This window comes from Rhododendron vialii, chromosome 13a, assembly GCF_030253575.1.
Source record: "Rhododendron vialii isolate Sample 1 chromosome 13a, ASM3025357v1".
Lineage (NCBI taxonomy): Eukaryota > Viridiplantae > Streptophyta > Magnoliopsida > Ericales > Ericaceae > Rhododendron > Rhododendron vialii.
The window spans coordinates 22,104,508-22,175,512 of record NC_080569.1 but is presented as its reverse complement, the minus strand read 5'-3'; the positions used below and the strand labels follow the sequence as shown (position 1 = coordinate 22,175,512).

Sequence of the window (71,005 nt, the reverse complement as noted above, 5' to 3'; positions counted from 1 at the left end):
TCGCAATAATAATTTAATAGATTAAAACTTGGAGTTGAATATAAAGTAAATTGAAGTTAATGGACAACACTTTTGACACGTTACAGGAGTGTAGATTATTCAACAGGAAAAGTCTAAGACCTATCATACCAGAATTAATGTGGGATAATGTACGTATATTTAAGAATTAAGATAGATTTAGAGAACATAATGTATTATTGAAATCAAAAATAAGATACTCCGTATCAACTATGGAAATCTATATTTACTAACATGGATATAATCATAGAAGATATAAAAGAGTTACAATCCTATTCAATTTATTTGCTTCTGCACGCAATATATACTTCTTTTTTGGAGTAGATGTGTATATATGCTACTATGGGCTGTTTTTCTTAAGTCTTTATTCAATTTTTTGTCGCCTCTGTATTTTTGCATTAATTGTTTATGCACTATTAGTTTGTCAAGAGAGGCATATAAAACGTAAAAATTTCTGTTCAAAATCTTAAGAATTAAACTAAATGAAAAAAATTGGATTATTTTTCTTTATTCAAAATTTCAAAGTTTTTTGTTGTATTTTTTATTTATAGACTCCTCTCATCGAAATGAATCCATAATTCAAAAAATTAAATGCACAACTAACAAAGAAGGAATTTTTTTTGAATAAAGACAAAAAAAAAAATCAAAATGGTTATTAAGCCAAATTACCGCTAATTTCATTCGAATACAAAACTTAAGCTTTATGTAAGTAAAGAGAGTGGACCAACTTTAAATAATCTCATGACAAGATATTAAAGAACCCCTAAAAAAAGGATAATAAAAACACCACAGATCTTCTTGCAAAGATAATGAGAATTGTATCAACTACTATTACTGTGGCAAATACCAATTACAGTATTTGTTTATAAAGTCCTTATCTTAGTTTTTTTTTCAATCCTTATTTTAGTTATCTTGTGGAAAATATGGTGGGCACGTAAAAAAATATTTTTTTGATAATGGTATTGTCAATGAAATTGTTATTTACAATGACAGCCTTATCTTTGCATCTGAAATTGTGAAGAGTTTTCTGTCTACTACTTGTGTTGCTCCTAGACCCTGTAAGAATCGTGTCTTGGAAGTTTATAGGGACAGGAAAGTTGAAGCTTTAACACGGATGGAAGCAGCTGTGGAAATTCGATCGGGAGAGGCTGGATATGGAGGTGTCTTAAGGGAGGAAATAGGCCACTGAATTTTGAGCTTTTTTGGGAGACTTAAAGAATAATGTACAAGCCTAGAAGCAGAGCTTTGGGGTATATTCAAAAGACTTGAGTTGATTCAGAATCAAGGAATGGAGCCGATGGAGGTGGAATCAGACCTATTGCGCTGATTACGGAGGATCCACCTGAGCATTCCCCTTTTACCTTCATGGTTAAGGAATATAAAGCTCTTCGAGAGGCTTCGGGTTACACATTTAGGCACACTTTGAGAGAGGACAACAAGATTGCAAATAAACTTGCGAACGTGGACGTTAATCAAGAGCACAAGATGATTTCTCATATTATCTCATTCTCTTCCATGAGGCGGATATGAGTGGGAGGGGCTTTTGAGAGGTTTTAGTTGTTTTTCATTTTCTTATGTACGGAAGAAAAAAAATACTCCGTAAATACTGCATGTAGTCATTAACTAGTGCGCCAAATATATTACTATTAAGATTGTCAATTGGGTTGGAAAAGCCCACGGCCCATTTGTAAAAGTTTGGTGGCCCGAGCTAAAACAGAGTGATATGTGACGCGGGATTGTTTCTGGTAGAGAGAGATAATTACTTGGGGAGATTAAGATTGGAACTTGAATCACTTTTTATTAGAGAACGAGCGAGGGGTTCGTTTTTGTTACAGCCAATGAAAATGCGGTCATGAAGCTGCTAGCGAGTCACAAAGAACAATAGTCCTTTGAGGGTCCCATTTAAAGTGGAGAAAATGTCAAGAAATTAATGTGTAGTTTTCCAAAGTATATATTTTATAAAAATTTAAGACATTTCTAGTATAAATTAAGCCCTAATTCTTTACTCTCTATTTTTTGCTGATGAAAATATGTTTCTATGAAAATTCTTTTGAGCTGAATTAAAACAAATATTTTGATACAAAGACACGGAAAAAATTGATCATACTAAGAAATTTGTTTTCTTTTAGTTTTCAAAAGTGCTACTACGTACACAACAATTTATATACACCACCAAACATAACCTTTCACATACATGTGGTGCTCTTAGTTTTCAAAAGTGCTACATACACAACAATCCATATATACCACAAAACACAACCTCTCACATACATGTGGTGCCCACATGTATGTGAGAGGTTGTGCTTGTTGGAAAAATTTCAGCATAACACATAATTCCAGAGAACAATTTTATTAACAACGATACAATTACAAGATTGAATCAAATTATAAAAATACAATAACAGTAGACAGAATATAAAGACGAGATACAAACTGAAATTTCAGAAAAACAAACCGAGTCCTGTGTGATACCACAGTCTCCTTAAGAAAGATTCGCCGCCTACCGTCGGTGTTGTAGGATCTTGTTCGGCGTCTTCCTCCTAGGGTTGGCTCGGCTATACCGCAAGCCGTCGGAACACCACCGTCGACCGCCTTGGCGAACTCACTACTGCGTATCTCTCTCTCACACAAGAACAAATTTCGGAGCTGTTGAAGTTGTGAATTTTCTGGTGCAGAATGAAGAGAGGACTGCCCCTTTTATACTGCTAAGGAGCCTTTGAAAACAACCAGAAAATGAATACGGGAATTGAATTCTCAGCCTTGAATAGGAGAGAATCAATACACGAAACTGCCGGAATGAATGGCAGGTGCAAATGCCAGTATTAACCTCTATTTATGAGCATTATTCTGCCAAGAAAAAACTGCTGGAAAATTATCATTCATTAATTCTGGAAATTTTCCAACAGTGTTTGGTGGTGTATATGGATTGTTGTGTTTCCTAGCATTTTTGTTTAGTTTTAATAATGTTCGTTATGTATTTGTGATGAGGGGAGGAGATGACTGAATGTGGTGGTGTCGTGGAGACATGGTGACGATGGAAATATGACAATAGTTGTGGTGAAGAGATGGTGATAGTAGGGATGGTGCTATAGTGGTGATAGTAGTGAGTGGAATGCACTCATGGTGGTAAAATGTGGTTTAACTAACAATTGAAGGTGGTGTAGAGATCGAGGTTGTTGCAGTGGTGGTGGTTGTAGGAGGATGGTTACAGTGGTGATTGTGGAGAGATCTTGGTCCTGGTGATGATGATAGCTAGTGGTGGTTCAATTCGATTGTGATGCTAGGGGGTGTTTCACTTTTGTGGAAAATGAGTTTTTTGAAAAAAAAGGCAATTGCAAGTTCAAAAATCATGTGTATAGATCTCATTAAGATCTTTTAAATGGTGCAAAAAAATTAAAAAAATATTTTTCATTTTCATTATATTTGAGTTTAAAATTACCTTCTTTTTCCAAAAAATTCTTTTTTTGGAAAGTGGAACACCGGCCACTTAAGAGGTGGAATGATTGCAAAAGACAGTGGAGAGATGGAGATGATTGGAACAGTGGTGATGGTAATGGTGTGGAGATGCGGTTGTGGTAAACGTATGTTCTGGTGGAGGCAGTGGTGTGATGGTAGTTGCAGTGGTGTGTGTGTGTGTTGACATGGGTGGAGTGGTGGTGATGGTAGCGAAATGTTGGTGGTAGTAATGGTGGTCGTGCAAGAATAGGGTGGTACCATATACTTGTAAATTCAATGAAACCTAAGCAAAGTAGTGAGCCACTTAATTTTTATGAATCTTTACCATACATTTTTTTGTGGCACTTCAAATTTTAAGCAATGTGAAGTATCATTATCAAAACTGCTTAATTTATTATTACTTAATCTCTTGAGTCAAAAATCCGGCCCTCCTTATATATACAATGACGGAGTTGAGATTTTAATTCGAGAGTAACATTGTAAGAAGGGAGTTTACTTTTGTTTGTTGCATCTGATTGGTAAAGGGTGACGAGGAATGTTAGGTTCATATTCATATCACTATTTTTTGTTGTGGGCCTTTTTTTTTTCCTTGCTAAAAATATACTATAAAAGTTATGTTTAACTTTCTTGTGGTTTTCGAAGAAATGCCATTGAAATATTATTTATAATTCAAATCGTCAATTTTTTAGAAAAATAATATTAGCACTTCAAAATCAGTATAATTCTAAAGCCACTTTTCTTTGTTTTTTAGAGTGCCAATATTACTTCTTATTTTTTAAAAAGTGATCATTACATTATATTTAGAAAAATGTGAATATTGTCCAGATATCACTACAACAAAATTTGACCTATTTGGTGAGGAAATGAGATTTTGTAATCCAAATGTCACTTTTTTGCAAAAATTCATATTTCGTCGCCTAAAAATACCTAATCGACCTATTATGGGCCTCACGCGGCAACGTGCGTTGTATGGAGACCCAGCATAATGCCCTTCCAAGAACCGCAGGGCATGAAATATTTGAAAGGGGTCAACCCAAGCACATGGAAGCACGTGCAATAATGTGGAAGAAGTCGTTGGTAAACACCGTCGTACGGTTGATTTGGTACGGTGCTCTTTTCCACGATAGGTTTTTCCCCACAAAGTGGAAATACTATACTCTCTGAAGAACACACAGGCACAAAGGCAAGGGCGGAACCAGGAATTGGTTCTGCCTGCGCTAACCCAAAAAAAATAAAATTTTGGTGGGCAAAATAGTAGTGTATATAATATGCATATAAAGCAATTTCTAAAAAATAAGACTTGTAATTCCACCCCAAATTTGACGCAATTTCCAGATTTTTTTTTCTGATCCATTATAATCTAGATCTAAAAAAGTAAGATTGTAATAACCAATATTTTAAACCAATTTAAGCGCATCAGTCCGTGCTCGATCTGCATCAACTAAATTAGTAAAAATCTAAGCACATCAGTGAGTATTCTGCATTTAACAATATAAGAGCAAATCTTCACACAATAGCCAGTACTTTGCAATTAACAACATGAGTACAAATCTAAGCACACGAGTCAGTGCTCTCCATAATACTGAAATATTTACCGATCTAAAGTTTCGCGATTCGAGGAATTGTTGGCTGAAATCATTTGGATGGTGGGTTAGGCCAGGCTGAATTTTGGATGGTGGGTTAGGCTAAAATTATTTAGACTGAAATTTACATATAAATTTTTATTTATTTTTTTGGTTTTTGTGGTAGACATGGGCTACAGCCCAAGGCAGCCCATGAATAGTACCTCCCTTGCACAAAGGTGACGTCAATGGTGCACGGAAGTCAATTAACGTATCTCAGTTGTCCAATAGGTCAACCAATCCAACGGTTCTCGCTGCCCAAATTTTGGCTTGCTACATACTAGTACCTTCTTCTTCTTTTTTTTTACAAAAATTTTTAAATCTACAATTTGGCTAAACTGATCTGACGGTGTTGCAATTAGGGTGCGTTTCCGCTATATTATCAAATTACACGTTAATGACAATAGTTAAGTTATTTTCACTGATTGATATTTTAGTTGATGTATGTGAGAACAGTGATGAGAATGATTTGCCTAAAAATCAGAGAAAAAATATGCATTTTAATCTATTTAATATTAAATTATCGTACTAAGGGCCCGTTTGAGAGTCTAATTTTTTTGTGAGTTATTGGTTTTGGATTGCCTGAATAGATTATGAATATGATAGAGTATTCGAAAGATATGTACAGAATAAATTTTACAATAGACTAGTAGTGTTTGGGAGATAATACTCTGAATAGATTATACATCGGTATTTTGAGGATAATGCTCCAAATATATTATGAATTTGGAAAGATAATCCAAAATGAAAATGAAAAAGTTTCTCCAGAGCTGATTCTCAGATTGTGCCTCTAAAGTACAGTTTTCGTAATGCATTGTGAGAGAATCTATTCTTACAATCTGGCTTCCAAACAAAAAAAATAGAAAAATGCACAATCACAATGCACAATCTGACTTTAAATCAATAGATTGTTCTACGTAAATAGTAGAATAGATTTTTGCATAAACCAGTAGGTTGTTGCACGCACAACTAATGTGGCACAAATTGCTACAACCATTTTCTCATCAAAATTTCGCCACAATGCCGAAATACCTCCGTTGGAGTTGGATAATTCGGCCTTGAAGGGAAAATATGACTTTGGCTGCTAAAATGGCAACGCGTTGGAGATGCTTCAAGGCCTAATTATCCAGCCCTAACAGATAGCCATTTCGGCAGCCAAAAAATGACTTGGTAGCCAAATTTGATGATGGCGTGAATGGCTGTCGCCATTTGTGCCAAATCAGACGTGTGTGCAATAATCTACTGATTTGTCCAAAAATTTTACTGTGTTATTTAATTTGTGTGCAAAAATCTACCGATTTTGTTCAATAATCTACATTTTTTTTTATTAGTCAGTCATAAGAATTCTGTTAAAGATTATCCAATGGTTTTGATTGGGTGGGAAACATGATTGCTACAAAAATCGACTGGTGCGATTTTGTTTCCGGTTTTATATAATAACCGCATTGAAACCGAACCTTATCCGAAACTGAAATGGAACAGCAATTTTATTACAAAGAGATAACCTCCTATATTGCACAACTTTGAGTTTTAGCTATCAGCCTCAGTTTTTGATTGAATTTGATAGATATGACGTTTGAGAATGAAAGCTGTAATTGAAACTTTGGAAGATGGATTCACTGTATGGTGTCTTAATTTTCTTTGCGGAGATGGAACATTCATTCAATGGCGTACTCCGTATTAATTTGTTGGGCCTTCTATATTAATTATTTCATTGTGTAGGATATTTTTTAGTGTCTTTGAACTCTTTCGCTTCACTCTCCGTGTCTTTAAATTATGTTTGGAAGAGAAATTTTATGTTGAGTTTATATGAACTACGGAGTATAATTTTGTTTTTGCATGAGTTTATAATTACGTTGCTCTTAATTTTTTTTCTGACCTTTTCTCTAACGCTTGGCTTTTGCAAAAGACATTTTTAATTTGCTCGAAACAAACTAGCTTTCAAATGAAGCTAGGTGATTGTACATTACACACTATTCATGCTATAGAACAATATTTTTTTTCCTCGGCGCATGCTAGATATAGTACAGGTAGGAGTTCTTTTTCACAACCTCGCAAGTAACAATAGGTTTGGTTACCTTGAATTAGTTAATGTGTGCGTAAACTGATCTGAGTACTTGAGGAATTAAAAGTTTCTTTTGTAAAATCAATCACGTACCAATTGTTTCCTACTCTAATGAAATCGTACAGGCATTCAAGTCTCATCTGCAGGCATTCAAGTCTCATCTGCATAACGAGTCCACAAGACCCATTCTGATTAAATGGGTTTCTACATGTGCAGGTAAAGTCAATTAGCATCCCCTGAAAATTTCTCCAAATCCAGCCTTTTGATTGGATTGGTACCAACAACCATACGTGATAAGATTGTGTGTGAGACTAGCTTGGAAGCGAAGATTTGGTGAATTTATAGAGATTTGACTATAATTCTGGAAAAAGGCATGTCCGAAATCATAATTGATTTAATCGGATGCTCTTATTGCCATGAAGTTGATCAACGATGGCAATTCGGTTAATCACCCACAGACGGTCTTGATTAATTAATAATGCGCATGCTATCCGGGGGAGGACTCTACACTAACCCACATTAAATAGGAGGCTAACCAATGTGCCGATCATTTGGCTAGATTTGGAGTATAGCAGAATGAGGATTTAGTGGTTTCAATTCATAAACCACTCTCGATTGAATTGAGAAATTCTGTAGTGCAAGGCACCCTGTGGAGTGCACACGGGTCATCGATCTTGACAATGAATGGTTGAGATACGATTTTTAATTATGACCGATAAGAATCATTTATTACCGATCATAATTGATTTTTGATCTGAACCGTTGATTGATGAGATCAACGACTGTGCGCTGCACTACAACCCCTGTGGGGCATTCCGCCCTACAAGATCTCTGGGTCCCTCTCAATTAGAGAATTCTGGATCCAGGATCCCCTTAATTCAAGACAGCTTATTGGTTAGGGGATTTGTTGTTTTTCGCTTGGGTCTGTAATACTTCAACTATGCCTTGCATAAATCTCTGTTTGACTAATTTTTAATAATATTCCAAAGTATCATCAAAAAAGAAAAGCACTATGAAAAGCTAGCGTGTCATATATTCATTAACCCAATTTGATCCTAACTGAGGATACTTTTATCCAAAAACGTACACATAGCACAAACTTCATTAGTTGACGTATTTCGTTATTCTATTAAAAAACCATTGATTGAAGAGAAAAGAATCAGATACGCGCAGTTGCCTAGAAGTCTCCTAAAGGTCTACGCTTTCATGCTTATCCAATTCACCATTTTCGTGTCAAACAATTCGCGAAGGGCAGGGCCGTAGTTGTTGACTCTCAATCAAAATCAGGAATATACTTTCTCCAAACCTTGATTATTCCTACTTTCTTCCACACCGTCGCCGTCCATCTTTATTGCTTTCGTCGTCTAATTTGACTGTTGAAAACAAGAAATAAAAGACATGCAGCAAATGCCATGTTTGATAACAGTGATAGGATGATATTCGTAAAGAGATGGGATTATGATTGGAATTGATAATAAGAAGAGATTAGTAATGAGAAGGGATTATTAATGAGTGTATTTGTTTGAGATGAGATTAGATGATGGGATTATTAATATCATGTTTGTGTTTGTTTGAGATATAATTAGATGATGATGTTGGATTGATAGAAGGAATTGGTAATGAAAAAGGATGGATAATAAGACGGGAAAATGACGGCCCAAGACGTGTTTTGATAATTAATACCCGCCAAAGATATGTTAAGAACATTTGTTAATGCTGAAAATGTCCTTGACGGATATTAATTATCAAAACATGTCATTGACCGTCATTTTCCCTAATAAGAATGGGTTGGGATCAGACTATTAATACCATCTCCCCCAGGGTATTCCTAATACCCCCTAATCCCCGGCTTGCTAGTCCATTAGAGCATCCACAGTGGACTAATCAAAATTGGATAATCAAAAATTGCCACATAACCTTTTGATTATCCATTTAAAGGGTTGCTAAGGTTAGCAAAGTAGATGTCCACAGTGGCATAATCAACATTGAATAATCAAAATTTGCCACATCACATTTTTAACTTGTAAAAATTTAAAAATTGTCCCCATATAAAATAATTTTTTTAAAATAGTTTTCAAACTAATAAAAATAGGTTATTAGAAATAGAAAATAATGTTTTGAAAACTTTTATTTTGAAAAAACACTTTTCCAAAAAAGTTTTTAAAAAATAGTTTTTGAAAAAAAACAGTTTTTTTTTAAATAACAGTTTTTGAAAAATAAAAGACAGTTTAAAAAAAAATTTGAAAAACAGTTTAACTGTTTTTGCAAAAAAAAAAAAAAACCTTCTTCCAAAAATATTTTTCTTAGAAACATTGTTGGGAGAGAGAGAGAGAGAAAGATTGTTAAGTTTGGTTATGCTACTGTTAGCACCTTTTTGAGGGAATATTGCTAACTTTAGCAACTTTATAATTTTGGTTATTCCATTGTGGATGCTCTTAGATTCATAGTCCAAACTCATTTTGGGTTATCAAAAAGTATTTATAGTCCCTTGAGATTGGTAGTCCAATCCTAAAAGCTAAGAAGGTTAAAAAACGAGGCCAGAGAGAAAACCCATCGGAACAAAAACCCATCTAAATATTTCATCTTTTGTGTACGTATTTACTCAAACATACAAATAACATTGTTTTAACCAGAACCAAAGAAAGAATGAAATGCCTGTTCTACAACCAAAAAAAAAAAGAAGGGGAAAAAAAGGTAAGAAATTGACATGAACAAGAATTCAAAAACATCTAGATATTTCTTCTTTTGTGCACGTATTTACTCAACATACAAAAATATCTAAATATAAAAGACATGCAGGAGAGAGAAAACCCATCTGAACAAAAACATCTAAATATTTCTTCTTTTGTGCACGTATTTACTCAACATACAAATAACATTATTTTAACCAGAACAAAAGAAAGAATGAAATTCCTGTTCTACAAAAAAAAAAAAAAAACAAAGAAGGGAGAAAAAGTAAGAAATTGACATGAACAAAAATTCAAAAAGAAGAAGAAGAAGAAGTAGTAAAGGTGTGATCACGTTTAGTTCCCCGGGAAACCGCCGATTTTGTTGCCGTTGCTCGTAGTAGTGTTGGTGGCTGTGGTGGAGGTGGTATTGTTTGTGGCATTATTGCTGTTCGGTTGAGCATTGCCACCCATAATGGACGAAATGGCGGCGGCAAGAGCCGCCGTGAAGCTGGGATCAGCCGTGATGGCGGCTGTGGCAGCACTGAGTGTGTCGGCAAACGAGGACTGTGGTTGTTGGTGGTGCAATTGTGGAGGAGGACCTTGGTGGGCCTCCAAGTGTTGCTGGGAAACATGGAGGCCAGAGAATTTTGACTGATTATACAATGCTTGAGCAAACGCATGAGGCACTTGTGGGGGTGTTTGGAATGGGTTTTGGAATTGGCTTGGGGCTACTGATCTTTGGAACTGTAATGGGTTAGGGTTTTGGGTGAGGTCTAATGTGACTGTTGGGAATGGAGCTGAGGCTGAAATGGTAGCCATGCTAGAGGAACATGGGAGGATTGTTCTTGCCAGGAAATTAGGGTTCATGAGCCCGTCGGAGCTCGACATCGACCCTGAGAGAAGCATGCTTGCTGCTGCCGATGTGGTTGATGCCATCGCCATGGCGGCCGGAGGGAGTGGGTGGTTGTGGGTTCCCTCGTAGGTGGTTATTAGGATTGCTCTGTCCTCAGCACACCTTTGAACCTATATCAATCAATTTCCATAACTCCAATTAGTCTCAATAATTGAACTGACCAATTATTTTCAAGAAAAAAGACCAAACAAACACTGCGACGTGAAAGAAGATGTGAGAAATTACTTGTTTGCGGACTGGACAACCGACTGCCATGGTGCACCTATAGTAAGCTCGAGGACATGGATTTCCTTTTGCCATCTTCTGTCCATATTTCCTCCATTGGCATCCGTCGGTGATCTGAAATCGACAATATTAGCTCAATTGCATGAGTCTACTTTGTTTCGAACGTTTGTGCAAAAAAATTTTGCAACAAAAGCTAAAAGCAGGTGACTAGTAGTGAATTTACCATGGGAGCTTCCGATCGAGCGCGGACCGAAACACGAGCCTTTCTCATGGTAGCTTCCGTGGCGGCCTGATCGATACTAGTCTTACTAGAGCCATTACTCAGTTTGGGCGCCTTATTCGGCACCCAACCCTCCGATTCCGGACTCTCTTCCCTACCAATCCCTTTGGCCTTGTTGTCTTGATGATGACCAAATGGAACCATCTCATTCTTATGGTTGTGAAGTGAACCAGAGTGGGTTCTTTCTTCTGAAGAAGTAGTATTGGAAGGCTGATCATCTGTCTCAGTCGTTGCACTTGGGCCTAACTCCATGAATTGCCTCGGCACAACTGATCCCACAGCCACTTGTAGCTTCTCTTCTGGTCTCCCTTCTGCTATCTGCAACATTGATATGGTAAGTGGAAACTCCAGAAATTCTTACGAGGGTGTTCATTTAACTGAGCATGGATATCATATATGGTTACAGAGTCATTCCCCTCTGCCCTAACTTTTTAGTTTGTGTTATTTTGTTCTTTTCTATCTCTTTATTAGTTTTGTGTCAAATATCATTTGAATTGTCCATTCATCTTGACGAGAGAAATTTAAAAAATTAAAAATTATAACGAAAAGCTAAAAAAGTACATTAATGACAAAAATAATGCAATGAATTACTGATTTAAGATAAGTTAAGCTAGTCACCTTCATCGGGCAAAATTATCGTAGAAGTTAGAAAATTGTATCTCTGTATACCAAGAGTTATATCACGTTAAAGTTAGTGTGTGTATATACAACCCTAGTTTATCTCAATTTTCTAAAAACTGTTGATGGTTAAAATAATTATGATGATTGTAATTTATTACGTGTTTGGGAATATAAATAAACTTTGTCTCTATCTAACGACGTGTACATTTGGATGAGGTAATTCATTACTCATTCCGTATCAATTTATTTGTCCACTTTTTTACTTTTAAATGTCTTAAAATGTTTGTTCATTTGACTTCTAATTAAATCAATTTTCCCTTTTTGCCCTTTCTTTAGTAGAATAAAGTAATTTTTCAAAAAAGTTGAGGGTAAATGTTTCTTTCTACTTGTATCTTTTTAGGTGTAATTATTATGTTTCCTAAAAAAGTTAGATTTTCGAGATTAGACAAACAAATTAAGACGAGTATGTGTTTGACAAAGCAATATTGACTGTAATTTAAATTTCTTTTAAATTGCTGCGATAAATTTTAACAAATACTTCAATTTTTAATCTAAATATGATATTTTTTTACAAAAAATTCACATAATGAGACTAATGCAATTAAGTACCTCATGTTGGTGAGTGGTTTCGGCCCTTGAACTCTGCTGCTGCTGTTGTTGCATTAATGTCATTAAGTGTATCTGTAGTGCACTGTAATTGTTGCTAACTTGAGACAACATCCCTCTTAACCTTTGGTTTTCCGCATTCATTCTTTCAAGCTCAGTTTGCAACACACCCAGCTAAATCATGTAAAGAAACACATAAATAATCCTTTCGTAGTAATACGTAGTGCTCTCTCTTCAAATTACACCAACAAAATTATTACCTCACTCTTAGCTCGTTTATCTTCAGCACCATCCGATGAGATCCCGTCGTCCACCATCGACTGATCACTCCCCGTGTTAGTTGTACGAAGGTGCAAGCCAGTCTATGCATTTTCGGAGGAGAGAAAAAAGAAAGAAAAAAAAAAGCTACCTGAATTAGTAACCATAACAATAGTAATCTATAGGTGAGCATCACGTACTAACATTTTACATGGCTAATGATTAATACTCCTTTGTGAAGAAAAGCAATTTATGAAAATCACAATAATTGAGCTAGATTGCTTACATTAATTGCATCCAAATCATTTCTGGGAGCGGTTTCGTGTGAGATTTCCTTTTTCACGGTAATACTAGTCTTGGAATTATCCATACGATCATCCGACCTTTTCTTGTGATCAGAGAAGAAGTCGACCTCACCGACAACCGTCCGATGGTTCTCAGCATCAGACGGATGAGGAGCAGCTTGTTCTTCTCTTCGGTTAAGATTCACCGGGAACATATTACCCGTTCGGATACGGTTCAATCTGGGTGTCAAACTCAAGCTGGAGGACCTGTTCGCAAAAAACTTCGCTGGATCGGACTCAACTGATATCCCCCATCCTCTGTCCATAAAATCAAGAAAATATATAGAGAGAGAAAATTGAAAAATGTTGATGCAAAGAGAGAGAGAGAGAGAGGGTGAGAGAGAGGGTGAAGTATTAAAGAGTCTTTTGAAAGTGGAATGGGGAAGGGTATATATAAGGGTGGGAGGGTTGGAACGTGGACCGAATTAGATGGGTTGCTTTTTGTAGTGAGAAAGCTGATTTTGATTAAATTACGTAAGGAGGTGCGTCAGATTCTTGACAGCTGGAAGTGGGACCCGGTCAAGAATGGGATAGTAGAAGAAAAGGCTAGAGAGAGAGGTTTCGTCTACATTTCGTCAATGCTTGGTTTGACTCGTTCGTATCGCCAACCAATGAATCAGGAGAGAGAGAGAGAGAGAGGAGAGAGAAACCGTCCCGAGCCATGCGGCGGGTTCCACGTGATGAAATTGAAAAGGTGAGCTAGAGAGAGATAAAGTCAACGAATTTGACGGGCGAGAATAGGGTGAGACTGACGACTGGGTGATGTATGGTGTATGAAAAAACCTATGGGTACGATGTACATCAAAGTTATACCATGTTGTGAGGGACCTACCTAGAAGCTTCGTATGAGTAATCGGAATCGTTTAATTTGTTTAAAAATATTTGTAATGGTCCTTGTAGAAATGTGAGCTAATTCACATACCGGGAATGGCTTAATCATTTTTCATCCCTAAATTCGCCAGAAAAAGTCTGAATGAGTCGATTAATCTTTTACGAGTATCTGAATGAAATGGTGCATTGTAGGAATTGTTAAAAATAACATTCTAAAAAAATTGAACGACTTTTAAATACTGTGAAACTACAAAATGGGTCCGATGCAGTGCAGTGTAAATATAGTGTACACGAAATGGTGTACCCTCGGGTGTGATGTAAGTGGCAGCTTCTAATGACCTACTTTTTCTTGTGAACAAGGAGAGATAGACCAACACGTTTCGAGAAAATACTAAAAAAATATTCAACCAAAAAAAAAACCCCTAAAAAATAGATATAAGTGTAATTCTCTTCCAGATCCAACTGTTGACTCTTTTAACGGCGTGGGACCGAGTCACTTGGCTTAGATATGACTTTTTATTTTATTTTTTGAAGAGAGAGAGAGAGAGAGAGAGAGAGATGGAGATAGCCCACCTCGATCTTAATTATTTTTTCTTCATGTTCATGCATAATACTCAGTAAATGTCCAAATAAATCTAAATCTTTATGGGATGAACAGATAGCAACGAATTCGTCCTATGTGACTGAGGTATTAATTGGGGAAAAAGAAAGAGAAAGAAAAAGAGAGGTTGAATTTCAACGCCTTTTTTTTAATTGAGTTGCTTGCTTCTTTATCTAAACCTTCGGGTTGTTTTTGGGCTTATTTGCTCAAATCAAGTCTTTTTCGGTCATTTTTTTTGCCGATTTCTCGGGTATTCTTAAAATCACGTTCTGAACACATTGAGCTGCTCGGATTATCGAAATTAAATAGAAAAAGAGAGGTCCGCATTTTATTAAAATAAGATAGTCCTTATAAGAAGAGAACTCTATATATATATATATATATATATATATATATATATTTGTGAAGCTTTTGTGTGTGTTTTTTTAATTAAAAGACAAGAAAAATGAGTGCACTCACCAAAAAGAGAGAGTGCGAAAATCATTACCCAAATTATGGTCAATAATTTTTTTTGAAAAAAACAAAACAAAGTTAGAAAAAATAATCTAATAATTAGAAGAGAAGATTGGAGAAGAAATAGATGAGTGGAATTGGAAAGTTTAGAAGATGACGTGATTTTTTGTTAATTTTTTTCATAAATCGTTGAAAAAAGAAATAGACCACCACATGGGCTAGACGTGCTCAACTCAATACATCATATAGTTGAACGTTCACATACCGGACAAATATTGATATAATTTTGTATGATATAGGAACCTACGGGACGATTTCCGGAAATTAACCAGTAGTTGAAGGCATCAATATTATTCCTCCACATATTTGATTGACAAGCTTATCTATTACTCCACCCTTTCTTTCTATTTTTTGCACCAATTTTCAACATTTTAGTGACGTTCGTCTCTTGACTTCCTTCAATCCCAATTCTTTGTTCCTCTAATCTTAATCCCTTACTGTGCCATTGGGCCAATCTTTTCTTTTTCTTTTTTTCCCCTTTCCTTTTGCTATCAATATCAAAATACAGGGTCTTTCTTTCAAAGAAATTTCAACCCAAACTCCCCATTTTATTATGACAAATTGATTTCCATTTGTCATTTTTGTCATTAAATTGACCATATGATTTCATCATCGAACCCTCATTGCATCATGCAATTTTGAATGGTGGTCCACAATCAGACGGCTACAATCGATTGGCCGGAATACATGTATGTGATCGAATGAAAGATAAGCAGAGAGCCCACGGGTTGGACTTGGAATCCATCAATTAATGAGGGAAAAGTAGTTCTCTTTTCAATGCCATTTTTAATTGTCTTAATTTGAGTCATGAATGTACGTAGAAGAGAAAAGCAACGAATGGGTAGAGAAAAATGTTCTGTTCAAACTAGGGGCGCCATAAAGATAAGAAAGGTGAAGGAACAAGGTAGGAATATTTTATTTGATTAATTCTACCAACAAAAGTAGTACTCTTTATACATTAGCAGGGATTAGCGGGATATTAGTATGTTACTTAACAAGGGGTTCAGAAGCTGTCCATAGCCCTGAACCGCAAAGTCACTCCTTGTGGGGCTTGAACTTAGGCCTCCACTAGGGGGACATGAGACAACCAACTTCACCAAAATTTGAATTTTTGTAGATGGTTTTGTCGGAGTTAGTTGGTTTGGCCTATAAAAAAAAATCGAATTATTATTTTTGTCTATTCAATTCTTCTGTCTTTATTGAACTTTGTTAAGATTTTAATCATAATTTTATACTTATTAGACAGGATGCAAATGAACAATAATCTAAAAAAAAAAAAATTTGACGCAAAACTTAAAAGTGCAGAAAAATTTTAAACAAGGACAAAAAATAATCCGGCTCTTTTAAACAAGTGGTGTGAGGGTGAAATTCCCCCAAGCACACGGTCGTGCGTTTCAATCTTGCTCTTGAGTAGTAGTCCTTGTGAACCAAATGTTGTGTATTCGGTACCTACACATATTGGATTGAGATGATATTTTGCGATGCCCACTCAGTTTTTAAAAAAAAATTATTGAACGACTTGGATCATCCGTGCGAGCCCGGAGTGGGCCCCACACGGCGTGCGGTGGCTGTAGCGCTGCTCTTCCCAGCAGTGTTAAGGATTTATAGAACTCTGGCTTTAATCTAGAATTTTGTAATTAAACCCCTCATGAAATTGCAGTTTTTAATTGGTTTACAAAAAAACAGAAACAGAACTCGTTTAATTAATGCAGTCAGCAAATGCGGGTGATACATTTGTCAAGTTGCTTGACATTTGGCTTTCTACTTTCACACATCAATGCCCCTTTTTTCTTCACTTCGTTGCCCGACACCATGATTCACTTGGTTTCCAATTCCAGCTCTTATTGTAGGAGATAAGGTGATAAACTCATGCAAGCGTTAGACTAACAGAGCTATATGCATAGATTTTTCAAAATAGACAGCCCGCACTGATGAAATTTGGATCCATTTTGGCACAAAAATGATCGGAGCCGCTCATTTTGTTCAAAACAACTTGTTTAAGGTCCCCATAAAAAATCAGTTCATTTGAATATCGGTAAGGGGGTTTACGAAATACCCAACTTTGCTTCAGACAAAAATCTATGTCGGTATAGTTACTGTTAGACTAATTCTCACATCGTTTATCTAAGTCACCAAAATTAGGTTGATATATTCTACAAATTACTCCACCTATTGATAATTATTTTTAGGTTGGAACTCTCCGAAAAATCTATAGGCATTGTGTGGCGTCACCTCACGTGGTCAAATCTCCACATGAGTCAATCGTCTCCCCTCATCAATCCATACCTCCGCTTGGATGCACGCGAGGGGAAGTGTGAGACTTTATCCCACATAGGAGTATATTATAGAGACTAGTCCAAAATTACTACTTAGTAATACATAAACATCATTATCATAGATTCACAAGATTTGTTTTGGAATATTATTTGGCTTACTAGTACAAGTGCACTAGAAGTACATTGGTACTTTGCCTTGGTGGGTAAGGAAGGAGAATATGGCGAATTTGGTGGTTCCCATACAGGTGTCCGTGTAGAGACCATCACATTTGTATTTATGAAGCAAAAAAATACGATATTAAAATGCGGTGTCAATAAGCATTGTTTGCTGGAAAAAGAGCACGAGGTGTCCTCGATTGAACTTGTACCGAACCTTTTTCTTCCTTTTTCTTCTTGATGATCACATGGATCTTGTTTCTAAATTGGGCTAATACGTATAGAATTGCATGCTAGGAGTACTTTTGATGAAAGTTTGGAGGGTTAGGAGCTTTTTTCCCTTCCTTTGAAAAAACGAGGCAAAAAGCGTTCGTTGCATCTCCATTTAAAAAAAAAAACCCTTGATTCTCTACTATTGATTGGACGATTTAGTAAAAAATTCATAAGAATTATAACAAGAGATCAATACTCTATTTTTCGAACTTGTTAATGCGTTTTACAAAAAATTATGAATTGTAAGGGCCCCTCCTGCATTATTATCCCTTATTATAGTCTATCAAAGAGTTCCCATTTTAAATTTTCGCTTTAAACCCCGAAAAGTTATGGCCGGCTCTGTAGACCTAAATACCACTCTCTTCGTCCCATTTCAATAGTTCAATTTGAGATTTTAACTTTTTAAAGAAGCATAATGATAAGGATAATGATATAGTGTTCCCTACCCAAAAGGGGACACCGATTATAAATAGTATAACAACTACAAAATGACATAACATGTTTTGCCATTACATGGATTAATTTTTAAAATGGCATATCTTTTTATTATTATTATATTATATCATAACACTTTTTAAAAATGACATTATTATTACAAAAATAGCATAACACAACCATACAAAGGCATAACAAAAAACCTTTGGGAGGCATAACCGTTATGGTGTCTACCCTTTTGGGTAGGGGACACCACATCATTTGCCTAATGATAACATCAAAAAATATTTAACATTCCATCCAAGATAATGCTATGGTGTATCTGTTATGCCTTTTGTGATTTTCGGTTATGTTTTTTGTGATTTTAGTTATGCCTCTTTGTAGTTTTTGGTTATGCCATGTGTGGTTCCATATGTTGTATAACATGAAATCCCACATGACATAACCGAAACCACAAAAGGCATAACCGAAAATCACAAAAAGCATAACGGTGACACTTTAAGAATAGACACCATAGCATTATCCATTCCCTTCCATCTATACACAGTTAAAAAGTGACTCGATTGATGCAAGTATAATACTCCAATTTAAGCATAAGGTAAATAATAGTAATAGAATTTTACCAAATTTCTGTGCTTGATTTTGGAATGTTGACATGTGTTTTGAGACATCCAAAAACGGAATCAAAATGAGACGTAGGAGTAATAATCAGCACACAAATTTCAAACCAAATGAACCAAGGGAAACAAAACAAAAACAGGAAAAAAGGGAAAATCTTGTTAATTTGAAGACTAAAGGAAGGTCGACTGCGATTTACGTACGTTGACCACTCACCAAACCCCACGTGGGTGTCTTGCTGCAGGATGTAGAAAACTGGTGTGTGGTTGGTTATCAGCGTGGACGGCCTTGATTCAAGAAAAGCAGCAGACTTTTTTGTACGTACACCTCCATTCGATTTCTTTATTTATTCTGGCATCTTTCCGATTTCACACGACAATTTTCGTGGACGTGCCAAAGCCGCGGAAAACTTAATTAATTCAATACCCCCGTCACAGCCACATAGTACTGCTGGAAGCTTCTCTTCCGACACACCCCACCACGTGTGGTAGAAAAAGAGCTCGGGGCACTGCCCGCAGACGGTGCTATACGGGTCTTTGAAGCTTCGTCGTCGTATTAGAAAAAAAAAAAAAAAACTTGATTCGATGATCGTGACGAGATGTTATTTGATTGCATTTAGAAAGGGAAAGTAGATGGCCTGTGTCCAAAATGATATTCCTCATCAATCGTGCTACTTGCACAAATTTTTGTGCACATATAATATACATACATTTTTGTGAGGTCTATTTTGGATCCTACAAAAATGATCCGAGTTGCTCACCTTTTTTAAAATATTATTTAAGGGTTTACATAAAATATCTATTCCAACAGATATCAGTAAAAGCTTTTTCAGAATTCGTAGGGCAAAACAGAATAATTCGTTCTACGATTTTTAAGAAAGTCCTTATTGATATCCGTTGGAGTTGATTTTTACAGGAACTCTCCAAAAAAATATTTTAAAAAAGATGAGCGGTTTGGATCATTTTGTGGGACTCCCAATATGAGCACCACAAAAATGCATGTACATAATATGTGAAAAAAAATCTTTGTGGGAATCATTATTGATTCCTCGTTTATTTTATCTCGTAATTAAGACTACAATGATAGGGTCACGACTATCTTTTTTTAGACTAGGTTCTCTCTCGTGCAAGGCACGAATATTATGCCCGTTGAAAAGAACATTTTATGGTTTAGGGTAATATTTTGTTGGTATCAACTGTAGAGTTTAAACAAGAACAATTAACCTACACACCAATTGCACAGTGTCGCGGACTGAACCTGTGCTAGTAGCGCTGGTACGATAGCATGTAAAGGCACATAAAAAAGTATGTAAAGGCACATAAAAAAGTATTGTGCGGAGTTAAAAGGCAGAGGCACTTTTGGCCAGTCCACCGATCATGAATGCAAAAAGCGTAACCCATTGGTCGTTTTACATTGAAGAAGCACAAATTAAGTCCACCGATCATGAATGCAAAAAGCGTAACCCATTGGTTGTTTTACATTGAAGAAGCACAAATTAACCTACACATAGATTGCATATCATAAGACAGTAGCTAGAACATTGTGTGCATGCATACACCGACACTGGATGAAAGAGACCACATATCTAAACTAAGTTTACACCTGCAGTTAAGCTCAAAAGCAACAGCCCGAAAAAGTTCTACAACATACGTCGGCATGGACAAGCTATTCACGAACTTTAGTCTCCAAAATACCTCCTACTGAACGCATCTATTAATGTGGGAAAATAAAAACGCATCTATTAACACATAGAAGAGCAAAAGCCACTGAGCAACGGCTAGATGACTGGACTAAAACCAGGCATAAATCCTTTCACTGTCATAGTGCCCATCAAAGACAATTACCCAAAATTCCACTGTAGGCAACATGACAACCATGATGTGATTAAGAAACTGTGAATTGAGCGAAGCGGCAAATTCGTTGAATGCGCCAACATTCAGGTGAAGACCCTGAATTGGGATGGTCCAGGTACAAGCAGCCATTCTTATCACCATTTGTTCAAGCGCCAAGCATCTTGAAGGCATGTTAGAGGCGAGTCTCAAATTCCTACAGCAAGAAGGATGTCTGTGAGCAAAATGCATGATGCAGGCAAGATGGTCAAAAGCACCGGAAGAAAGCAAAGGGAATACAACAGAAAGGAATAACATACATTTTGTAGCTCAGGGCAATACACGTGGAAATAAAGAAATTCACAACTGCATTGTGAGCTGTCACAAGTGATGGCAAGCAAGTTGTTTGTAGACCATCTAAAAAAAACAGGAAAACACACGTGCGCAAGTGGGATTTGACAACACATGGAAATCCAAGCAAAAAGGGGAAAAATATTCTGCAAAAAGCCAATGTAAACTGGAATATTGAAGTGCTAACTGGAAGGAGGGGGCAAATCATGCCAGCGACCATACCATTTGGACCCGACCAATCAAACACAAGTTCCAAACCATGTTCGTCAAACATAACCGTATGGAAGATCCACTTGCGTTCGCACATGAGAATAAGTTTTTGGTCGACCTGCAACATGTGTGCGCGACGGAAAACATTCCAACCTTTGCGGAACTCATGATCAACAATTTTTATTGGCCAAGCCTTCAAGCCATGTCTTAGCAGAATCCAAGTGCCTGAACCATTAGCAGGAAAATGCTGATGAAGAGAACGGGGCAGTGTCTACTGGATCTCTTAGCTCTCCCAAAAGAGGAGAGGAAGAGAAAGCCTCTAAAAGACACAAGAGACAGCGAAAACACAAGACAAGGAAACAGACACCACCACCACTTTGTTGAGGGGGAAGAAGATGAACTTTTCTTCTACATACAATAGCAACCAGCAGGGAAAAATTCTGATGCCAACGGCAAAAGGATTAAATGTAATAGATACACAAAGTGTAGATTATATGTGACCACATTATTTTTTGATAAGTTAAGTGAAACTACAATGGCTTGAATATGTTACCCAATAATTCTCTTTCGATTTCTCACTTCATCATTCAAATGGGTGACACCTTTCTGAAATTTCTGTAAGATGATTCCCAGACTCCGCAATTCAAATTGCAATGTCTGACCAATTGATTCTTACCAGGGAAGTCAAAAATCAACGATGACTAACTGAAATCAATTAGCTATAGATTTTCTATCTTCCATCCTTTTTGTTCTTTTGGAAAAAGAAAAAACAGAATCTCAGACCATACCTTTTGTCTAACTGCAAATTTTATATGACCTCACTCTTTGTTGATATTGTATTCTGAAGGCATGGCTAACTAAGATATCACCGCGAAGAAATATCTTCAGCGGGACATTCAATAAATTAACCAGAGAAGGAAAATTTTAGATGTTACACAATGTTAGTATGGATATCTCTTCTATCCGTGGTTGGCAGTTGTTACTATAGAAATGGAAATCAACAGCGACAAGTAAATCGCTACTAAGGAGGAATATTGAGTCACACAGCTTATTGATGTTTATTCAAGAGGCACAAGAGAGGCCTACAAGTTGAACACAGTAGTTGAAACCAAGATACAATTCACACAGTTGAAGCTATCATTCTTGAAGAAGAAAATTAGACAACTAACTTACATGCAAGAGTTGAATAACTGTAGCTTGCCACTAAAACTTTGGAACTATCTACAGACACATACAGAGAGATTGAAAAAAATAGTATTAGCCAATAATCAATATTCTCTTACCAACATTAAATGAGGTATAATAACAGGTTTACAATATTCTCTCCCAAAAGAGAGACCAAGCTAGAGAGCCAACTTTTTTCCGTTATGTAAACAAATGTTAGAAAAACAAAGAAGAGAGCATGCGAGAACAATTTAAATAACAAGACAATGGGAGTACAAAAAGTTGTACTCTGGATATAGATGCTTAGGCAACTCAATCCCAACAAGCGAAAACCGTAAGAAAGGAACACTGATACCTAATGATAATAGACGTGTGACCTAGTGATGTCACTGTACCGGAAGCTTTTTTCATAGTCAATAAGAACTTTGAGTCATAAAAGACTTACAAATGAATAAGCACTGCACCTATAATTTGTCACAATCTGTTTTTGTCGCCATTAGAACTGTTCTAGCACAAATGGTGGATGTGGGTGTATATTTAGGAAAGATGGTAAAAAATGGACTTGCAAGAAAATCATAGATAGACCTTTGAATTATTGGTTCATATGGCTTTGGCCTCCAAGGGTTAGTTGGTTCTCCTAAGAAATTCCACCAATCCACAAGTTTTATTAGAATTTACTCAAAGATTATGATTGCAAGTTTTAAGGGAATTAACAAAAAGAACAGGACACCTCTTGGGCAGGGGCGGAGCCAGAAATTTTGGTTAGTGGGGTCAAAAATTAAATTCATATGCAATATATTTTTTCCCAGAAACCAATGAAACCAGGGCAAAATTAGAGATTGACTTAGGGAGGGAGAGAGAGAGAGAGAGAGAGAGAGATGAAGAAGAAGCCAAGTACTTGTTTAGACGATAAAGAAGAGCCGACGCGACGACGCAGAGATCTCTCCAGTCTCCAAAAATGGAGAAACCTAGTTTTTTTCTTTAGAGAGCAAGAACGAATGAAACGCTTTTTACGTTTTGGGGATTTTTGTGGGTGGAAATTCTATTTTGACCCATCTTTTTCCTAAGTACAAAACCATTATATATGGGTTGGGGCAAAAATGAATTTTAAAGGGGGGTCAAATGAGTAAAAATCGGGTGAAAATTATATCAATCCCTAAAAAAATTTCGGAGACAGTGGGGTCAGCTGCCTCCCCTTGACTCTTAATCCCTCCCCCCTTGCTCTTGGCTAAAAGGAACCACATCATATAAACATGAGGCAAAATGTACTCCGGTAGTAAGTGTGATACCAGAGTTCAAGTCTTACTACTAAAACATGTCGTACGGACTACAGAAAAGAGAACAAAACTAAAGCGGCACAAACATTAATTCATTTCAGAAAATTAAGATGTGGTTCCAATATTTATAATTTTTTCCAAAAATTAACAATTCATCTTTATCCATTGCTTCAGAAAAGGCAACAACATGCAAAACAATTAAGGCAACTCATTACTGTTCCACAGGGCCACAATAGTACAACAAATATCCCTTGCAAAAGAGAATATTCACCAATTAGGGAAAATGAGAAATCAATATAACTGTGAAAAGGTATTCAGCAAGCCAGCACAGGGGACCTACGTATCACTTGTTTTCTTAACATGCTAGGTTTGGGAAAGTTGGTAACCTAACATGCAATAGCTTTCGTTCCAATAGACCATGGGTTCAAGTACCAATAATCTTAGTCGTTTACCTTCTCTCTTACAAAGGACAACTATTTTTATATGTGTCTGCACTTTGCAAATCCAATTCAGTTTTGTATGTTTGTCTCTCCTCATGAGGGACAGGGTTGCCAATCAAAGAGTCTAGGGTAGATTGATGTCCATTCACAGGACCATTTCCTATCAACATGAGCTTTTGAACACAAATGATCTAACAAAACAATTTCAAATTCAAGAACCCCAATTTTGAAACAAAATTCACATACAACTCCAATGGAAAATTTCTTCGCTTAAATTTCTAAAAAACTATCCAACACATGATCAGCACAAACAAAAGATTTGTTTTTTTTACTTTGGCAACAGCCATGCAATTGGACCTCCCACTACAGGAAAAAAAAGGCTATGCTAGCATTTGGAAAATGCTATTATAGACCCGACAAACGCCACTAAGAACCATGCCAAGGCTTTAGGCAGGCGCCGACTTCGTGGCTGTTGGCTTATCTTTGTGACGCTTTGAAAACATCGGCATTAATTATAACATGCGCTTCTAGAAACGCCTTTTATTTTTCTTGCCGCTAATGTTACCAATGACGGCTCGTTAAAATGGCACCATGCTGACAGCATTTGACAATGTTTCTCCCAAAAGTGTCGGCCCATTAATCACACCTATTCTTGCTTACCGTTGGTAACAGGTTTAAACACCATTAAATATATCAACTACCAAATTATGTAATTATTGGTACTTCTTCAGATTGAAATTATGGCCACCAATACAGTTTCCCAATAAATCAATCAAGCACGAAAGTATGCAATTGACAATTAATACTCCTTTAGTGAATTTACACATGGCAACACCATTTTTATGATATTCAAAAGTAAAATATACCAAAACAAGTTCTATTGCAATACAAATGTTAATAATAAACAAAATAAACCTAATTCAATGTCTCAAAAGATCATCAAATATTTTTCCATGGGCCAAAAAGCAGATGCACAGTTCAAAAAAAAATCCTCAACTTCCGCAACCATTACTCTTAAATATCACCAACTAAACGTTGAAGCTTAAGTTAGCTTGAAAGTTGCTTGTGAGGTTAACCCAAATATCCGGTATTTCCTACGAATATTCCCACGGTGTGTAACTTCAACCTTCACACCTCTCAACGCTTTCTCGATCTAATACAACACAACAAAAGCCAACTATTCAAATAAATGACGCCATTTATCAAATTAAGCCGCACATAACATAAGCTGCATGAAATGTCCTCTACAGAGATTCCATTTGAGGAAATAATTGTGCTTAATGAAAAAAACAGATCAATCTTTAACTCAAACATAAACACAAATCAGAGAAAGCGAGAAAAAGAAGAAGAAGAAAGAAGGAAAGAAAGCAATTAGAAACCAAAACAGATATTCATGGACCAAGGAGGCACACAAAACAGAATGTAGCCAAAGACTTGAAAATATACAAGTGTGGATACACATTCATGGACAAAAGGAGGTACACCGAAACATGAAATGCCACCATCAGGGTTCCAATCACCATACATCCATGTGGGGCCTCTTATTTGCCTTTGTGTGCATTGGATTGAAATAGAACCTATGCTCATCAAAAATAGAACCTATGCTCATCAAATAAAAGCTACACTAATCCATTTCTTCTAGCAAAAAACTCTTGGTTATTCATGTAATCAGGATTAACCATGCAATCTGTAGAATATATAGTAAAGTCACGTAACCTACTGATTCATGCATCCAAAAATTTAGGACCATCAAAGTTTCACAGGAAATTAAGAAATATCTCAAGTTTGGGGTTTCATTGTCCTAATAATCAAAAGAGGAAGCTGCACAAAGTTTATTTGAGAGCTCACCAGTGCATCAGTTTCTAAGTCGAAGAGAAAATCCAATATCTGTATATCTGCATTTCAAAAAACAAAATCAACATCATCATTCCTTTAAACTACTGATCTCTCATAATTTCATATCCCAAAAGATTAAGAAAATACAACCTTCAAGCGTAGTTTCTAACAAGAAAACTTACCACAGGCTTTAAGTGAGATTTCAGAATCGGTGAGCTAGAACCAAAATTAGTAGAAATCGCTCGCTTTCACTTTCTTCATTATTGTCTAATCCATAACAAAACAAAAGAAAGGAAGCCTTTGAGCATAACAAAATGAACTTATAATTCTAGCGAAACACACAACTAACTTCAGAACTTACCGGTTGCGATTTCAGAGTAGAGGACCAGAAGTGGAAATCAGTAGATCGACATTCTTTACCTAGGTAAGAAATCAGTAGATCGTTAAGCAAAGAAAATTCCTTATCCAAATCAGCTGATCTAGATAGAAAATCATACCAAAACAAAAAGCCCTAACAAAATCCCTAAGAAATGTTACCAAGAAATAAGCCCTAAAAATTGATTTATTCGAAAGCCGAACATCACTGAATGGAAAAGAAATCGGCAAAATCAACAATCATCAGAATCTCGAGTGAAGACACAGATCGTTGAATTCTTCTATTCAATCTAAACATCGTTGACTTCTTCGATTCAACTCGAAGAGAATGAGAAGAGAACAGAATCTCGAGTGTGTCTAACAAAGCAAAAACAGAGACAGAGACAGAGAGCAGTGGAGAGACGCGATCTGGTCTAGGATGGCCGTTCGTGCGGAAGGCGGAGAGGACGTCGAGGTGGCGGAGGGTGGCGGATTGGACGATGGAGAGGAGCTGGTCGTGGGCGAAGAAGGAGAGGAGGGAGCGGGCATCGTCGGGGGTGAGTTGGGGGCCGGCGGCGAGGAGGTCGGGTTGTCAGCCGTTACTGTTGTCGTCCCTGGGGGTCTGTGGAAGGCGGGTTTGGAGTTTGTGAGAACGGGGAAGATGTATGTGAGAGAGAGAATCTGTGGCGCATTATAAAACCTAGGAAAACTGTAAATTGTTCGAAATTGAGGGAGAAAATTGTAATTGAGAATTTGGCATGCCCTGGGCAATCCGTAAAATGGTTGAAATTAAAGGGTAAATTGGTCCCAAATTGGAAAAACCTCCGAAAAACTCCTCCTTTTTATATAGGAGGAGGAGGATATTTCACCAGAGGTTGTATAAATTCAACTGTTCAACAATTCAACACTCTTTCTTGGGGATCTGATTTTCAGGGGGTGCTCGGCAATTGCGTGACTTCGGACAATGCAGCGTTCGATTCTTTTCCACAACTCCTTTGCCTTTTCTTTGATTCCAACTTCATACCATTGGGGCACCCCATAGAGTGTCCCAAGCTCTTTTTTACTGCGTATTGTGGTTGGTTTGAATAAAAATTGAAAAACTAGACTAAGCACTAGTTATCCAATTTATCGAACTGATTTTTTACAAAGTTTAACAAAACTAATGAAGTAAAACCCGGAACACTATATCAATTGTGAGAGTTCACGAGACAACTAAATCCAACAACTCAACCGATACAAGAACTAAGTCCGTTATAAGGTAGAATTAAAGAAAGAAAGGAAAAACTCATTTAAGAGAAGAACACCCACACACAAGTGGAGAGATTCGAACTTTTGATCTCTTAGTGAAATACAAGAATCCTGACTTGGCTGAATTTTTATCCCCCCTCCCCCCCATTGAAAAAAATTATTATCAAAATATATAGTCTCACTCCCCTCCAGAAATATAGCTCGCCTTACATTTTTTTTTGTTAAAAAAAGAGAGAGCATGTATTTAGTATTTTTTGACCTATAGCCATAATTCAATAATTGGGGGCTAAAGGCTAATTAAATTCCTAAGCATTGGGGGCTAAAGTCTAATTCCAAAAGCAATATTTATAATTTTTTAGGGGCTAAAGCCTAATTAAATTTCATCTTATTTGATTTTACGGTAAAAGAACAACTGTTGACTGCCCCAAACCAAATCTCTCTCATCTTATGTTTTCCTTTTCTTCCCCCAACGTTTTGCCCTAACGAAGCTAGCGATTGCTGATGGAGGACAAATAGCACCAGAAAAGACGTCGTCGAACACCACGTCGTTGCTACTACTAGTGAAATCCATTGGATAATACGGTCGATTCTCAATTGCAAGAATTGAACATTTGGTTTAAAGAAGATACAATGGAGTTGCTCGTTCTCAACACATCTTTAGATCCTCGTTCTCAGCGCAATCAGTAATTAATACTATCTAAGTTGATATATGAGAAACATGTTTTTATTTTTTTACACTAGATATGAAAAACGTGTTTAGTTTTATATGTATTGGTGTTGTTTTGTATTTTTTGAGTTAGTAAAAATTCACATTATTGTGTCTTCTTTTTTTTTTTTTTGATTGTGTATATTCGCCCCACTATGCAAAAATTCTGGCTCCGTCCCTAATTTGAGTGTGTATTTTAGGTGTGATTCCAGACTTTTTGTTCTTAGGACTGTTTGCCAATTGCGTGTCTCAGGACAAAGTCCTTTGATCCTTTTCCACAACTCCTTTGCCTTTTCTTTGATTCCAACTTGTTTTTACCTTTTTCTCCACAAGGTTCAAAGTGGTTTCCCCAATTTTCAAACCCAGTTAAGACCGACAAATCAATTGCATTTTACTAGCATTAATTTTCAACCAAACGGCTAATTATGGAAATCAATTTCCTCTTGTTTACGGCTTCTAATAGTCTACCATTTTTTTTGCTTATCCAATGCTAGATATTAAAAATATGCACAAGCAACAAGAGTCACCCAACAGAAAAAGTGGGCTCTTTGGGTTTATCTTGGATATTTTTAAAATATTTAGGTAAAAGTCATAATTTATTTACTCTTTCTGATCCATCTTGACAAGATGTATCAATAATTCGCAAAAGTTAAGGCGCATCAGTAATCTACAAAAATTAAGCACAAAACCAACAAACTCAAAAAAAATTTGAATAAAAAAAAAACGCCCAAAAGTTCAAAAAGCTTAGCGGAACTTAGCTAGCTACCCCTCAAAAGCTAGTCAGACTAACTTAACAAGACTTCAATGATCGATAATGAGATAAGGAAAAAGACGTTTAGGAAAGAGTTAATAGTAATTAAAATCACATCAAATGGCTCATTTTTCCTCTTTCCATGCAAGTTGTAAAACGCCCGAGAAAGAAATTCTTGGGTAACGTCCAAGACTAGCTTTTCACTACCTAACCCTCTTTTGGAAAGGAGAGATAGGGTTACACACTGCACGCATGCATGCATGATGCTATTTATTTATTTATCTATTTATTTATTTAAGTTAGAAGCTTATAATATATTCAACAATTAAGAACTTAAGGAAGTGAACAAAAATTAGGTGACTGCGCAGAAAACTGCCTAATAAAGTAGCGATTATTAATTTACTTATAGGAGATGAAGGAAGAGGAAATCCACTTTAATTAACAACTATTTGGATTTGTCCTTTTTTTTGGATGAGGGAATATCTATCTCTATGATGTATGACCATATATAGACTCTTAATTAATTAGATGATAAGGCATTTGAGCTATTGATTGGGAAAACATAATTTCAAAAAAACTTTGCAACAGACAAAGATAAGACACGAATTTTTTTTGTTTGTTGAGTTTCTAATAAAATTTTGTTGCCTATCAAAATATATAAATAAAAAGATACGAAAAAAATTGCACCTGAAATAATTATCTCTGGCTATGTTTTTGCACATCTAGCCTACAATTTTTTTTATTTTATTTTTTGATTTCTAGATGAGAAGAATGTAAAAACTAACAAAATTGGCTCTTTCAGAAAGGACAACGAAGCCCTCATTTTTCTATTTACATCTAATTGGAAAATACTTTTCACCAACGTGTACTAAAATACGATTTAGGAAAAGTATATTTTGAATGGTGAAAATTAGTTTAAATATTTTAAAATATATATGTTACCGCGGGGGCACGTGCCCCATTGGCCATGCTCAATCCACCGCTGATGTTTATCCACCTAGCATGTGGCTAAACAAAGTCCGCCAATCGTATTTGATATACAGTGGAGGCTCAATCTAAAGAGTTTTTTTTTTTTTGGGCTCCGGCAAAAGAAATTTGCTCCATCGAAATCTTCTTTTGTTGACTAAATTTGCTTCAGTCTAAATGCACGTATGCCATATATTTCTACCATTTCAAATGTCATCTTAAATTTTTGGCCAAGAATTTAGCGGAAGAAACCAAGAAAAATCAACGTTTTGATGCATGAAGAAATACGTTCTCTAAAATAATACTCCTTCCGTTCCATTTTGGTTGTTCATTATTTCTTTTGTCTCTTTTGTGTCTATTGCGTATATCTTTCATTAATCTATAATGTTTTTCATGATTCCGTCGACAATTTTGTATTATAAAAAAAATTGAAATCTATCGAATAATATCTACATTACATATTTTTTGGAGATTCACATTGGAAGATATAAGCGATTGAAAAATAACAAGAATATCAAAAAATTCAGTTGTTTCAACTTATCAATAATAATAATAATAATAATAATAAGGCGTTCACATACATATCAGCTAAATAAATAGGCGAAATAGGAAAGGTAGGTGGACAACATCGAATTCTCGTTGTTTCAAAATTTTCATTTATATTCTTGAATTAATTTTTATCCTCTACTTGTTATTCTATTCGAATAGCTAACTCAATAATAATAGAATACTCATGCTTTTAACTAGTGCAGCTAGCTAGGAGTACCACACCCATATTCACACCCAAACACACACAAACTACTCACATTAGTGGTGGGTCCCACACACACTATACACTTCAGTGTGTGTATGGGGCCCACCACTCATGTGAGTGTGAATATGTATTTGAATGTGAAAATGGGTGTAGCACTAGAATTAATGAGGAGCACTTATTTGGATTTTATTCGGTTAGTAGTATATACTACGTAGCTAGCCTAGCAGGCTAGTCGGGTTTGAAGTCCCCGTGTGCATGCAGTGTGATTTAAAAAAGCTAGCTGTGGAGTTGAAAGGAGTAATTTATTTGAATATCCATTAATTCCACGCGCGCGCGGCTGCTTTGAACCGACCAGTCAATACTCCATTATGGAATGGAAAAAGCACGAGACTTCTATGGAAAAAAGAAAACAAAGCTAGCTAGCTAGCAACGAGATCGGACGAGAAACACGTTGGCTGCGTACACCAAAAGGAGATCATAAAAAAGAAGATACCCTTCACACCACAATTCTTGCCTAATTTGTTTCCTACCAAACACTACGTACTTGTCTTCGCAGTTTCAAGGAACCAACCATACTTTGACTAACTTATATATATTCCATCCGTTTCTAAATACGAGTTCACTTTCATTTTTTTCTGTTACTTTTATCTTATTTACATCTTTAAATTTATCATATTTTAAAAATTTTTGTCTAATGAAACTAATTGAGATCTATAAAACAAGATTCATATTGAATATTTTTAACATTGAAATACATAAATAATTTTTTGAAGTGTCCGAAATAGTAATATAGACTCTCATTTAGGAACAAAGGAAGTATATCAAAACTACAAGAGGATTGAAGTAATTCTGTTGAACAATGCTACTAACATAACTTTAAAACACAATTGCATGTGTTCAGAGCCATTCAATGCAGATGATCCACAATCCACATGCATCGAATACTTACTTCCGGATATAGTCATGTCCGGAATTGTGTTTTACTAAAATTTTGTTGGCCGGTAGACTTTTTTTGAAAGTTTTGGTTAATACTTTTCAAATTCTTAATTTCAAATATCCACGTAGTAATTGTCAAATACCACTATACCAGCATCCTTAATTTTCTTCTTGTCGGCAAATGCTTCTTTCCTTTTCCTTTTCTTTCCCTTTATTAATTTCAAATATCCACGTAGTAATTGTCAAATATCCACGTAATTTTGGATGCTGTATTTCTTTGCGAGTGTCTGCTTGTCAGGAATTGCATGCTAAGCTCCCATTACGTACGACCGTTTCGTTTTTGGCTTTCGTCACGAAGAGTGTTCATAATCAGAAAGGTCTACATTCATTCTGCATGTAACCCTTTTTTTTGAACCGCAAAAAAATAATATTACTCTTGAAATTAATACAAAACTAATAGAAGCAAGAAAACAATATCATGCTCAAAGAGCAATCATTTGCCCAATCTAAGACCCAAACCTAAAATTGGTAAGAAACCAATTAAGAACACCCATTGGGACGAAACCCACTTAAAAAGGTCGAAGCCCATCATCCTATGGGTCTTAGATTTTTCATTCAGCTCATAACACCCATCCATTTGTAACCCACTCTGTGAGATTGGTTCTACCTTCTACCCATGCATCGATCACATACTTTTTCTCGAGTTACATTTTATTTGTTTTAAAATTAACAAGAAATCGCTTCAACCTACGACGATTTGGATTCTTAATATTTAAGACCCACACATGCAGTAATTTATTTGAATTTTCCAATCAAAATAAACGTCAATTGATTGAATATCGAAATAAAAATTTCTCCGATGAAAACGGAATAACAGGAAAACGCCACTATCTTTTTTGTTAGGTGAAATTTCAAAATAACCCCCATTGACATTTTTTCAAAATCACATATAGACCCCTGATCTATGCCATGTCACATCAACACCTGTACTTTGAAATAACTCAACATTGCCTTCCCAGTCATCACCTTTCATCTAAAATATAAAGAAATAGATGGCATGGACTACACACGGTCTTATTTTGTGGTTAGGTGGATGAAATGTGAATGCATACATGGCCTATAGTAGGGTTTTTTGTGCCTAAAATTAAAGTGCCCCATTTGATAAACCGAATAAATGTGTCAGGGTTATCCCCATCCATGAATGAGAGATTTAAGGCTTTGGGCTTTCAAAAACTTCAATTAATTATATCAAACTAGAGTTGCAATGTGCAAATCAAACGAATTTCAAGCTAGATCGGTGCTTCAATCGACGATGGTGTGGCGTTTGAGAGAGAATGATGGTGGAGCCCCCCATGTACTACGGTATCTTCTCCTTTTTATATGATGTACTTGTCATTTTCGAAAATGACGAATAGATATATATAGGACCACGTTGCATTGAAGTTTTCGTACGCTTTTCACATTAGTCCACATTTGGATTGGATTCGGATTGAACCCAGTCCAATTACAAGCCCACTAGAAAATTAAGAAAGGAACCCTTCCATGGCCTTTATCACGAGCTGAGAACCGTTAAGAGATTAAATTCTTTCTACCGGCAATGGAAAATTTCACTTTTCCACCACCTCCTTTTTCGGTCTTATCGTGTAATTATTGTTGATCTGAACCGTTCATCTTGTAGACTCCAAATAATAGTGTATCCATACCAAAAAATAAACTTGATAGGACATCAATAGGAGTATCAAAAATTGAATTTTGCTTTTTAAAATGGATAGTTTATCTTTACTATTAATGATAGAAATCAGATCGTCCATTTTATAAACCAAAATTCAAATTTTGATATATCTATCGACTTTCGATGAAATTGATTTTTTGCATGGCAATACTAGACTGCAGCCAGCCTGTGGGTTTTATAATATAAATGGTTCAGATTATAATAATACACGCTTGGTAAGATCCATAATGGACGGTGGTGGAAAAATGAGATTTTACACCGACGGTGAATAGAATTTATTCTCAACTGTTAATAGCACCAAAACTCCAAGATACGCATCTCGCAGGCCCCAAGCCCTGGTAATAGTTGTTAAGGCCTACGATCTTCTTCGTCCAGTTGGGCCTGTTTCTTCTGGGCCTAGTACGTCCATAGGACCAAGGATAGAACAGGACCTACTCTGCTTTACTTAGGGCCCCCATCCTGCCCCCCAAAAGTGAGAGCACCTTTTTATTGTTTTTGTCTCTCGAGTTCATCCTGTTCTGCTGTTCACAAGAAAATACGCTGATCGATTCTCGGTAGTCACATAATGGAGACATGTTTATGTTAAAGTTGATTCTCAAACCATACTAGTCTCTTAATTTTGTAGAAGATGAACTTGTTTTACATATCATCCGTGTTAACCGTGATTTTTTTGTTCACGTGGCAAACTCGATGAGGCACAGATCACTTTTTTGGATGGAGATGAGACTCATACAGCTCTAACAGATATCGGTAATTCGTAGGATAAAATTGCTCAACTGCTCAGTTTCATACCAACGAATCTAGGGTGAAACTCCTCAACTGTCCAGTTTTGTCTTTACGAATCCAGAAAAAATACCTATTGATATCCGTTGGAGTTGATTTTTATAGGGCGCCATAAAAAAACTGTTTTAAAATTTATGGGTATTTTTCTGTATTTTTGTGAGATCCAGAGTTAATCCCACATACGTGCGGTATAAATGTGTGGTAAATTTTGTACGGTAAGAGTAGCACTGCTGATATGTAAAGCAGAAAGTCTACTCTTACCGCACGCGTGTAGGGCCCACTCCGGGTCCCACAAAAATACAAAAAATACCCATAAATTTGAAATTGAGCAGTTTCACTCTATGAATTTAGGAAAAATACTTACCGCTATCCGTTAGAGCTGATTTTTTACAGAACCTCATAAAAGATTATTTTAATATTATAGATATTTTTCTATATTTTTGTAGGAGCCGATGTTGATCTCACACGTGTGCAGTATAAATGTTCGGTAAGAGTAGCATTACTAGGGACGGACCCACCATGGGGCACGTGGGGTCTTGTTCCCCCACGCCTTTTTAAAAAAATATATTTTTCAATTTTGTGTATATAGATGTTATATGTCAAACAAAAGCAAGTAGGCATCATCCGCTGCAATGGTAAGGTGTAGGCTCTCTGAATGAGAGCTACTAAGTTCGAGTCTCCTTGCTTCTTTATGTTTTCTTATTTTTTAATTTGTCCCCCACTCCCCCAAGTTCCAACGATTCTCCCCCACTCTCCTAAGTTTTTTGATTATTTTTTATTTGTTCCCCCCCCCCCCCCCCGCTTTCAACGTCTCCGATCATTTGTGCAGTACTCAATATGAACTCATACATTGCATTTATACACTTTTGATCCCTGACACTTGTACTTGTAGAATTAATAATAGGAAAATAAATGATAAACATGTGATAATTTTGTTTTAACGCATAAGTTCCAACGATTCTCCCCCACTCTCCTAAGTTTTTTGATTATTTTTTATTTGTTTCCCCCCCCCCCCTCTTTCAACGTCTCCGATCATTTGTGCAGTACTCAATATGAACTCATACATTGCATTTATACACTTTTGATCCCTGACACTTGTACTTGTAGAATTAATAATAGGAAATAAATGATAAACATGTGATAATTTTGTTTTAACGCATATAGTCGAGGTGCGCAAGTTTGCCCAAGTAACTAGTTATTAAAATACATATATACTTTAAAATTGTTACTTTATCATGAATGCTAAAATTAATTTTGGTGTGAATATGTTTAACTGTAACTCATATATTACGGTTACAAAGAAAATTGGTGTCCCCACTATGTTAAATTCCTAGATCCGCCACTGAACACTGCTGTATATAAAGAGCACAACAAAGCCAAACTTGAGTCGATAGTGAGAGTAGCAGCCAATCATTGTCATGTCATTCTGTTATGCATGTTTTCCATCTATTACTTGAGTACTCCAGTCACATACCATCTTCACTAAACCATATGTTATCCCCCATTCACTAAACCATATGTTATCCCCCATAAGCCTATCCCATCGGCAATTTCTTTTGCAAATATTCTTCTGCTCCCAACCCCTCAAAACACAAAGCAAAAGCACCTAGTGCAGTGAGAACAAAGTACCCACCAGGCAACAGAAAAGAATAAAAGATAAAAGATAAAGACAGAGACAGACACACTCATAGGGATTCTTCAATCAACTATAGTTAGCTAGTAATACTTTTTTAAACTTTTCAAGTCTTTAACTATACACATTGGACACTTTCCTCATCCCTCAGAACCAAACAAACAATTTTACTTCGCATTTTTCAGTCTCCAATGGGTTTCCTATCCCTATCTTCTTCTTCTTCTTCTTCTTCTACATTCTTTCTATTGATTCCACTCATATTTCAACTACTAACCCTCGCAACATCCCAGTCAAGCCTATGCAGAACATCCTGTGGTGACATCCCAATCAACTACCCTTTGGGCATTGACGATGGCTGTGGCAGTCCTTACTACAGAAAAATCCTGGCTTGCTCAAACGGGCAACTCCAGCTCCGAACCCCATCGGGAACATACCCGATCCGAAGTATCTCCTACTTGGATCCACACATTCTTCTCTCCGACCCCTTCATGTGGAATTGCCTAGACGGCAACAATTTTCGCCCGACACGGCCTTTTAGCCTCGACACTAGCACACATTTCTCCCTCTCCTCTCTCAACGACTACCTTTTCTTCAATTGTAGCCCAGACCACGTGGTCATAGGACCTCAGCCGGTTTTTTGTGACCGATTTCCTGACCGGTGTGACTCGTCGTGCGATAGTGCCAGTTACCTTTGTCGTAATTTGCCAGAATGTCGTTCCGCGTTGGCTAGTGGTACCTCTTGTTGTTCGTACTACCCTAAGGCCACGGAGTCGTTGAGGATTATGTTGAAGTATTGTGCGAGTTATACTAGTGTTTATTGGAGGAATGTTGGATCCACCCCTCCTTATGATCAGGTTCCTGAGTATGGAATTAGGGTTGATTTCGATATTCCGGTGACAACAAGTTGCCTTCGGTGTCAAGATGTGTCAAAGGGAGGCGGCCGATGCGGATTTGATACACAGACACAGAGTTTCTTGTGTCTGTGTGATGAAGGAAATGTCACCACTTATTGCAAAGGTAAGTTATAACATCAAATTGACTAGCAGTTCTTTCAAGGAAAACACAATTCATCCCAACAAATTAAACATGGAAATTAAAATGTGTACAAGATGAAGAGGAATTGATACTTTTGTAGTGGGTATTTATATGCAATTCTTTCAAGGAAAACACTATACATCCCAATCTGTTTGTGATCAGAATTTATGATAACTATTTAGGCTAATTAGGTTTATATGTTTAAATGTGCAGATCCTAATGTTTCTTGGCATAGTAAGAAGAATGGAGTTGTTGCAGGTGAGATTTTCCAATCCTACCAACCAAAAAAACTGCAATTCTTATGGCAATGAGGGTTTTTCTCCCTCTTTCAGGCATCTAACTAACTATTCAGTGCTCCCGGAGCACTACCATGTGGTGCTCCATCCTCTAGGACACTCCAACTCCACACAATCTCATAAGATCCATGACTAAGTGTATGTATTCCACATAAATGTACGGATCCCACATCAATGTGTGGTACTGAAATGATTTGAAGCACCAGGTGGTTTGTGCTCTGCGACTACTGAATAATTACTCCTTTTGGGCACAGAGGGGATCAGTTAATCTGTTTTCAGGGGTATTTATTTAGTTTTTGATTACCTTTCTCTCTTGATTTCTATCTTCAGGGACTGTGAGTGCAGTTTCGGTTGCTGGGGCCATGGGCATTGGAGCTGGGATATGGTATTACTTGAGAAAGGTGAAAGCAAAAGCACCGGTAACACATGGAGTACAGAGCAATGAGAATAGGCTTTTCTGAGGGCAAAGCATAACAGAGGCCATGAAAGCGTGAAACCAAACACATCTTTTTCTTAATTCATATTACTCCATTTTAATACGTCCCCTTTTGTAAGATTAGTGGATACAACTTTTGCAGTTCTACAAGCCACTTCATGGCCACTTTTCTCTTAGTCATATAAAAACTATAAGAATCAAGATAATTTGCTGTGTTTTTTTTTATTCTATCTCTGGTGTGAGGAAGAACACCGGCTGTTACTCTGATATGCCGGCTGGTACATCGAACCAGTAGGATTTGTTGGCCGACAGATCCATTCACTGGGATAGTTTAGTTTTTGTTATTTTCTGTTTATTTTGCATGGCATTCCTTTCCCTTTTTCTCGTGTGGTTTACGTTTCTGTTCTATCATATATTAGTAACTGTTAATGGTTCAATTAAATTGATTATGTGTGGAATTAAATAAAATAATAATTAAGTTTAAGTTGAATGATTATGGGCCAGCCTTCGTGGCTGGGTGAAGAGCTAACATCTTCCCCTCATCGTACTTTTGGCTTCCGATTCTAGAATCTCTCCTTATTTTCTTGATTTTTCTAAAACTAAGTGCCGACTCTATGCAAGCGTGGCCATTACTATGTGGCGATACTTCTAGCCAATGGAGTATCCATAGTTTTAGTTGAAGCAGTTTTCAATGTGCAGCGAGATTATTGTGTGGAGATGCCCCGGCCCTTCGAGAGGGTGTCCATAATTTTGGCAACTCTACTAGGGACTTGAGAGCCATAACCAAAGAGTTCAACATAGAATTAATTATTGTTTTATTTGATTCCTATCATATGCGTCGAGCGGGCAATCCACGTTTAGTTCACCTAGTATCTCGTCATACCACGGGCTATGTTAGGGGGTTCAAACGAAATTCCACAGTCACTAGTACCTTCATGGTATATCAAAAAGGGGTCACCCAATTGTCGCCTCTCTTGGGCTGGTAAAAGGGTTGACACTCTTTGACAACAGAGCACACCCTTTGAGACCATCCAAAATTTAGACCAATTATATCTTTGTGCGTAAGTTGATTTGAATACTTGAGGTTAAAAAAAGATGAAGAAGAAGTACTACCGATGGAGTTAGGCCCGGGCTTCAAAATGATGTACACACCAAAGCTGTTATTTATCATGTGTTTTTTTTTTGCTTTTAAGATAAAAAAAAAATTATTTTGTTTTTCAGAAGATACGGAGTAGAACGAATTGGCCCATTAGCCCAAACGACAACGACATCTTCATAATTTATTTTTTTAGAGAATAAATTTTCACACTTTCTTTACATCCAAATGCACTTAATTTTTTATCTTCATTTAAAACTACCCTTCATACATTTTTTTACTTACACATAAAAAGGGTAATCGTGTAATTTCACATCACTACAAAACAAAAACAAAAAAGAATACATTTGGACATAAGGAGAGTGTGAAAATTAATTTTCATTTTTTAATGGACATGCTTCATAATTAGGCCTTGTTCCTCTAAGAGGTTTTTAGGCTTTTTGAGTTTTGTCGTAATTTATTAGAAAAATAGCGTTTGGTAATTTTGTGCTAAACTTTTTTGAATCATTGATTTGTCTTGACGAAAGGAATGGATAATTTTGGAAATATCGAAGATAAAGGCCTAAAAGGCACAAAATTATCAAACATGCACAATTTTTTTTTTTTTTGAATAAGAACCACTCAAAAAGTCCAATTTTTTTTTTTTGAGGAACAAGGCCTTAGAGTAGCAATTTTTCCTTTTACGCCCCGTTTGGATGCGGGTAAAGAATTGGGGGTATTAGTTAATAAGGGAGATAAGATAGTAGGGGTATTATTATTAGTTAATAAGGGAGGGCCAACATTGATGTGATGTTTATGGAGGGAGGATTAAATAGTAGGTTGTTTGGATGAGGTATTAGAGAAGGGCGATTAAATAGTACTTCGTTTGGATGAAGGATTAATAGGGGGTATAAGGAAGGGTGGATAAAGTAAAAAGCTATCAAATGACCTTTTTGCCTTTGTGCAGTCCCTAAATTAATTATATATTACGTTTTATATATAATTACAAATTTAATTATTCTTTCACAATTTAAGCCGTAATAATTTATTTTACTTATAATTTAATCAATGTAATAAGTATCAAAAATTATAATTTTTTTAAAGTGTTTTATTTTATAATTTCGTTTATTTTGGATCAAAGGCAAGCAATAATTTCATTTTTTTAAGCACAGTGGATGGGTGGGGTTGCATGGGCATATATGCACTTAATTACTTTTTCATAATTAAACAATAATAATTCAGTTCACTAATTAACTAATTAATTTAATACATATAAAAATTAAAAAGCATTTTTTTAATTTCATTTTTTTAGTGGGGAAATTTTAATACCCTTTTTTTAGTGAGAGCACATGGCACACATGCACATGATAAATTTTCTTTTCTTTTAACCCTCGTTCTTATCACTTCCGGTTCCAAGCAGCTCTTGAGAGAGAGAGAGAGAGAGAGAGAGAGAGAGAGAGAGAGAGAGAGAGAGAGAGAGAGAGAGAGAGAGAGAGAGAGAGAGAGAGAGAGAGAGAGAGAGAGAGAGAAGAAGAATAAGAAGAAGAACTACGACACTCCCTTTCTTCGATCTCGGCTGAATGTCACAGGTTCGATCTCCAATCTGTTGGTGTTCCTCTTGTTCTTCCTGTTTTGCTGTCTGTTGCAGCAGACGAAAACCCAGTAGGGTTGGGGGTTGCGGGAGGGGATTAGGAAGGGCAAAATCGTCCAAGAAGGAGGGGGATTGGGGGGGGGGGGGGGGGGGGGGTTAATTTATGGACACCTCAAACCCTATTCGAAAATAATACCTCTCATTGTCCTCTTCTCCGGTCTTCCTCAAGAAAGGGGATAAACGAAGACCTCTCAATTTGGCTTCCCAAACCAGGTCTTAGAGATGGGCCCTGGTCTAAGGGAGGGGTTATAACTTATCCCCCTTCCTTTTCCGGCATCCAAACGACCCCTTATCTACAACACAGTGATAACAGATTCATAATAGTAGATTTTTGCATCGCAAAACACAAACATCGCATTAATAAATTCTCATCCATCTCTTCTCAAAACCCTAGTTGCAACCTGTATCTTTCTTCTCGATCTGTTCCCCTCCTTGGCTCCTTCCCTTGGGTTTCACAGCCTATTCGCAACATGTATCTTTCTTCTCTGTTCCCCTACTTGCAGTGGCGGACCCAGGAATTTGACACAGCGAGAGCACTAATTTTTTTTTGTAACCATAATATACGAGTTACAGTTAATCACATTTACTCCAAAATAATTTTAGCATTCATGATAAATTAACAATTTTAAAGTATATATGTATTTTAATAATTATCTACTTGGGCAAACTTGCTCACCTTGACTAAGTGCATTAAAACGGCATTATCACATGTTTATCATATATATTTTTTATTAATAACTCTATTATTACAGTTTTGGGGACAAAAAGTATACAAATGCAATGTGGGGTTGATTCGAACCCACGAATAATATAAAAAACAAGGTATGCACTACTATTTTCTACTGCCTTTTGGAAAAAAAAAAACACATTTTCTACTGCCTTTTGGAAAAAAGGCAAAAAAAAAAAAAAACACACAAAACTCCACAAAACTGTATAGGTGAAAACTAGCAGGAAAAAGGCAAACAAAACATATAGGTGTGCATTGGGTAAGTCTCGAACCTTGCATCTCTAGGTTAAAAGAAAAGCACTTTACCACTGCACCAATAAACAACTACTTACCTGTATTCAACATAAATTATATATATATATACAAAACCGCAAATTTTTTTTTTTAAGGTCGTGGGGGCACGTGACCCCACGTGCCCTATGGTGGGTCCGCCCCTGCCTCCTTGGCTCCTTCCCCTGGGTTTCTCACTCCTATACGGTAGTGGGAGGGAAAGACTATGATATTAGTTCTAAAAATCTTCTTCTATACTTGTATATTTGTTTTGTTTTTCCTGCCTCTGCAGGTCACCAACTAATTCTTTGATTTGTAAGAGTTTTGTCTCTTTTTTTTCTCAAGAATAGTTAGTTTTGTCTTTAGACGTATATTTCGTCTGCAGATCAGGTTCTTTCAGAGAGGATGTTGCTTAATTCACAATGATATTCGTGACAACAGTGCTCTTACCCTACATGATATTTTTGGCTGGGCGCGCAACTCGTGGTGGCATTTCAGATTTGTAGCTTTGGATGTTTATTGATACGTTCATACTTGGTTGGAGTAATTCGTCTTGGTATTTGTTGTCTTTTGTCTTTGGCTAGCACTTTATTTCTTTTGACACTGCTAACTCCAGATATGAATTCTTGACAGATTGTGCGTGTCGCTGTTTGCGTCAGACTCAATGTCGACATCGTGCCTGCGCGCCTTGTGTCAAACGTTTGAGTTGGAGTAAAAGGCACGATTGTGCACCTTGTGTTTTTCTCGTTTTACATTAGTCAGATAATTAGTTTGATTTTGTTTAAGATATTTGTAATAAACTCCATATGAAAGTGCCGTTGGGTTGTTATTATATAATCTTTTCCCATTTTTGGCAACAAAATAAAGGTGATCACAATAGTCAAGGGCAATTGCAGTACTACAACATCGCGATTACATAATGGTAAATTGGTGATCACGTTACTTAATGGGACACACTACGTACAACTAAAACAAAACAACCAAAAAATGTATGAAATAGAACTTGGCAAACGTCGTGGTTACTTCACACAAAGTGTCATTCGTGCTAATGTATCTGAAGGGAGAGATTAGAGCATCCTTAGGCCCCGTTCCGGAACGATAAATAAGTACTTATTTTTTAAGAAGGTAATTTCAAGCTCAAAAATCATGTGCTTACGCAAATAATTTTTCGATCACTATGGATCTTGTTTGATAGATCTCATTGAGATCTTTAATATGGTGCAAAAAAAATTGAAAAATTATTTTTCATTTACATTATTTTTGAGTTTGAAAATATAAAATAAGTACTTATTTTTTAAGAAGGTGTTCTGGAACGGGACCTAGTGGGCTCCTTAAATGGCTCCTAATTAGGCACCTAGCTAGGTGTCAGGACAAAGATAGCTAAGATTTCTTCATTTTAATGCTTCAATGGACTCCATAAAGTGGCTCCTAAGGTTGACTCCTAATTGGTGCTAAGTTTAGGGAGGGAGCTGATCGAGAGTGAAGAGAAGAGAGGGAGGGAGGGAAGCTTGGTGATCCACTTACATTTGTTAAGCCGAAATAGAGTGTAGGACACTTTACGATTCAAATTTAGGGAATCCATTGGGGTACCATTCTACTCCTAAATCAGGAAATTACTATTATCACACAAAATTGGGTCCCATTTATCCTTTTATGTCCACCTCGGGATTTGAATTTATGAGCAATTTATTGGGAGTGCATTTAAGATGCTCTTAAGTAGTGCTCCTACGGAATGTCAACAACTAGTACTCCTACTACAAAATCATATGCATGAGACATACACAGAATTATGGGGGTATATCACAGGAGCACTGAATAATTATTCACAATATACTGTATAATTTATCATCCCAATTTAATGCTCAGTAAAATAACTCAAGAAAATGATATAGGTATTGACCGGCCGCGTTGGGCCGTCTCCGGCTACCGGATGGCCGATCCGAGCCGTCCAAAAATTCTAAAAAAAAAACTATATATATACACGAAAAAAATGGTGTTCACATCAAACACTTTACACATATCGGATGCTGTTGATTCCCGCGCAGGTCCCATCGGTTTTTTTTTTATTGAATTTTTGGACGGTTCAGATCGGCCGTCCAGTAGCCGGTTGGTACGAATCCCCTCCCCCCGGTTGGTGCTCATAGCATAACTCAATAACTCAAGGTACGTAATATGAGAAATGCAATATTGCCAGTGAAGCTTGGTTGATTGAGAAACCAAGCTTATCAAGTTGATTATCTCATTTCTCTCTACAGTGGCAACTTGAGTTCGAATTTCACGAGGAGCATATTTGGGGTTCAGGGCTATGGATAGCCTTTGAACCCCCAGTTGACTAAACATACTAATACTCTGCTAACCCCTCGTTGATGTATATTGTATGGCAAAAAAATATATATATATCGAGTACCATTAAGTCAATTAACATCAAGAATATGTCATGCAAAATTTTCATCAATAAGTATTAACTGTAATGAAGGACCCGATCGAAGTCAGCCAAAGCTTCAAGCACATGCAAAGGTAATCAATCTGCTATCAGATTATGAGTAAATTAATTTGATAAATGATCAATATATCTTTATTTGGCAGCTGAAGTAGTACTTATTACAGAAGTTACAATATCTAGCCAAGCTCGGATAGAGCTAACCAGAACTTATTTGCCTTTATTGTCAAAATAACATCATATATGATTCCTGCTTACCAAGTAAGTAAAAGTTTTAATTATTATCCTAGACCTAGAAGTAGCATCAAGCACATATATATATGAACTCGTATAACTTTTTTTTTAATACTCTTGTTCACGACCCCTAACGAACCGGATAGCAAGCATCAAACACACATCTAAGCGTAGCTGCACAACCCATAAACACACGAGCTTCCATTCCCGCACTTATTGTTACAACGGCCACAATTCTTCTCGTCGGCAGATGGGTTCACACACTCTCCTTGGCAGCACATCTTGGAGTAGTCGCACTTCTTCCCGCACATTCCGCAGTTAAGTGAATCTGTCATCACATTCACGCATTGCTTCTTGCAGCAGTCCGGGCCAGGACTCCCCTTGGTCTTACAAACCCTAGGGTACCTGTCGCACGTCATTTTATCAGCAGGGGGTCGACTTTGGGCAAGGAAACGATTAGTCCTCTGGAGAAACGATGATTCTTTGTTTTGTACGGTGTAAGGATTAGAAACATTTTCTTCTTCGGATGTGAGTGCGGTGGTAGTAATGGCTGTGGCCATTATCACTGCTAGAAAGATGAAACAAACTTTTAGTGAGGACACCATTATATATGGTAATGTATTTGTTGAGAGGGAGAGGGCGAGGGAGAGGGAGAGGGGAGAGGGGAGAGGAAGAGAGATTTGAGAATTGTTATTGATGCCTATGATCAAGGGACTATGGAAGGTTATTTATAGAGGAATTAAGTTGCTTAATGGTGGTCCTTGTCAAGGGCGGCTTGCAATTCAAGTAAGCAGAAGTTAGGCTCCAAATTAATATCCCAACTGAGTATGGAAATAGGGGAAGGAGCTAGAGAGGAGAGAAAAAAAGAACCACAAATTACAATGAAAGCATGACTTATGGCCCATTTATATTAGTTCTCCTTTTTATGTACTACGTATTAAGGAACGTACTATTGTCTGTGTGTCAATAAGTAGGGTCGGCAATCTCACCCGAATCGAGCCGAATTTTTTTTAAGGGAAAATGACAACTCAGAACGTGTTTTGATAATTAATATCCGTCTATGACATTTTTAATATTAACAAATATTCTCAGCATATCCTTGGCGGGTATTCATTATCAAAACACGTCATTGACTGTCATTTTCCCTTTTTTGAAAGGCATCTTTAATCTCTGAAAATGATACAAAAATTAATAGGAACAAGGAATGATATCAAACCCCTAACCCGAGACCCAAATGATCTACAACGCTAAAAGTAATCATATGCCCATCCGAGACTTAAACCCCAAATTTGACAAGAAACCATACACAAAAAACCCATTGCGACGAAGCCCACACCCGTTGAAAGTTGGAACCGAACCGATAGTTATCCGGTAGATCACTAGCCTGTTGGACAACAGCCCACTACCACAGGACGACCGGTTCTCACCCCGATCGTCCACTGCTTTGGCCAGTGGCCTTTAGGGTTTTGTACTGTACAAACCCCATGAAGCGTGGATAGTTCAAGGCTCCTGGAATTGTTTTAACATTTAAAAAAAAAAACGGTTTTCCTAATTATTTTTTTGTTTGCTGTTGTGTTGCTAAATTTAGATTTGCAAATGTTTACGTTATAACATTTTGACCAATAAAACATGAGACGTGCACCCGTGCTCGGGCTAATTGGGGTGAGGGTGGTCCAATATTTGCTTTAAAGGAGAATCGAACTTGAATTTTTTAGAGGAACGAACAATTAAATTAGTCACAGAGTACCTTATAGATGTCGGTAAAATGTGACACACAACTTGAGGCGATATTGAAAATTTGTTGTGTCAAAATGGGCATGCTGGACCATTTTTTTTTTCCCGACAATTAAGGGTGTTCAGGTCAGCTTACGTATACCTCAACTATTTCTTGCCGTGGTTTGGACAAAAGCAAAATCATTAATGCAGGGACTAGGAGATTCACAAAAGATTTTTCTCTTGCACCCTAATCCCAAGCAATGGTCAATTTTTGAACTCGGAATATCTGAATTTACGATTCTCCCTTTTATCACTTTGGCTACCCCTTGTGGTTAATTCGCTGGACTCTTCTCTGCTTGACAAGATCAAAAGCCTTGGAAGTCAATCTTGAAAGGGCAACGGGTTTTCCAACTTGGAATAATCGGTTACAAAAGCACTGTGATGCAGTGATCTGTGGCCATATGACAACCTTTTTCTTAGGTCAATACGCACGTGGTTGGCACCGTAAATGGTTAGGTTTGTTTGCCTAATTTCCAGTACATGCACATTCGATGCCTGAAAAACCAAGTACTCTGTCTGATTGTTTTCACAATATTCACCCCTACAACCATCTACTTGTGACTTTGACAATTCAAAACAAAATTTCAATCCGATTAATAAAAAAACTTAAGGGTGTAATCGGTTCAATTTAGTCGGGATTTTTACTAATTTTATCACTAAACCAAATCATTCGGTTTTGAGATTTCTAAACTGAAACTGGCCCAAACAACTTCGATTTTGATCCGGTTTGGTGTTTTCGGCTCGCGCGTTCAATAACGAACATGACCAGATAAAATAACTCAATTGAGAAACGATTCAGCCCACATACTTAACTAAACCAAAATAAAAATTAAAAGAGGCCCAACAAAATTAGAAAACATAAAATTACATGAAAAAACTCATGAGACTAATATCTAGATATCCCGAGAACATATTAAACCTAATTTGAAGAATATAAAACAGGCTTATGGAAAGTGGGTGGAGTATAAGTTTACTGGGTTGTGAATTACTAGGGTTATCAATTAGTCTTAATATTTTGGTTTGATTTCGGGTTTTCTAATTTACTTATACCAAAACCAAAACCAAGCTAGACCAATAGCTTGGAAAAACAAAACCAAACCAATTTTTTCGATTGGTTGAATTTTGTCGATTTGTATTTCACCCCTACAAAAATGAATCTTGAAACATTTCAGTCACTTTCAAGCTATCAGTGACTCCAATTTAATTTCCCAAATTTCAAATAGTAGCTCCGTTGCTAATAGAAAATGATAACATGCTGCTCAAAACAGAACCGGCTTTGAGCTAAAGCAAGTGTTGCGGTTGCTTTGGGCCTCCAAAAAATTATGAATTGTAAGGGCCCCTCCTACTTTGTTATCCCTTATTATAGTCCAACAAAAGAGGCCATATTTTTAATTTTCGTTTTAAGCTCCCAAAAGTCTGAGCCGGCTTTGGCTCAAAAACAAAACCAATGGTTAACAGCTACCCCACATAGGGGGACTAGACCCAAAACCCCATCAATGAAAGATAGGAAGAAACCCTAGGTCCGATGACGTCTTATTAAGGAGGGGAGAGGACTTTTCATCTATAGTTGTTTCTCTTTGCCCAAAGACGGCCGATGTATGTGGGTTTCGCATGCGCCCAGTTCTCTGGTTCTGCTAAACGGGGACTAATGGCTGCGGGATAGGTAGTCCAATTCATGTCTGAATTCCCCGATCCGTTTAGAGCATGCACCCCACTCGATGCATCAATCATGTCAAATAGCTCTAGACATAAATGTGTCTGAATATGTATTCGAACACATGGATCCCGCATATTTTTCCTAATTCACCGCTTGATTGATGCACCTTTTTCCACCACGTATTAGTCATTTGACAAACTAAAGTTTAAGAATTAAGTAAGCAAATCACTCTTAAGTATCAACAGTTGCTAAATTGTGGCAGAAGAAATGAACCATTCCCTCTTCCGAATGTTTGGCCCTTCTTTAAGTAGTATTATTACTTGGATTCACAGGATTCTACCTACCATAAAGCATTCTATACAGAACCACTTATACGACATACACGTGTTAAGTAAATAAAATCACACATGACTTGAGAGTAAAATGAGTAATCATTTAATATAATATTGAGACATCTTTATTTATTATCAATTGGTTTTGAATTGGATACAAAGTTTTCATATGATATCATCGTGGGGTCCATTCCATCCCATATTTGAAAATTTCACGATCCACACCACACAATGACAGATCAGCAAAATTGTTGCACGAGGAAAGACCCAAAAATGGGCTGAACGTGATAGATTTCAATCGTTGCTGCACATGAGAGAGATGTTAAAGAAATATAGCCACACATTACTTGAGAATGGTATGAGTGATCACTTAATATAATATTGGGATCTTTCCACTCATTATCAATTGGCTTTGAATTTAACATAAAATTTCTACAACAAGTACAAACACAAGTAGTGACCCAACCGCATTTTCTTATGAGATTCATCTAGCTACATCTTTCTTGTTTAGGGTCGTCCCCGAGGCAATTCAGCCCCCAAAATATTGTCAAAAACTATGGCTTTGATGAATCAAAGTTATTCGCATCACAAAAGAAATGGAATGGCAATTTCTTTGTTTTTTTTATTGATAGGCAACACAAATTTTATAATTTCTTTATTTTTTTAGTGGAATGATAATTCTTTTACTAAGGTTAATAGTTATTCCATTTAGAATGGTCATTCCATCATTTTTTTTATGGTAAACCAAACATAGGAATAAGTATGACATAGAATGACCATTCTATTTTAACGTTGATTCCATTGAACAAAACATAGTGCACTTTGCTATTTCTGAATCCAAAGGAGAGGACGTGTAACGAAATAAATTTTTCCCATACTTAAAAATTTGAGAAATATTATCGGAAAACCACACGTATTCAAATAGCTCAAGCTTCATGCTATCCTCTCTCTAAAAACATTAATTGAAAAACAAAAAAATTATTACCTTTTTCTGCATCTTGTTTTTCAAATTAACGGTTTGAGTGTGTGGCATATGTTGCATGTAAGAAACTAATCTGTCACGACTCACATATCATGAATGTGACTATCTATATATATATCTATATAATATCTATATAATATGGGAGAGCGGTACATATTTTTCACCGTTGGATTGGTACATAAATTTCAACCGTTGGATGAGAAATCCTTGAAAATTAGTCACTAATTTAAATGCCTTTCTTTTATTAGTCACTAATTTCAATCAGTTTAAATATCATAATCTCCCAGTTTATTTAAATAGCTACACATTTATATATTGATAGATTCCCATTAATATCCTAATCAATCAGAAGGAATGATCCGGTCAAACTATAAAGTAGTAATCTTACTTAAGGAAATCAATTACAGATTTATTAAAGGAATTATTGATTCATTAGTTCTCACGAGATAATTATTGATAGATTCCCCTTAAAGAGAAAACAGATCCTTAATTAGATTATCCTTCTTCAAAGTTTATAACCACAATAAGATCATTTTTCATCAAAGAGCTTAAGAATTACGGGTTCTGCAGAAAACAGTTTGTCCCAATTAGTGCTTGAATCATCAGAGAGCTTAAGAATTACGGGTTTTGCTCTTACTCTGTGGACCAACGCTTGGAGGGTATTGGACGCTGTAGGCATTGGAAACTCCCTAAGGGAACATTATCCTCAGATTCCTAGGTCTCTCTCTCTCTCTCTCTCTCTCTCTCTCTCTCTCTCTCTCTCTCTCTCTCTCTCTCTCTCTCTCTCTCTCTCTCTCTCTCCCCTTCCTACGTGCCATTCATACTTTCTTTTAATAAAACAAAATTATATCCTTGAAAATTCTTCAAAAAAAAAAATTGTATTCGAGTACCCTTCGGCTAGAAAGTTTCTGAAATTGAAATTTAGTAAGGTTTCTGTCCAATTGAAATATTGAAATGTTTGAATGAGGTTTCATACTTTCTTTTATTGAAACAAAATTATATCCTTGAAAATCCTTCAAAAAAAAAAGAAGTATTCGAGTACCCTTCGGCTAGAAAGTTTTTGAAATTGAAATTTAGTAAGGTTTCTGTCCAATTGAAATATTGAAATATTGAAATATTTGAATGAGATTTTTGGGTATTATCTCCGTAACCATGTATGGATCCTTCGGTTGTGATTTTTTTGTGGTTTGGTCCTTACCCTTGCATTAGAAAAACTTAAAGGCAATGACTAAGAAAAGGAAGACAACACATATTGGCAATGGAGAAGAAGATTCACAGGTATCACTCTTTGGCATATCTACTGTCTTTCTTTTGAAAAATTCATTTGTAGTCAACTAACTCAACTAGAGTTTGATAGGGATTTAATTTTGTTAGGAGTTTGGTAGTGATTTAATTCATAAGGTTTTCTTCTTTGTACATACTTTAGGCACAAATTGGAAAAGAGCTATCAAAAGGAACACTTGCGCAACGTGCACGACGAGAGTGAGAATGAAATTTAAAGCAAAGTATTGCTCGACAATCGCACATTACGTGATATCCGTGACAATCCTAAACCATTTGGGGGTATCACCGTAGTGCTTGGTGGGGATTTTCGTCAAATTTTGTCAGTTGTACCCAAAGGAGTTCGTGAGGAAATTGTTAATGCATCACTTAGGCGTTCTGATCTGTGGGATGATGTGTCTTGACATTAAATTTGAACATGCGATTGAATACAACAGATCCTGCAAATGCTGTTTTTGCAGATTTTTTTATGGAGGTAATATTGCATAATAATTTTAATTACTATTGAATCAGTTATTTTTTTAATGAATCAGTTATTCTTAGCATTTTTGTTTGATTATTGGTTTATACTTCAATATTTTTTTAGGTTGGAACAAACCCTTGAGAAGTGGTGCAACTTCCATCGACAATAGGTAGATGTCAAAATCTAAATGAATTCTTGTCGAGAGTTTATCACTAATTGGATGTGACAAATACATCAACCCCAACATTTTTAACTGAACGCATGATTCTCTCTGCTCGGAATGATGACGTGAATGCAATAAATGGAACTGCACTAAATATTTTCCCAGAAAATAAATACACTTATCTAGCTGCAGATAAAATGTCTGAGGATGACGAAATGGATAGAAGCATCAGTAACAAATATCCCAACGAGTATCTTAACTCATTAGATCCTACTGGGCTACCGCCTTTTAAGCTAGAGTTGAAAGTGGGTTGTCCTATAATATTGTTAAGAAATATTGCCCTAAAGGATGGACTTTGTAATGGCACAAGGATGATGGTTGTCAAATGCGGCTCCTGTATTATTGAAGTTAAGATTTTAACAGGCGAAAAATTTGGCAAATTGGCCTTCATACCAAGAGTATCTTTATCACCATCATTTTCAGATTTTCCTTTTCATATGACCAGCCGTCAATTTCCAGTTCGCTTGGCATATGCTATGACTATTAACAAATCACAAGGACAATCAGTGAAATTCGTTGGGGTTGATTTGCGCACACCTATGTTTAGTCATGGGCAACTATATGTGGCATTATCAAGGTGCACGTCTTTTGACCGTATAACTGTCCTTCTTCCAGAAGAGGAAACAAATTCCACTACCAATATTGTTTACCCTGAAATTCTGCTGTAGTTTGCTTTATCATACCAGGTATAACAAGTTGCAGAGTATTATACTTGAGTTGACATATCCTCTCTTAAACAAATGACTTGGCATACTAACTAGGCTTCTGTTGACATATCATTTTTTTTCTAGGTTTGGGATCGAGAAGCCTTGAAGCACAAAAGGATCAATAGTCTTCAAGATTTTTAGTCTTCACATGTTTTAATGTTTTCATTTTAGAAGTCTCATCGAGGCAGAGATTTTCGTTAATGTGTATCATTTTTTAGTTTCATCGGTGTTTTGGATAGTATTTTTTGATTTGATCAAGTTTTAATTAAGCATTCAAGTTTGTTATATGCGTTTTAGTTGGTTCAATATTTAATTGCGTGCGCTGAATGTTCAATCCGTGCCTTCAGGCACGGGCATGCGCTAGTTTTACAATAAAAACACACTGACGGAAGTTATCTAAAATATTGTACCAAATTGAATAGATATTGATTTTGACGCTCCACTCTTAGGTGCTCCTCTTTTAAGGTGAAATTACGCTAGTAATTTCATTTACAAAGTGGAGCGCATGCGTATGTTGATTTTGACACTCCACTTTTATACACAGGCGCTCCTCTTTTAAGGTGAAATTATGCTAGTAGCTTCATGTACAAAGCGGAACGCATGCGTACAAAAATGGTGCACGAAAATCAATTTCTAATTGAAATTGTCACAATAAAGTATAAAGATGTTGATGCTATGTTCAGAAAGTTAATTATCCCAATTAACGTAGTTTTTTTTTTTTTTTTTTTTTGTGTGTGTATTTTATTGGCAAGTTTGAATGCCTTTTTCTAGCATGCTAACAATTTGGTAAAACAATGTTTTCACTGGAGAGTGGAGAACCTCTACGGTGCCGTCCACGCAATCTGGAGATACGGTATTCTCAGTTGATTTTCACAATTAAAATTCACAATATTAACCACAAGAAGACAAAACAAAATTCACAAATTGAATAAGAAAAACTAATACTCCACCATAAAATAGTAGTATAATATCCACCACAAAAGACATCAAATCCACCATAAAAAAAAGAAAAAAAAAGACATAACATTACATGCATATGGTTAGGCACACCATAAGGTTCACATATGATGTGCTACTCACATGTAACATAATTAACATCACATTGCATGAGGTTACACAATGAGTGCCAATTTTTATTCTCGCATATATATTAGTAATTCAAATGTAATTTCACAAAGTCATGCTTTCAAATATACATATATGGCTGTGCCAACTATATATAGCAAGACAACGGTAAGTACAAAAATCATATAAAAACTTTCAAATACAAATATTACAACATTCTCCATCACCGTATCAACGACTGATCATGCATACCCGCACATCCCATTCGAGCAGGGATCGCCTTTAGTGCACTTGTTTTGACACCCACCGCAGTGCTTCTCATTGGTCAGCAAATTCACAATCTTCCCATTACAACAGTTCAAATTGAGCCCGCACTTATTCCCACACACCCCGCAATTCAAAATGTTCGTCTTCAGATTAACGCATATCCCGCTGCAACAATGATCAGTGTTTAAGCACGTGTACCCACACGCCCCGCAGTTGGATCGATTCTTTTGGATGTTAACACATTTGCCTTTGCAACACTGCTTCCCGGACGCGCACTGCTTCCCACACTTTCCGCAGTTCAAGTTGTCCGTGTTCAAGTTCACGCACGTCTTCGTCTTCTTGCAGCAGCTTGGTGTCGCCACAGTACAAACTCCCGGGTGCTTGTCACAAGTGTAACCAGCCGAGGGCACCGAAGGTGGAGGTGGCGACCAACCGCTTGCGGCCGACAATGCAACAAACGAGCTAGTTATTGTTAGTAAGAGCAATGAAAATATTTTTAGGGACTCCATTTGGCGAATGAATAGTAATTAGCTAGGGAGCAGTGGGAGTGGTTTGATAGGAGCTAGAACTGGGATTTATATGGGGTTTTGGGGGAGGGAGTTGACATTCCGGAAATTGAATTCACAAGTCTTCCTTTAACCCTGCGGGCTTAATTCAAATGACTACTTACAAAGTACTCCTACTTATTACTAAATTATTTCCAAGAAGAACCGGTTGAGATTTGGAATAAGGGAAAAAGTACCAAGGCACTAGGTGCATGGTTTCGGGACATCAAAATTCCAGGAAACTTGCAATGACTGATGCGGTAATTACATGGGCTCCAATCACGTTTCGCCACGTCATGACTTAGAGGACCCATTTGTATTTGGTCATTTCTGGAAGTTGCTCTGCTAATAATCTATGTTTTCTGGATCTTTTTACTCAAAGTTAGATGATGGAGCAGATGACATCATCAACAGTGGGAAACAATAAAGAAAAGCTAGTGTCTTTATGAGAAAAATTACGGCTCAAGGTTTGTCTTCCTAGTTAATTTGATAAGTAAAACAACAGAGGAATTGAAAGTGTCTTCCTTGCTTGACAAACCTTGAGCCGTAATTTTAGCGTGCATGATTAATTACAAGGCTTCGCTCATTTCTTTCCACAAGGAAGTAGAGAAACTAACTGCATTTTCAAGTATGATGTTATGAGGGATTTTGTTTTTTGTTTGATAAATTTAAGTGTTTGCTATTGTTATAAGGAAATTGATATTCGCGCTCCCTTTTTTGATGACGCTCCACTTTTAATATGAACTTCACATTGAAAGTGGAGCGTCTGCATCAAAAAAGAGAGCGCGAATATCAATTTCCTTGTTATAAATAATTAAAGTCAGAACAAAACTCCAGATAAGTTAGCCACGCAAAACTAGTTCACATTGAAAGTGGAGCATCTGTATCAAAAAAGGGAGCGCGAATATCAATTTCTTTGTTATAAATAATTAAAGTCAGAACAAAACTCCGGATAAGTTAGCCACGCAAAACTTTACGCATGTAAGCTAGCTACTTTCCCAGAAACCTATAGGAGCCTAATTATATGACAAATATTAAGCTACTACCAATGTTTTACATGCATAGTTTCTTATGTTACCAATATTTTACCATATATACGTTAAGTGTGGGACGGGGTATTACGATATATGCCCACTTTTATGGTCTAGCGCTATCGCAAGGGGTCCAGCACCAAATCACCTTGTGATTTTCCTGGCAGTGACCTTATGCTTTTAGATTTTCAGCCCACACGATTATGTACGAGCTAGGCTTGATGTAATTAAAAAAAGCCTTGGTGGGTATCTGAGCCAGCCCTAAGTTAAAGTTTATGTTGCGGCCGCTTTAGGCTTTTAATTTTTTTTTGAATTTCAACTACCGCCCATCCTACTTTTTTTACAACATTATAATAGCCCAACAAAAATGTCTCATTTTTAAATTTCGCTTTAGGCCTCTGAAAAGTCGAGGTCGACTCTGGTGGGCATTACAGAAAAGAAGGACTTCTTTGTAAAATATGAGGTGAAATGGGCCCTACTCTGATACCATGTGGAAATAGAATCCCACACGTGACATTCCACCCCACATTTTAAAAATTCGCAATCCACACCCCACGAAGATAGACTAGCAAAAAGGTTGCGCGATGATTGGACCATATAATGGTCACACGTGATAAATCTCAAACGCGGCTACATGTGATGGGGGATGTTAAGAAAATAGAATTTCACATTATTTGAGAATGGAAGGGATGATCACTTAATAACATTTGGGACATCTCCATTCATTGCCAATTGGTTTTGAGATGGATGTAAAATTTCTATATGGTATCAAAGCAAGCAATATATCCTGTATTCGAATCTCATCGCCTATTGTTTGTACCATAAAATTAAATGATCGTAGTGTGACTCCTCTCTCATCTCAGCGCATGTTGGAAGATGAAAAAATGCCCGCACAAAACATCAAAAAGCTCAGCGCTTCTATCCTTAGTTTTTCAGTAGTTTTATTTCTAGTTTTTACATTCCAGTAATGTACTTCAATTAGCTTTTTAATACAAGTCTCGCCCTTCCATTCCCTTCTACTTTTTTTTTTTGATAAGTTCCATTCCCTTCTACTTGTTCGTAGTTTATCATCGAAGCAAACAATTTATCCATTCCTTCTCAAAATTTCCGCCATCAGAACTGACCCGAATGTGTTGCGCAAGTGCCGGCCAAGGGCTTGGATATGATTACGGGATTTGGTCTAATATTTCCACTTCTATATCTTTTTTATTTTGTCTTCTACCATTATGGAAGGTGTACAAAACCATGTCTAGAAAATCAGAAGGGAGGAGGGAGATCACTAGAGAGAAACGTAGCAAAAATAGCCCTTAGTTAATTCTCATTTCTTTCTTTTAATTCTACTTGATTTCCTTATTAATTTGTTGAATACTCAAATTTAAGAAGAAGAAATTTTATTTTTCGATGCCTTCAAGTAGGTTTGTTTTATTTATTGTCTTTCGCTTAAATATTATTAAGTTAGGCTAAATTAATTGCTAGAGCTTGGATGAAATTGCATGCTTAAACAACAATTTTCTCCAAATTAAGAAAAGCATGTTTTCATCGTGTAATTTAATTTCTCCAAAGAAAAAGCATGTTAATTTTCAATTCATTAAAGGTTTTTTTGTTCATGTGCCTACTTTTCATGGAAACATTAATGTCAGATTTTTATCGCATTTTGTCAGATTCATGATTTGTGAAAAACATATATAAACTGTGTTTTGAAGGATACAGTCATGAATTTTTTATTTTAAACATTTGTTTGGCAAAAGAATAACTAATTTTCCAAAGCTACCAAAAAAGAGTTGTTAATAAGAGTCAGTCGAGGTCACCATCTTCATCTTCTTCCTCAAAGCTTTGTTCCACCGCCATTTTAATTTCCACTCCAAACTCTGTATAAAGGTAGATATACAACCCCCATTCCTTCATCCCTAAGTATGTTGTAGTATAATATATGAAAATTGGAGCTCGAATTGAACCCAAATGATGAAACTGTAACAAAACTATCAAAACCAAAGTCAACCTCGCGGCTGCAATATCAAACACTGCGGCCTTGCGGATGCAAACTTTGACCTCCCGGTCAAAAACTACAACTTTGATTTTTTGTTGACCTGCGGCCTCAAACTCGAGTTCGCGGTTGCATGAAGGATCAGTAGAGGGGCGAATGAGCATGGGCGACCACCCTACTCATGTTTTATAGTTTTAAATATAACCTTATACTAGTAGTTTTTGTTTTTTCCTCAAAATCTTTAAGATTGTGTAGGGTTTGCCCTCCAAACATCGTATTGAATAATTCAACACACGTCGTCCAACCAAGATTTTTTAGAAAAAATAATGTTATTTTTAGCAACACTTATATATTTTTGTAGTATTATTTTTCTTTTTAAAATGAATTGGAATGCACAAGATCATATGCATTTATATGATTTTATTTATGAATTATTGAATAGGCTCATCAAAAATAAATACAACAATCCTTTTTAAAAGTATTTTAACGATTTGTATTCGCAAATTAATATTGCCTTCAATAGGTTATAAAACTTGTCAAAATATTCGCCCATCAAATCTTGATCCCTGCGTCTTCCCCCGATCATAGAGACTGAAAATGCATAACATAATTAATCATTAGTCTTCTTCAACAATAACTATTAACTATGGCTGGGAAGTTGTGATCACTATATCCCTCGTGAAAAAGTAGTCAGATTTAGAGAATTGAGATGACAGCAGGTGGTTGTATGAGCGGTGAAGATCCCAAATCTGTCGAGAATGTCTCGGATCATAAAGAAGAACTAAAAACAGTGATAATCTCACGATTAACATCTTGAACCACGATGATTAAGGCAGCGAGTTACGGTTATAGACAATGAATTTGCGAGGCAAACAGTGGCATAAGTACTGATATCTTTGGCTGTTTCTTTGTTCGGGTTTTGTGTGCGGATATCTTTTTGGGTTGGTGTATTTGGTTTGGTTTTTGCTTGTTTGGGTTTGAGGCTCACGAGATTCTTGGCTGTTTTCAGGTCGGTTTTTTTTTATTTTTTCCATTGGAGTCTTGCCTTTTTTTAGATTTTGGGTGGCTTTTTGCTCGTTTGCCCTTAATCCTTTTAATCTTTATAATCCTTCATAAAGATTAATCAATTCTTTTGCTTAGCAAAAAACAATGGCAGAAGTACTAAATGGTCCACCATATTACAGCGGCCTCTCTCTTTCATCTTCTCTGTCCAAAGTACACAAATGAAGGAGAGAACATAAAAAGGAGCCAGCAGCATATACATTATATACACATTATAATATATGTGACGTTGTTTTCTGTATTTGATTTCCATCTATACAGAATATTTATGATACATTGCGGGTATTACTGTATATATGTTCATATCTAGTACTACATCAACTCTGTATAACATTTCCAAACGTAGTAACATTCGCCATGAATCTCGTCCGTATAAAGGACTGATCATGCATAATCGCACATCCCAAGCACGCACACGTCGTTTCCTCTGCACTTGTTGTGGCACCCACCGCAGTGCTTCTTATTGGTCAGCAAATTCACAATCTTCCCATTGCAACAGGTCTCATTGAGCCCGCAGTTATTCCCACACGACCCGCAGTTCAAAATATCAGTCTTCAAACTGACGCATTTCCCGTTGCAGCAATGCTCATTGTTCAAGCACTTGTACCCACACATCCCGCAGTTGGATCGATTCTTTTGGATGTTAAAACAATGCCCTTTGCAACACTGCTTCCCGAGCTTGCATTGATGTCCACACTCTCCGCAGTTCAAGTTGTCCGTGTTCAAGTTCACGCACATCGATCTTCTTGCAGCAGTTCTGTTTAACGCTCCCCGCCACTGTACAAACTCCCGGGTACTTGTCACAAGTGTAACCTGCCGACCCACCGTTCGCAGCCGATGATGCCACACAAGAGCTAGTTATTGTTAGTAAGACTATCGACAATAGTTTTAGGGACTCCATTGGGTGTGTGAATAATTTGGGAAGTGGTGGCCGGGGAATGGTTTCGTACGAGATGGAGCTTTATAGGGGTGGGGTTTGGGGAGGGGAGTTGAAATTAGGGAAATTGAAGTCACAAGGTATGCTTTAACGGGGCCGGGGAGCTTAATTCAGTTGATTTGGAACAAGTAAAAGTAAAGTCACTAGGTGCATGGTTTCGGCCACCAAAGGAAAACTGGAAAGAGGGAGTTGGGTTCCAATCACATATTGCCATGTCATGACTACGGAGGGGTATTTGTATTTGGTCATTTTTCAAGGTTGCGCTACAACTAATCTCTGTTTTCTGGATTTATACTCAAAGTGCATGAGAATAATGGAGTAGATGACATCGTGACGAAAAGAGGGAAAAGCTCGCGACATGGAATAAAATCTAATTGGCTTCCACTCGTAGGTGTTGTTTGATAAAACTGAAATCTAAACCTGAAAATTCACAAACTAAGTACTAAAAATTGAATGTTGAATTTTTTAAGCTGAAAAGCTGTTTGATAAACATATCAATAACTGAATTAAAATAGATAAATGAATTTAGGTTAAGTTATTAGTGATTGTTCTCTTTTAGTTTTATTAATGGATGTCATGTATTATAGTCATGATGGTGGTGGTTGGGTGGCGGTCAGTAGTATGGCGGAGATGGGTTGTGGCAAAGGTGGTGTGGTGGTGGTTGTAACGGAGGTATTGTGGTGGAAGGATGGCAAGGGTAGTGGTGGTGGAGTGTTACGGCCTAGAATTTTTATTTATCTTATTAGTTATTTTGGCCATTATTAATTGGAAGTGTTATGGTTGGGTCCCAATTAATTATTTTTTTTGTGTGCACCTTAGGTTCAATTGTCGTAATTATTATTACATGGGTATAAGCTTAATTAACCATAGTAATTTAGTTTTTACCCCAGTTAGAATATTAGATATTTTGTTAAATTAGATTGCTATAATTGTGGGTGTTTGTTATTAGTGGGAACTACCAAAGGCTATAGTTATAAGCTGAGTACGTAGGGTTTCTATTAAGTTGGACGTATCTTTCTGAGGAAAGAAAAGGTGCGCAGGTTCGAGGGTTCTTCGAGTTCGAGTATTGTTTCAACTGGTGGTCTTGGTTTCTCTAAAATAGGTACCTTGCTCTTTAATTGGTTCAGTTGCTTTCTAATCTACGGATATGTTTTAGTCTGCACCGAGTTCTCCTCCTCGTAAAATTATTAGGTGTGTGGGTTTGTGGCAAGGCGAGAGGGAAGGGACGGGTGCTACGTCGGTTTGTGCGTGGAGGATTGACAAAGATTGTCAGATGTCCTTTTGATATATTAGCAACTAATTCCCTTTCTCTTGTATTATTCAAACTGTGTTTTGTGTTTCGTAGTGGGCTGTTGTAGTGGATATTGGAGGATTAGGTAATCGTTAAAGACTAAAGAAAGTGCAAAAACTAGAGTTTAGAACAGAAAGTTTGACGTGGTGCGAGTGGGAAAATGAAAGAATTGCTTTTACTTGGGTTGGAATTTGGGAATGGAGAAACAGGTGGCTACATTGGAGACATGTTGGAATTGGAAGTTAGAGTTTGGGTTTTGTACGGTTCTCGTGGATTGAGTGAGTTAGTTCTAGGATTAGTTAATTTTAATTTTACATTAGTCTTAATACAGTAAGTTATAATAGTACTACATGATTCTTTGTTCAGGTTAGGCTCGTTTTGCGTGGTTCGAGTTTCATACTTTTTGGCTCAGGTGAGTGGTTAAGTATGTTATGTATTTTCGAACTTCCCCGTGTCCCTTAAATTATTGTTTAGAAGATTTTATGATTGGAATTGAAAACCCATAACTGTTTATTTGGTTACTTGAATCGGCATGCGGGAAAACATTTGGTGAAATCTTTTACTGTCTGAATAAATCTTTTGGTGAGAACTTTGTGGATATTGTTGGGAACACATTTTGGAAAGTCCAGGAAAATTAATCCTCTGTGTGCGGGTGACTCTGGCCATTAGAGAAGAGACCGGGTTAGGCTGGTGACTCTAATGCTCAACGGCTTTCTTTTGCCGGGTCGTTCTTTGGGAAAAGTTCCACGGGCTGCCTACTCGTGGTGACTCAAAGATACGATATTGGATCCAATTATGAGACATTTATTCACTGGCATTTGGTTCTATCGATATTGGTTGTGGTTCCCCATTGTTGTTGGAGATTGATTTGTGATCACCATTGAGATTTATTGGTACATGATTTATGGCCAAATTTGTTCGTTTGATGCACACCTTTGTATGCCAAAATATGTTAACGTGATAATCTATTTTTTAGCCAAGTTTTAGAACTGTATTATTATACATGCTTTTACTACTCACTGAGCTCGTCAGCGGACGGATTTATTCCAACTTCATTTTCAGGCAAGTTGGGCAGATATGCAAGGACTCTGGCGGCATCTCGGGGATTTCATTTGTTGACCTCCTTAGGGTGTCTGATCTTTTTATTTATTTTTGTTTTAATAATCGCTTCCGCATTCGAAACATTTGTCAAAAAAATGGATTCTTTTTATTATTGTTGTTTCATGGATACTGATTGGTTCATGGGATGTTTATTCCCCATGCTTTTGACTGGATCCAGTTGGTTTAAGTTATTGGTTGGGAATGTTCTAAATAAAAAAAAAATGATTGTCTGTTTGGAGGCTTGAGAGTTTTTATAAAATTTCTTTTTAGGCTGCATGTTCTACGAGTTTTAGTCTTGTGGTTCATGGCCGGTCACTTCTCTTTTTGGGGCGTGACATGGAGAGACGCTTTCCTCTTGCTCTCTAACCGAAAAAGCATTGAAGCTGCTACCCAAACCCCCTTGGCTTCTCAACTAGGATCTGCTAAGCTACGATACCACTGCAGATTTGACCCCACCCACATTAGGAAAAGATGATCTCGTATCCGTCTCCGCGGAGATCTCCAGATCAAATACATGACGATGGTGGAGAGTGGTTGAGGTGACAACAATAGTGAGCGGTGGTGTAGTCATGATGAAGAAGCGTGGAGGTGAATGAGGCGATGGAACATGATGGAGAGATAGTGTTGGTTGGAACGATGGTGATGGTGCTGGAGAGATGGAAGTTGTATTGGAAGTGATTATAAAGATTGTGGAGTGGTGGTGGTGGTGACGGAGATGGCATGGCGGTGGTGTTGGCGGCAATGATAGTGATAGTGACAGTGGTGGCGATAGGTTGGTAATGGTGGTGGTTGTAACGCCCCAATTTTTCAAAAAAAATTTGGAGGCATTTAATAATAAAATTTTATTGAAATAACTCCAGAACGACTCTAGTCTTGATACAGATTCTATGCATACTTGATCGCCCCTGCTAATCCTTTTGTGTCCGACTACTCCTCCATTGAATCCTGCACCCTCTGACAAATTGATTGTCGAAGCAACTGATTTACTAAGATACAGACGTATCCGTGAGTAATAAATCACCCAGTAGAATAATCCAACCCAACTACCCCTCTTACTTTACAGCCAGCAAACAGACAATATAATATCGATGCGAAAGAGGAAAGCAGAGATTTCACACATAAACTGATTTATTACTATCCATTAGCCTGATGTATGATCTAAGATCTCACCCGCGAGATCCTTCCTCCCCAACCGCTAGTCATGTCCTGACCCATGAGATCACTTCTTTTTGTTGTCGCAAATACACCGAAGTTATATACCGAGTGTTCATCCCAATAACTACAAACAAAGGGAAAGTTTATCATGTCATGACATAACTATGGTTCGCCTATCTTAATCATCACTTCACAATCATCACTGGACTCCTGTCAGTTTCAAATCATCACTGGATTACCCGCTAGTTTATCAATTCACATTTCACAATCCGCCTGCAAACAATCTCTAACATTGTAAACCTTTTCAATTTATCCATTACCTAGCACCGTCTAGGTGAATTCTATTCGCATACCACTCCATGTCTCTAGGGTCCAATCTAACATATAAATCAAGAATCAGAGCAATATATAAATAATCAAAATGATAATTGAAATAATTAATAAGCATACAAATCACGTAACTTTTTATGAATGAACTGTTGTCTTTAATCTTGTATGGCCAATAAGTTAAATTGATACAAGAAATCTTATCTAAACAAATTTATTTAAAAAAATAAGTCTAGACTTGTATTAGTTTATTTTATTTATTTACTACCAAAGTTGTTATTTTAATTTAAACAATCTAATATTATTTTAACTTAAACAATCTAATGAACTTTTAATACTAATATTGCATTAATACTATTACTAGATGAGAGCAAAATAGTTATGAACACATTTATCATTTCTAAGTACAGTTATGGAACACATAAATTATATTATCAAAAGAAACACATGTGATTTGGTGTCAATTTGTATACTTGATAAATCCAGGTGTTTAACTGTAATCGAATAACAACTTATGGATTTTGTTTAGGGCTGAAACAATACATTAAATATCTCCAGGAGGTTAACAGTAATTTCTATGTAAATTTTTCAAAACACACGCCCAAGAACAGTGGCAATCGGAAAAAAAAAAACAAGAAGAAACGGGTTTTCGGTTTGTTGGCTGCCGGTTTCGTTACAAATAACAATTAGGACATTTATATACTTACGGAGAGGTAGGAGAGGGATTATAATGTCTCGAATTCGATCGAAAAATACGACGAACGGTTTCGGTGAATGCGAACCGGAAATTCACCTCACTTTTTTTTTTCTTTCTCGACCTCCATGGGTGGAGCTCGAACTCCCACTATTTTTTTTCCAGTTGTGGTGGTTTTGTGTGTTGTGAATTTTGGAGAGGGAGAGAGGTATTTATAGAGATGGAGTGGAATGGGGTGCAAGGAATGAGAGAGGATAAGAGTGACAACTGAATGGTTGGAAAAAATAAAAAGGTTAGCCAAAAAAAAAAAAAGAAATTGGGGGGGGGGGGTTGTGTGTGTGTACAAAAACAAAAAATTGTTTTGGAAAAAAGTTATGGTGCATGTGGCACACAATACACACATGGAATTTATATTATAATAAAATCTTTATAACTAATTTACTAAAAATAATCAATCCGTTTGGATGGGTGGAAAGATTTTATTTCTCTGATCATTTTATCCTAAAGGGTCAGAATTAGTTTTTGGCTTTAGGGCTATCGTTGGATAGCCCTAAGAGATATTTGGTTCAACGACTTTTTTAGGGCTAATCAACGAGAGTTTTAGAGTCAAAATTTAATTATGACTATTAAGAATTAAATGATCAGAAAAATAAAATCTTCCCACCCATTCAAACAGATTGAAATTTGGAACAATTAATTTTTTAACCTACAGTTATATATTAAAAAATATGGTTAAAAAATTATGTGCTATAATTTTCAATCCGCTTGAACCGGTATAAAAATCCTATTTCTCTAATCATTTTAACCTAAATGGTCATAATTAATTTTTGGTTTTAGGGCTTTCATTAGTTAGCCCTAAGAAATATTTGGTTCTACGACTTTCTTAGGGCTAAATCAACAAGCGCCCTATAGTCAAAATTTAATTATGATTATTTAGGATAAAATGAACAAAAAATTAAAAAAAAATTCGATTTAAATAGATTGAAATTTGAAACACTGAATTTTGCGTGCGAGAAACAAATTTCCTCCGAAACTCACAGAGCAGCAATTTTCCAATAATAGGGTGTTGTGGCATGTGGGTAATTCTTGAAACCTTTAGGGATTAAGTTTTGGCTTGGAGAAGTAACCCAAGTTAAGCACAGCACGTAATCCATTGGGTTTGTACTGTCGATGACGTGGCAGGAAGTTACTCCCTCCGTCCCACTTTGTTCCGTCTGTTTCCTTTTTGGAACATTCCAAAAAATTGTCTATATCTCACAATCTATAATGTTTTTTATGATTTCGAAAACTTTGTTTAATAAAATAAATTGAGATCTATCAAACAAGATTCATATTTAATATATAAAATATTATAAATTGTGAGATATAGACAATTTTTAAGGACGTTCAAAAAAGAAAATAGACGGAACAAAGTGGGACGGAGGGAGTATAAGTTTGGAGGAAAAGGCCACATTTCCTCCTCTAGCGGAGGGAATTTATTCTCAAATTAGAAATGAGAGACACAAGTACTAACAAATTTAATCAGAATTAAGTAAATACCAGCCTATTTTGTAAGCTGCACTTAAAATATTAAGTACAATGAAATATGATTATTTAGCCAACTTAAATTCTTACTTAATACATTCAATTTTAAGTGTTGAATCGCTGTATCAAACAAAAAATCCGAATACTATTTTGAAAAAAATGAAGAAAAGTGATCTTCCTAGTCTGACAAGTAAAGCATAATTATATTATAATAAGCCCCTCATAACGCTTCACAAACTCTAGGCCGCAGTGGCAGTCAAAAAGATCAATAGACTGACTCTGTCTAGGGGTTTTATCAGTCCCGTTTGCTCCAATTTGGAGTGATTTTTGGGACCGAACCAACTAATTGGGTTTGGAGATCTTTAAACTAGAACTGGTCAAAACTAGATTGGCCCAGTTTATATATATAATTTTCATGATACACATGTACTTTAAATTCACAAGCCTAATCGAGCCGAATACTATTAGGTTCATGTTTGACTTATTTATGTAACGAGCCTCTAATTGAGGCTCAGATTCGGTTCATTTAGTAGACGAATCAAAATTGAACGAGCCTTTATCGATTCGAGTATCGAATATTTCACGAAGAGCTCAGTTCATTTACAGTCCTATGTAATAAAGTCGCGTGAGTCAAAGTTAAACGGCCAACAACCCTTACATAGCGAGACCGAGTTAAAGCGAAATCGCCACAAATCCCTTTATCGAATAAAGGCGAGTTAAAGTGATATTGTCAAAAGTCATGATGAAGTAAGCCCGAGTCAAAGTGAAATCACCCTTGCAAGTAAGGGCGAGTTAAAGTGAAATCACCAAAAACCTTATCAAATCAGGCCGAGTTAAAGTTAAATTACCAAAAACCTTTACAGGCGTTTTTTTATACATCGTGCTGCTCCCGACTTTTTGCATGGCTTTGTGTAATGATAAGAGAGGAATATTAGTTTCCCGTTTTGTAAAGAATTATCACTCTTGTACTCTTTTTGATATTATATAAACTATGTTGTTGGCTTCAAAAAGTGAAATCGCCAGTAAATATAATAATAATCTTTTAAAAGTATTCTAACAATTTTGTAATTTCACAAAGTCATGTTTTCAAATATACATGGATAGCTGCGCCAACAATATAGCAAGACAACAGTAAGTACAAAAATTATATAAAAACTTTCAAATACAAATTAAACATTCTCCATCACCGTATCAACCACTGATCATGCATAATCGCACATCCCATTCGAGCAGACGTTGCCTTTTTCGCACTTGTTTTGGCACCCACCGCAGTGCTTCTTATTGGTCAGCAAATTCACAATTTCTCCATCACAACAGTTCAAATTGAGCCCGCACTTATTCCCACACACACCGCAATTCAAAATGTTCGTCTTCAGATTAACGCATATCCCGCTGCAACAATGATCAGTGTTTAAGCAAGTGTACCCACACGCCCCGCAGTTGGATCGATTCTTTTGGATGTTAACACATTTCCCTTTGCAACACTGCTTCCCGGACGCACACTGCTTCCCACACATTCCACAGTTCAAGTTGTCCGTGTTCAAGTTCACGCACGTCTTCTTGCAGCAGTTTGGATTAACGCTCCCCACCACCGTACAAATTGCCGGGTACTTGTCACAAGTGTAACCAGCCAACGCCACAGGAGGTGGAGGTGGCGACCAACCAGTTGCGGCCGACAATGCAACAAAAGAGCTAGTTATTGTTAGTAAGAGCACTGAAAATATTTTTAGGGACTCCATTTGGTGAATGAATTAATTAGCTAGGGAGCAGTGGGGGTGGTTTGATAGGAGTTAGAACTGGGTTTTATATGGGCTTTTGCGGGAGGGAGTTGACATTCCGGAAATTGAATACACACGTCTTCCTGTAACCTGGGGGGTTCACTCAAATCATTCTTGGAATAAGGAAAAAGTAAAGGCACTAGGTGCATGGTTTTCGGACATCAAAATCCCAGGAAACCTGCAATGACTGATGCGGTAATGTTTGGGCTCCAATCACATTTTGCCACTTCATGACTATTGAGGGGCCATCTGTATTTGTTCATTTCTCAAAGTTGCTCTACTACTAAAATACGTTTTCTGGACCTTTATACTCAAAGGTGCTCAAGATTCGGAATAAAAGTTTGATGGCCTCGTATTAATAACGTCTAAACAAATGAAGAAAAGAGATTAGGAAACGATGATAGGCGCGTGATATCGTAGATATAAGCGCTTAAGTAGGGCATATTAGCGCGTTAGAGACACGGTTTATTCAATTTTCTATTTGATGCCGTGTTTTGTCTTGTTTTTGTGTCTTTGTTAGTTTCGCAGAAAATAAGGCGGTTCTTGCGCCAAGTTTGGATTGCGAGGCCGTGTCGGACATCGCCATGGGAAGTCGTGACGGAGGCGTGAGGCGTCGGGTGACGTGATGGACGCGTCGGGTGCCAAAAAGTGCATGCAAGCACAAAATTCTCACTAAAGTAGGCAGTAGGGCTACAACTCAGAAGTGTAGCCCTACAGAGTGCATTAGCTGGGGAACAGAGAAACCCGTAGCCCTACAGCTATTCCTTGTAGGGCTACTGAAGGTTTTACGGAAAAAATTGTATTTCAATTATTTTTAATTCTAGACTTTGGGGATTAATATAAATACCTCCCCAGACTTTGTTTTTAGGGTTCGTACTTTTGATTAGCAACTTTCTTTTCACGTTCTTTCTTTCCAGAGCTCTTTAATTTTGAAGTTTTCAAGTTTTGTTCAAGAACACATTTTCCGGTAACTTATTTTATGTTTCATTCTTAATTAAAGTTTCTCGTGGATCTTAACTTCGTTTTAATATCTTGTTTTAATTAGATTTCAAACATGATGCAAGTTAAGGTTTTTTTTTTTTTTTTTTTTTAATAATGAGTGAGTAGTTTTTCTGAGGTTTAATCGCTGGGTAAAGGTGCGTTGCGACCCAATTAGGATTCGTCTCGCAATTTTCTGCAAATTAATTCAATTAAATAAATTTAGTTGGTGAAAACTACGTCTGTTGGACGATCCGAGGCATTGCCGGGCTCATGTGAGCTGGAACGGAGGACCAAAACCTGTTCGCCGCTGTGTACGGGACCGGCAACCTTAGGATTCGCATTCTTCGGGATTTCCAATTCTCCCTAAATTTATTCATTTTTTTTAGAACTATGAAAAGCGAGCGGATTCTAATTGGGTAGTAAGCGCTGGATTCCCTACGACCGCGCCTCTCTTTTTATTCTTTCAAGCAATCTATCAGTAGCATTTGTTAATCAATCAACCAAAAGATAAGGGGTGGCTACCTAAGAGCTATTTTAATACTATAACCCGAGGTTCCACAACACACACTTCACCGTCTCTGTGGATTCGACTCCGGTCTTATCGGATATTGTGCTACATCGGTCTCAGCCCTACGCTTGGGGCAACCCATTAATTTAGGACTAGGATTCGGTCAAGCATTACGGGACCGACAACTTTAGGATTCGCATCCTTCGAAATTTCCAATTCTCCCTAAATTTAACCGTTTATAGAACTTTGAAAAGCGAGCGGATTCTGATTGGGTAGCAAGCGCCGAATTCTCTATGACCGTGCCTCTCTTTTTAATCTTTCGAGCAATTTATCTGTTAGTGTTAGTTTGTTAATCAACCAATCGACAAGGGGTGGCTACCTAAGAGCTAATTTTAATTCTACAACCCGAGGTTCCACAGCACACACTTCACCGTCTCTGTGGATTCGACTCCGGTCTTACCGGGTATTGTGCTACATCGGTCTCAGCCCTACGCTTGGGGCAACCCATTATTTTAGGACTAGAATTCCGCCAAGCAAACGATAATGACAGAAAACTATTTTTGCTTATGTCAAAACTGTAGCATTAGCAACACCGTAGAGATTTTCCTAGTTTGATAAGTTAGGCATGAATTCTAACCAGACCCGAATAGGGCGTTCGAGCCATGCGTACTTTTGTCTTAGTTGTTTTTGATAACTTAGGTTGGTTTTGGCCTCTCAAGTGAGTGAGATTGAGAGAGTACGTAGCTAGCAGTAGGAGTAGGGAGGAAGGAAGGAAGGCAGGGGGGTGGTTGGGTGGCCTCGACAACCTCCAACTTCGTAGTAACTATTTCTTTTGTCTATTTTTAAGTGTTCAGATTCGTAACTCTAATTTATTAAAAATACATTATCATTACAATTTTCACATCAACTTTTATCTATACTTTTCATAGCTACACTCTATGGAAACATTATTATTACATTTTTATCCATTAACTTTTCAAAAATGAATCTACTTTTAAAGGCAAAATAAAAAAAATACCTATTTTTTTCCACTAACTTTACACAAAATGGTCACAGGCCAAAATAAAATATTGAACTCTAAAAAATAGATGGAGGGAATACTACAATCCCCCTAAGATATTTGGGAACTTTTCATATAAGTAAATGAAATTGCCTCCTAAGTTTTTACCTTTAATTCTCTCTCCTATGAGTATTTCCTCCAAAAATACGGCACCACTCCAATTATTCACATGTTTTATAATTGTTTCAATTGCAGTTATAAGATAATTATCACAGTATTTTCTGTATAAAAGTTATTTTCCTTTGTAAGTTGATCTCTATTTCTTTACAATATTATTAATCTTGGCCATCTCGGAGTTCGATTCCTGGCTTCGTCCCCTAAGCAGGATAGTATAGTGCACTCTCCGACGCTCTCTCAATGCTTTTATTCTCTTTATACTGGTTTCATTTTTTTATCCTTGTGTTGAATGAAGTTTTGGCCTAATTTTGTTGTTGACATCTATTTAATAAAACTTTTGTCTAATTACATAAACTGACTTAGCGAAAGAAATCAAAAAAGTAATATAAAAAAAACTACACTTGAAAAAGTCAATGAAAGATAAAAAATAAAATAAAAAATTCAACAATTATGCCTGTTTTGGATTATTTTTGTCATCCATGAATTTTTTCAAGCTTTTTGTCATAATTTTTTACATTTAAGATTATCTATCTAATGCAAATAAATAATTGACCCGAGTCGTTTCTCCTATTCGATAGATCCTAAGGTAATTGACCTATTTTGTTCTACTACACTAATTTAATTTGTCTCCCCGAATTCTAATTTTTGGTGTCATCCGTGGTTAATGATGAAAAATTCTTTAGTGATATTTCTGTGGATAAATGTGTCGCGCACCATGTGACAGTACCCCAAGACAACGGGATAATTACTCAGTTAAAAATACACTATGGCTCCATCTTCAAAAAAAAAAAAAATACACTATGGCTCCAATTACAAAGCAAAACATGCAACAGTACATTTATTATGTATAATTTTTTTATTGTAACATCCCCCAACTTTGGATTAAACATTGATCATGCATAATTGCACATCCCAAACTCGCAAACGTCGTCTTTTTTGCACTTCTTATCGCACCCACCACAGTGCTTCTTATTAGTATTCAAATTCACACACTTGCTTTTACAACAGCTCTCATTTTGCTCGCACTTATGCCCGCATGTCCCGCAGTTCAACGGGTCCGTCCTCTTATTAAGGCATTTTCCGTTACAACACATCTCCTTGTCCTTGCACTCATTGTCGCACATCCCGCAGTTTTCCTTATCCGTCATGACATTAATGCAATGCCCTTCACAACAGATCTCGCCGTACCCGCACTTATGCCCGCACTTCCCACAGTTCAACGGGTCCGTCTTCTTATTAACGCATTTCCCGTTACAACACATCTCCTTGTCCTTGCACTTATTGTCACACATCCCACAGTTTTTCTTATCCGTCATGACATTAATGCAATGCCCTTCACAACAGATCTCGCCGTACCCGCACTTATGCCCGCACTTCCCACAGTTCAACGGGTCCGTCCTCTTATTAACGCATTTCCCATTACAACACCTCTCCTTGTCCTTGCACTTGTTGCCGCACATCCCGCAATTTTTTCGATTCGTCATGACACTAATGCAATCCCCATCGCAACAGAGCTCACCGTACCCGCACTTATGCCCGCACGCTCCGCAGTTGAGCAGGTCCGTCTTGACGTCCACACATGCCTTCTCGCAACAGTGATTCTTAACGCTTCCCTTCACCTGACAAATTTCTGGATAGTTGTCACAAGTGTAAGTGACCGGTGGATTTTTCGGGTCCAATGCTGCATCAAAAGAACTAGCAAAAGTTAGTAAGATTACTAAAAATAGTTTTGGGGACTCCATTGGGGTATGACCTTATTAGGGAGTGGAGGAACTGGTGGGGGTGGTGTGATAGGAAAATGGGATTTTATAGGGCGCATGCATTTGGGAATTAAGGGCAGTTGACATTTTTTTTTTGAAAGAGGGGAGTTGACATTTGGGGAAATTGAATTCACAAGTCTTGCTTTATTTAGCTATTGGGCTGAATTCGAATTTCACTACTTTTTGCTGAATCCTTCTCCAAGAAGAATAGGTTGATTTGGAATAAGGAAAAGTAAAGGCACCATGTAAATGATTTTGTACTCCAACACAAAATTCAAGGAATTCAACTTGCAAAGAGGGCTCAGACGGCAATTGGGTTGCATCACAATTTGCCACGTTATGACTATGGACAGACAACGTCAGCAGATTATTTTTTACTTAGGAGAGCATTTCTGCTAAGTTAGAGCATCCGTATAAGACTCTTTATATTTTAGATCAATTTTCATCTTAAAAAGTCACATTATTATTTTAGCTATTCAGTTT

The 71,005-nt window shown here is 36.8% G+C and overlaps 9 protein-coding genes across 15 annotated transcripts; 2 read left to right on the top strand and 7 right to left on the bottom strand.

Annotated features, from left to right (window-relative positions):
* Positions 1-9,977: 9,977 nt before the first annotated feature.
* Positions 9,978-13,439, bottom strand: LOC131315261 (probable WRKY transcription factor 31). The gene is made up of 6 exons (XM_058344405.1): positions 13,020-13,439; positions 12,736-12,837; positions 12,479-12,649; positions 11,192-11,566; positions 10,969-11,082; positions 9,978-10,853 (listed from the first exon to the last, which is right to left on the bottom strand). Exons 1-6 carry the CDS (start codon positions 13,341-13,343, stop codon positions 10,185-10,187), a joined length of 1,755 nt encoding a protein of 584 aa, XP_058200388.1. The 5' UTR covers positions 13,344-13,439; the 3' UTR covers positions 9,978-10,184.
* A 7,131-nt stretch (positions 13,440-20,570) lies between these two features.
* On the bottom strand, positions 20,571-26,912 carry LOC131315260 (uncharacterized). Of its 7 annotated transcripts, XR_009196656.1 has the most exons (6): positions 26,038-26,912; positions 25,900-25,946; positions 22,344-22,391; positions 21,148-21,395; positions 20,930-21,026; positions 20,689-20,826 (listed from the first exon to the last, which is right to left on the bottom strand). XR_009196656.1 is itself a non-coding variant. In XM_058344404.1 (3 exons), exons 2-3 carry the CDS (start codon positions 21,295-21,297, stop codon positions 20,571-20,573), a joined length of 624 nt encoding a protein of 207 aa, XP_058200387.1. In that variant the 5' UTR covers positions 21,298-21,395; positions 22,344-22,896. The 7 variants fall into 7 exon arrangements, 1 of the variants encoding a protein (XP_058200387.1); XR_009196658.1 differs by lacking the exons at positions 20,689-20,826; positions 20,930-21,026 and having other exon boundaries at positions 21,054-21,395; positions 26,038-26,307; positions 26,425-26,912; XR_009196659.1 differs by lacking the exons at positions 20,689-20,826; positions 20,930-21,026 and having other exon boundaries at positions 21,054-21,395; positions 26,249-26,307; positions 26,425-26,912.
* Positions 26,913-35,686: 8,774 nt separating this feature from the next.
* LOC131315259 (uncharacterized) lies at positions 35,687-37,740 on the top strand. The gene is made up of 3 exons (XM_058344403.1): positions 35,687-36,767; positions 36,999-37,043; positions 37,412-37,740. Exons 1-3 carry the CDS (start codon positions 35,942-35,944, stop codon positions 37,540-37,542), a joined length of 1,002 nt encoding a protein of 333 aa, XP_058200386.1. The 5' UTR covers positions 35,687-35,941; the 3' UTR covers positions 37,543-37,740.
* A 6,338-nt stretch (positions 37,741-44,078) lies between these two features.
* On the bottom strand, positions 44,079-44,474 carry LOC131313994 (stigma-specific STIG1-like protein 1). The gene has a single exon (XM_058342489.1). It carries the CDS (start codon positions 44,472-44,474, stop codon positions 44,079-44,081), a length of 396 nt encoding a protein of 131 aa, XP_058198472.1.
* A 6,192-nt stretch (positions 44,475-50,666) lies between these two features.
* Positions 50,667-51,296, top strand: LOC131313993 (uncharacterized). The gene has a single exon (XM_058342488.1). The coding sequence runs from the start codon at positions 50,667-50,669 to the stop codon at positions 51,294-51,296; it is 630 nt and encodes a 209-aa protein (XP_058198471.1).
* Positions 51,297-52,457: 1,161 nt separating this feature from the next.
* LOC131315258 (protein STIG1-like) lies at positions 52,458-53,234 on the bottom strand. Its single transcript, XM_058344401.1, has one exon. The coding sequence runs from the start codon at positions 53,174-53,176 to the stop codon at positions 52,643-52,645; it is 534 nt and encodes a 177-aa protein (XP_058200384.1). The 5' UTR covers positions 53,177-53,234; the 3' UTR covers positions 52,458-52,642.
* Positions 53,235-57,509: 4,275 nt separating this feature from the next.
* On the bottom strand, positions 57,510-58,216 carry LOC131315257 (stigma-specific STIG1-like protein 2). Its single transcript, XM_058344400.1, has one exon. It carries the CDS (start codon positions 58,025-58,027, stop codon positions 57,674-57,676), a length of 354 nt encoding a protein of 117 aa, XP_058200383.1. The 5' UTR covers positions 58,028-58,216; the 3' UTR covers positions 57,510-57,673.
* Positions 58,217-65,367: 7,151 nt separating this feature from the next.
* LOC131315256 (protein STIG1-like) lies at positions 65,368-66,089 on the bottom strand. Its single transcript, XM_058344399.1, has one exon. It carries the CDS (start codon positions 66,055-66,057, stop codon positions 65,521-65,523), a length of 537 nt encoding a protein of 178 aa, XP_058200382.1. The 5' UTR covers positions 66,058-66,089; the 3' UTR covers positions 65,368-65,520.
* A 3,455-nt stretch (positions 66,090-69,544) lies between these two features.
* On the bottom strand, positions 69,545-70,536 carry LOC131315254 (uncharacterized). Its single transcript, XM_058344398.1, has one exon. It carries the CDS (start codon positions 70,502-70,504, stop codon positions 69,656-69,658), a length of 849 nt encoding a protein of 282 aa, XP_058200381.1. The 5' UTR covers positions 70,505-70,536; the 3' UTR covers positions 69,545-69,655.
* Between the last annotated feature and the right edge of the window lie 469 nt (positions 70,537-71,005).

Bases quoted from the DNA above. Each gene is read 5' to 3' on its own strand.
- LOC131315258 (XM_058344401.1), bottom strand. From the start codon at position 53,176: ATGGAGTCCCTAAAAATATTTTCATTGCTCTTACTAACAATAACTAGC.
- LOC131315259 (XM_058344403.1), top strand. From the start codon at position 35,942: ATGGGTTTCCTATCCCTATCTTCTTCTTCTTCTTCTTCTTCTACATTC. The intron at 36,768-36,998 runs GTAAGTTATAAC...TTAAATGTGCAG, and splicing joins TGTCACCACTTATTGCAAAG to ATCCTAATGTTTCTTGGCAT. The intron at 37,044-37,411 runs GTGAGATTTTCC...TTCTATCTTCAG, and splicing joins GAAGAATGGAGTTGTTGCAG to GGACTGTGAGTGCAGTTTCG.
- LOC131315261 (XM_058344405.1), bottom strand. From the start codon at position 13,343: ATGGACAGAGGATGGGGGATATCAGTTGAGTCCGATCCAGCGAAGTTT. The intron at 12,838-13,019 runs GTAAGCAATCTA...GAAAATGCATAG, and splicing joins ATGATTTGGATGCAATTAAT to ACTGGCTTGCACCTTCGTAC. The intron at 11,083-11,191 runs GTAAATTCACTA...TGTCGATTTCAG, and splicing joins CTCGATCGGAAGCTCCCATG to ATCACCGACGGATGCCAATG.
- LOC131315254 (XM_058344398.1), bottom strand. From the start codon at position 70,504: ATGGAGTCCCCAAAACTATTTTTAGTAATCTTACTAACTTTTGCTAGT.
- LOC131313994 (XM_058342489.1), bottom strand. From the start codon at position 44,474: ATGGCCACAGCCATTACTACCACCGCACTCACATCCGAAGAAGAAAAT.
- LOC131315260 (XM_058344404.1), bottom strand. From the start codon at position 21,297: ATGTTGCAGGTCGACCAAAAACTTATTCTCATGTGCGAACGCAAGTGG. The intron at 20,827-20,929 runs GTATGTTATTCC...TTCTTGCTGTAG, and splicing joins ATTGCCCTGAGCTACAAAAT to GAATTTGAGACTCGCCTCTA.
- LOC131313993 (XM_058342488.1), top strand. From the start codon at position 50,667: ATGATTCTCTCTGCTCGGAATGATGACGTGAATGCAATAAATGGAACT.
- LOC131315256 (XM_058344399.1), bottom strand. From the start codon at position 66,057: ATGGAGTCCCTAAAAATATTTTCAGTGCTCTTACTAACAATAACTAGC.
- LOC131315257 (XM_058344400.1), bottom strand. From the start codon at position 58,027: ATGTGCGTGAACTTGAACACGGACAACTTGAACTGCGGAGAGTGTGGA.